The 72,089-nt window shown below is 40.9% G+C and overlaps 1 protein-coding gene across 1 annotated transcript; it reads left to right on the top strand.

Annotated features, from left to right (window-relative positions):
- The first annotated feature begins 28,902 nt into the window (after nucleotides 1-28,902).
- RXYLT1 (ribitol xylosyltransferase 1) lies at nucleotides 28,903-46,089 on the top strand. The gene is made up of 6 exons (XM_032222149.1): nucleotides 28,903-29,235; nucleotides 32,684-32,845; nucleotides 41,518-41,620; nucleotides 43,585-43,899; nucleotides 44,193-44,363; nucleotides 45,167-46,089. The coding sequence occupies exons 1-6, from the start codon at nucleotides 29,094-29,096 to the stop codon at nucleotides 45,585-45,587; spliced, it is 1,314 nt and encodes a 437-aa protein (XP_032078040.1). The 5' UTR covers nucleotides 28,903-29,093; the 3' UTR covers nucleotides 45,588-46,089.
- Nucleotides 46,090-72,089: the final 26,000 nt, after the last annotated feature.

The following is a 72,089-nucleotide window of genomic DNA, read 5'->3' as shown; positions in this document are numbered from 1 at the left end:
TGAGGACAATGACATTTTCTCACACTCCTGTTTTTATAAGAAATTGCTTCAGTTGATATCATAGACACAATCAAAGCCCTTTCTATTAAGGCTCTTGTTGGGGGTTTTTTTTTCAATTACCCAGCATTCCTCAGCAATAATGTCTCATATTCCTTGGCCTTTTCTAAAACCAGCTTGAAGATCAGGCATTTTTTAGCCAAATTAAAATAGAGACCATTATGTTTTCATTTCTGAATTACACTGAAACAAAACATTGTAACAGTTTGAACCTATAGAACAGAGGTAGTCAACCTTTTTATACCTACCGCTCACTTTTGTATCTCTGTTAGTAGTAAAATTTTCTAACCTCCCACCAGTTCCACAGTAATGGTGATTTACAAAGTAGGGAAGTAACTTTACTTTATAAAATTTATAAAGCAGAGTTACAGCAAACTCCTACCGCCCACCATGAAAGCTGGAACGCCCACCAGTGGGCGGTAGGGACCAGGTTGACTACCACTGCTATAGAACAATAAATATACTCAGTCTGAATTTTTAAATTCCATGTTCGCATTTGTGCTGCTATAGTTAAAAGGTAGATTTATCATTTCAAACTTAATTATCAAACCATATCTGCTAAACTTAGCAACTGGCTTCATATTATTACTACTTGTGATATTATGCAAGAACAAAGTAAGTAGTCATCTTTTTTTGCAATTAGAATATGTATTATGTGCAAGTTCAGGATTTACCAAATACATTTTTTTACTTTTATTTACTTTAATGAATAGAAATTGTTAAAAAGATTCAAAAATGAAAAAGAAACGAACAAAGATTAGCCATATTAACCTCCATAGGGGAAACAGCATTTTTTAAACATAGTGCAAACAATGACCACAGAGAATAATATTGATTAGTCTTGCGATTATGTTGATAAATTACTTATATGCTAAAATAATTATAACATTCTGGGAAAAAATAACTGTTGACCATACCTATGACTCTACATAAATTAAACCAGACTGCTTACTTGGATCATTAATAATAAAGCCAAAGCTTAACCATTTTGGATACATATTGCATAGGCCAGGCTAAGTAGAGAAAACCCTGAAGCTCTCAAAAATACAAAATAGCCCAAAAAGCTTCACAAAAGATAGGGTTACTAGACACTACCACTGACAACACAAATATGAACTTACAAGAATGTTTAAAAAAAGGTTTTACTGCGACTTAACATCAACATATATGCAGAGTGGGGTATATTGGGAAAGACTGTTATAAATTAACCATTAGGTAAACATAATCAGTCATCCTTTTAAGTTAAGGATGACAGTTATAAGGATAGAGCAGATGGCAACATTTATTTTTAAGATTTGAGTGAGTAACCCATAGCAAATTATGGGACCTACAAGTGGTAGAAGAGGCACATTTCCTTTGGTCCTTCAGAGTAGAGGTTCTGAAAGTCTCTGTAGATCCTATCTTATGCTAATTGGTTTTGTAGTACCAATAAATAAAGCTACCACTCTTTAAAAACCATGTCAGTCATATCTAATATCTCTTTTCCAGAAGGAGATTATTAGAGTTAAACTGTTCTCCTTTTCTGGTTGTAAAGTAAGTAATGCAGATCAATATGAGTTCACTATGAGCTTTTTGACATTAATATGAAAGTAACTTACAAGAAGATTTTAAAGAAATAGTTCTATATAACCATATAATTTAGGCAATCCTATTCAAACAGTCTTTTTGAATGAGATTTATTCTCCATTATTAAATGAAGTCACTTATATGCATACATCATGTTATGTTGACATCTTATAAAATTATATTGATAAAGTATGGATGGTTTTCAGAAAGATCTATTTTCCTTTTGCTGTATATCTTTCTTTCCTTTTATTTTCTTTCCTACTACCCTGAAGTTTGATAACAAGAGTCTTTCCTGGACACTTCAAGATTTTTTTCATTTATTTAGACAGTAGTTATGAAATTTGCCAAAAGATATAGTGGTTTCTTCTTCTACTAAAGAAAGAGAAAGAAAGATGTTGTATATGTAAATATATATTAATCCTTTATATTACAGATAGCTTATGAACAACATTTCATTATTAATCATTTATGGATAAAATGTCATAATTATTTATAGGTAAAGCATACTAGTATTAGTCAATATTAATCAACAATAAAATTGTTTCTTAATGGTCATTTTGAAATATTGCTTTTGATGATGAAAATCTTTCCAGTGTTGTATGATACTTTGGGCACACTTACTTTTTTTAAAAAAAATATTTTTATTAAACAGTTTGGGTTGGAATTGCCTTATTTTGCGTGGATCTCCACAGCCCAAGTGGTTGGATTCACACAACATGTGAAGCTAGACAGGAGAGCATGGATAGATGAAGGGAGGGAGGGAGGAAGTGTGTGTGTGTGTATGTACACACACACACACACAAACACACCATGTTTTCCCGAAAATACAACATGTCCTGAAACTAAAGCCTTGCCATATTTTTCGGGTGGGCAAAAATATAAGCCCCCCCCCAAAAAAAAATATGCCCCCTGGACAACCCCCCCTCTGGCCAGGCAGAGCACCGCTCACCGACCTAGCAGTATCGTGAAGGTGCCGCTCTGGTTGTATGTTCTATGGTTGTGGGCCAGCTGCCAGCAGAGCGTACAACCATAGAGCATATGCCCAGAGTAGCCACTGCTGAAAGACTTGGTTTGGAAACCGCAGAAAAAGCCATGCAGTGGCGGTGGCAGTGGCAGTGGAGCTGTCCTGGCTCTGCGGGGAGAGCTGGGCCAAGGCATCGTGAGGCTGGGAGGTGCGTGAGCGAGAGCGGAACAGCCGCTCATGTAACCCCCTTCTCCAGCCATGCAGAGTGCCATTCACTGGCATTTTGAAGGCGCCAAGCCGTGGGAGCCGGGTGGCAGCGTACCGGAGCCTGCCCGGAGCACTGGGTACCGTTCTGGTAAGGTACTCCACGGTGCTCGGGAGGGCCCCTTCACCCGAGCTTCTTACCGTGTCTTAAAGCTGTCGGCACTAGGACTTCCTGTGGTGACCTCACCATGCTTAGAGCAGAGGAAAGAGAGCTCTCCCAACCTCTAACTCTAACTTCTTCGTTTGGGCTCATTTTTGAGCGCTGTTGCTCCTGAACAGGCCAGCAGATTAAAGGGGATGCTCTGTAGATGCTGGGGTGAGAAGGCAAATCCCCCAGCGGATAGGAGAAACCCCCTAAACGGACGAGGAACTATCTTGCCATTTGGTTAGGACCAGCGATGGCGACTGCATAAGAAGGAAGGAAATAGAGAGGGAAGCAGTTGAAATCGGGATATTTGTTACTATTGCTGACAACCCAAAGAGGAGGTCAACGCGAAATTGGCAGAGAGAGTGAGCTGGAAAGAAGGAGATGCTGGGAAGGAGACTGTTTTTGCAGTTCAATTTTGCCGAAAAGAAGTGAAGCAGAGACGCTGAGTTTGCTGAGTTGGAAGGGACAGCCCAAATAACTTGAAGGAATTGGCCAAGTGAGAACGAAAACCTGGCATGGACATCTGCCGAGAAGACTTGGAAAGCTCAGATTGTTTAACAATCGGGTTGGTAGTTTAGTTGTTTTTGCTTTTTCTTCTTGTTCTTCCATCTGCTGTTTTGTTTTCTCCAAATAATAGTTGAAATTATAAGTACTTGATATTTATTTGCCTCGGAACAGTGTCAGAGAGAGAGGAATGTTTTGGAAGGGACCTCTTCCTTACTTCTTTGCTGGAAACCTGGATATTAACAGCCTCTGTGAGAGGAGAATGACACCTAGTGGACTGTAAATGTGGACCATGAAATCTGATGCAAGAAAACGGTGACATAAGTTTGTGTATATATATATGCATAGAGATAAACTAACTACTAGAATTGAATACCTGTATAAATGATAAAATTGAGAGACATCTATTGGTATAAGATAATAGTGTGGTATATAAAGCTATGATATATATTAATTAAGGACCAAAATAGAATTGAATACTATATAGGAATGTTCAGGTATTGAAACATGATATTAAGGAAGGTTAACTATTGTCAAATATTGTAATATACAATTACTTATATTATTGATATTACTGATAAAGTAGAAGTAAAATAAAGTAAAACTTATATGCAATTGTGGGCAAGGATAAATAGGGGGATAAAAATGGCAACTTCAATAAAACTAGTGGGGGGGGAAAACTACACCCAATGTGATTTCAGCCACACACCCTTCCTCAAATCAAAGATCAATTGAGAGTGCGTTGGGGTTGGAGAGAGGCGAAAAGATGGCAGGAACAATAGGGCCAGCTCCAACGAGTATGCAATTGATGCTCCAGATGATACAAGAGACATTGGCAAAAAGCCAGGAAGTGACAACTATTAATCATGAAGAGACAAGGAGGAATCATGAAGAAATGAAAAATGAAATGGGAGAATTGAAAGGAACTATCAAAAATGTAGATGACAAAATTGAAAGTATACAGAAGGCCTTAGCAATTAATGAACAGAAAATCCAGTGTATGGAAGAAAAAATAGAACAAGCAGATCAGAAGATGGGAAAAAATGGAATTGGAATATAAACAACTTAATAAAGAACTAGAAATATCAATAACCCGACTTGAAAATGAAAGAGCTGCATTCTACCTAAGATTCCAGAACATACCAGAAGAGAAGGAGGAAGACCTGAAAAGAAAAATGATTGAAATTTTCACTGAAATGCTCAAAATAAAAGAAGAAGAGTTGAGAGGAGAAATCGATGAAGCTTATCGGGTGCATACTAACTATGCCAGAAGACATAGACTCCCGAGAGAAGTGCATGTAAGATTTGCTAAAAAAACGAGAGATGAAATGTACAAAAAAACTAGAGAAGAGACGATTACATTACAGGGAAAAGAGTTGATCACTCTCAAGCAGATTCCACGGAGAATTCGGGAACAATGTAGGCAGTACCAATTTTTAACAAACCAGTTAAATAAAAATAGAACAATGTACAGATGGTTGGTACCAGAAGGGGTTCTGATATCTCGGCAAGGAAAAAGATATGATAGAGAATACAGAAGAAGCACAGAAATTCTATGAAGAATATAGCAAAGCGGAAGAAGAACAAAGAAGTAAAGAGGGACTAGAAAGTAGGGGCCGAGAGGAAGAAACATACAGAGAGCAGAGAATGAAGGCACGAGAGGGAAAAGTCAGATACAAACTAGAAATAACTAGAAGTTTAAAAAAACCAGCTAAAGATGGATCAAGAAATAACAATTATCTTGATAAATTTGAATGGACTGAATGCACCAAAAAAAGGGGCCCAGATGTTTAATAAACTTAAGAAATTGAAGGTAGATATAGCCTGTATACAGGAAGTAAGAATTGACAGGGGGGCTTGGATTTCATCTGGGCTATGTAATCAAGTAGATGAAATTGAAATAGAACCAAATGAGTGGGCAGACCAATTTAATAACTCAAAAGGAATTAGCACAGAAAATTAAAATAGTCAGACTGAATTATTAGGAATAAGCCATCAAATCAGGACGATGGCTGGCATATAGACTGTAGAACGGAAAAAAGGAAATGATATGAAATTATATGGGTTTGTGGAAATACCATCCTCAAGAAAACATAAACTGAGATTTGAAAGAGACACCCATAACAATAGAAAAAGAAAGGGAGGGGAGAAGGAAGGAGATGAGAGGAGGAAGGAAGTAGAGAAGGGAGGGAAGAAGGAAGGGAAAGAAGAAGAGGGTAGAATGGAGAGAAAGAGAAGGAGAGACAGTAGGAAAAGAAGAGGAAGAGTGGAGGAGAGGTAAGGGAAGAAGAAAGAGGTAAGGAGAGGTGGGTGGAAGGAAGAGAAAGAGAAGGAGAGGAGGGTGGAAGGGAGAGAAAGAGAAGGAGAGAGGGCAGAAATGGGTAGAGAGAGGGTAAGAGTAGGGGAGAGGTAAGGGAAGAAAGAAGGGGAAGAAGAGGAGGAAGGAAGGAAGTAGAGAAGGAAGGGAGGGAGAAAAGAAAGGGAAAATAAGGTGGTGTTACAACAGGCGCTAGGGATGGTAAACAATCAACCCAAACTGTATATTATAACCTTTTAAATGGAATAATAAAAGTATAAGAATGGCAAAGGAAAAGAATAACTATGTGAATGTATACCTATAATTGTATGTAAGAGAATAAATGACAGTAAAAATATAAAATACAATATAGGTAAACAATATTTTGGTATAAATAACTAAGTATAAACAAATATAGAATTGTACATAAAAATGGATAACGAATAAGGAGACCACGAATGCAAGATAGAAATGTATAGAAGGGAAAACACTAACTGTAAAGAAACTGATACAGAACTGCTATATGATATATGATGGAACTTCTTGTTCCTATGTTGTGTTAAGTCATGTGTTTGTTTTTGTTTATGTGTTTAAAATAAAAAAAAATTTTAAAAATAAAGCTGTCAGTACTTCCGCGCAATGCGCCTGTGCGATGCTCCGCCGAGCAGATGGAGCATCGCGGAGGCTTGTGGAAGTGTCGTTTGCAGCTACAATGTGTGTGCGCACGTGCCGCACGTGTGCATGTGGGTGATGCTGGGGCCTTTCCAACCGTACCAGTTGGAACGGAATCCGGAACCCACCACTGGTGTGTGTGTGTGTGTGTGTGTGTGTGTCATGTGACTGGATGGGACTGAATGATGTTGAGTTGGCCACTCCCACCCAAGTATTGTGGCTCCCAGTGTTTTCTGTGGGAAATGGGTCCAAATGGCTCTTTGAATGTTTAAGGTAGCAGACCCTTGCACTAGACCAAACTGCTTCAGTTATTTTCATCAGCAAACAAAAGGCAATATAATTTCCCTGGAGGAAAAAAATGAGGGAAAACAGGCAATGTATTTTACTCTCTCCATATGGAAAAAAATGTTTTCCTACTTTTCTTTGTTAGGCCCAAGTTGATCCATAAGTAATCCATATGGTCAATAATGTGTACTTTTAGGCATAACTGTGCACTGTTTCAGAAGTTGCATAAATCTAGCAACTTTTTAAATACTCGTGGGTCACTCTTTATGCCCGCTCATGTCAAAATTAACACCCTATCCCATCACTGTTTTGTACAACCTTTACCTTGGCTGAACCCCAACTCCAAGGCATATTATAATCATGTTACTATGGAAGTTCATTATGCCTCCATGAGATCATGAATTTAAGTTTAAATTTTAAAACAAGTAATTGTGTCTTATATCTTTTGGACTCTGGGGACCAACTTAAGCAACTTAAATCCAATTTGACAATGGTTTATTTAATCTTTCTATTATAAAAATAGATTAGATATCCAATTCCTCAATAATAAGTGTTATTTGGATTCAGTTGACTAGGTTTATGAAATAGCTATGAGCAAAAAAATACAGTGTGAACCTGTTTCTGAATACAGCTAAGAGAAGGAATGGGCTTTCTTTTCAAGCCAGCTAGGGAAAATGTTATTCAATGAAAAAAGATAACATATAACATTAACCAAACTTCCCCAAACATAGGGATATTTCACTGCTGTTCAGGAAATGCTATGCCTAGATACAGATCATCTGAGACATATTTTGCATTCTGGTTTATTTTTAAGGAGGGCTCACTTGGGGCTTAAAATTCCCGAAATCTCTAGGATGGGATCAGGTCAGTACTCAGAAATATGCACTTGCTTTGTTTCTTCCTGTGTAGCAAATATTCTCTGGGGAGATTTAATTCCTGCTTAAGCTTTTGATGGTCTGGTCATTTTCAGCTCGTTTCAGCTCAAATGGAATAGACAGATTGCACATTGATCATCTTATCAAAATGATACTGAATGTATTTTCCAAAAATATACCTAACACATTGTTCACTAGGACTTGACACAGAAAGCTGCTTTAACTCTTAGGACAGCTAAGAATTCCAGGTGGGATAATATAAATATTTCTTCAAGTATTATTAGTAGATATGTGTATATAACTAAGGGTAAGATTGGAGTTAAGGCTAGTATTATTTCAACATCTATGACATATTTATATTATATTAATAAAAAAATCACAAATATAGTTAGTTCGAAAGCATGTAAAAATGCAAGTAGAAAAATAGGGACCAATTTGGTGGGAAGGTAACAGTGTTCCATGCACCTTTGGTGTTTAGTCATGCCGGCCACATGACCACAGAGACATCTTCGGACAACACTTGCTCTATGGCTTTGAAATGGAGAAGACCACTGCCCCCTAGAGTCAGGAACAGCTAGCACATATGTGTGAGGGGAACATTTACCTTTACCTTATACTTAATGCAAAAAAGATAGAGAACAACTGGAGTAGTTTTCCTTTTTTTAAAAAAAAAGAAGAAAAATAATGACTCAACTGGTTTTTGATAAAAACTGGATCATAAAAGGAAAATCAAAAACTTAAAGATCACAGAGGACTTCAGCTACATAGGTTGGATGTGCTGCATACCTTCTTTCGCATCAGTCAACTAATTGTTGTGTGTTATGGAGGCGACTATGTTTTTTCCGCCATTTCTAATGTCCATACAAATAAATAATCAGGCAATCATTGAATTTTCTTACAGGATTGTTTGAGGGGAAACTTGTCTTCCAACTTGCACACCATCTAACTATCAGCCTAACTTCCCTTACAGAAGCATAATGATAAAATTTAAGAACTTTCAAGTTCAAGAAGCTCTGTGAGCTCCCGAAATATGGATGGTGTACATAGAAATGGTAGACTCTACATGGCATGTATGTTTCATAACAAGGTGACACATTTCCAGATCAAAGTGGTTGCACGAAAGTGAACATTCCAACTCTCCACAGCTCTTCCCTAAGCTTGGTTTCATCTAAAATGAAATACTGAGAAAAATTAAGTTCACCAGAGGATACTTTTTTGAAATGTTTCCATTGGCTAATGGCATGCCATTTCACTTCGCAGAGCAGGAACAGAGCCTTATGAATCATTATTCTTAGCACATACAATGCATTTTATTGCATTTCACACATCACAAGTTAGTTTCTTCTTCTTCTTTTTAATTTGTTATTTTAAACACTTAAACACATCAAGAAAAACAAACACGTAACTTAAAACAACACAGGAACTAAACGTTCCATCATACAGCAGTTACATATCAGTGTATCTTTACAGCTAATGTTTCCCCTCCTATACATTTCAATTTTACATTTGTGGTCCCCTTGTTTCATACTCCTTTTCATGTACTATTTCTTAGTTATTTATATTTAGTCATTTATATGAGACTATCGTATTGCCTATATTATATTGTATATACTTTTCTTACCTTAGTATATCTTATCTTTCCTATTCCCTATCTCTATATCCTAATTCTTCTACTGTACCTTAATTTTACATTTCCCTATTTCTTTTTTCTTTTTTTTAATTTTTAATTTTCAAAATAAATACAACACATTCTTCTTTACATACTGTAGAAAGTGTATCAGTTGGTTACAAAAAGACTTTCGTGCACCTCTTCCACAATCAACAAACATAATTCATATTAACTCAAGTATTTTAACTCAGATATTTATACATGTTACCATCATCATACCTCCATTTCCATTTGACTATAATTGTTTAAATATCCTTCATAAAATATCCCAAGATTTAATACATAACTACATACTGGCATTTCATTTACTATTTCTAAAATCCTCCATTAACACTGAATCCTTATGTCCTATTCTAGCTAAACATCCATAATATTTAATAACAAAATTTTCTAATCCTCCTTTCCAAATCACTGTTTACTATTTACATCCAGTTTCCTATGTTGTACATACATACATACATACATACATACATACATACATACGTGTGTGTGTGTGTGTGTGTGTGTGTGTGTGTTTATTTGTGCTGATAAATAAATAAAGGGAGACTAGTATAGATCTATTTCAAGCTATTTAGCTCTCATCAGCTAGCCATACTCTTACTGGGATTTGAACCTGGGCTATATGACATACTAGGCAGACTTCTTAGCCATTAGGCCACAGGCTCTTATCCGTTATCAGCGAAGCCAGGGTGAAAGGTATCTATTAGATTTTTACAACCCCTGGTAAGCCCCAATTATGGGAGGAAGCTAACTGCTTCCATCATCTGTCAATCGGCTCGTCACAAGAGTCCATCACGACAGAAACCCAACATTTTTACTGTTGCCTTTGTTATATTTGTGTTTTTTTATTTGTGCTGATAAATAAATAAAGGGAGACTAGTATAGATCTATTTCAAGCTATTTAGCTCTCATCAGCTAGCCATACCCTTACTGGGATTTGAACCTGGGCTATATGACATACTAGGCAGACTTCTTAGCCATTAGGCCACAGGCTCTTATCCGTTATCAGCGAAGCCAGGGTGAAAGGTATCTATTAGATTTTTACAACCCCTGGTAAGCCCCAATTATGGGAGGAAGCTAACTGCTTCCATCATCTGTCAATCGGCTCGTCACAAGATGATGGATACACACACACACACACACACACACACACACACACACACACACATTTGTGTTGTATTTGTGCTGATAAATAAATAAAGGGAGACTACTATAGATCTGTTTCAAGCTATTTAGCTCTCATCAGCTAGCCATACCCTTACTGGGATTCGAACCTGGGCTGTATTACATATTAGGCAGATGTGTTAACCACTAAGCCACAAGGTTCTCCTCCTTTATCAGCTGAGCTAGGGAAATAGGTATGTATTTAGTGTCACAACCCCTGGTATGCCCAAATATGGGAGGAAGCTTACTGCTTCCATTCTCTGTCTATCGGCTCGTCACAAGAGACCATCCAGACAGAAACCCAATATTAAAAAAAAGGGGGGGTTTCTGTCTGGATGGTCTCTTGTGACGAGCCGATAGACAGAGAATGGAAGCAGTAAGCTTCCTCCCATATTTGGGCATACCAGGGGTTGTGACACTAAATACATACATACATACATACATACATACATACATACATACATATAATTATCCCTCCTTTATTTAACTATATCCTGTATCATAACATTTTCAATATTCATATTGATTCATATCATAACACCACACATTGTATACATTAGTAACATTATCAATTATTTATTTAACTATATCTGTTGTCACTAAATTTCACTAAGTTTAACTAGTTTTAAATTATACTATTCCATCTATCAACCTGTATCTTTCCAGTAGCAAAACAGTCTCATATCTTCTGCCATTTGTAGTGTCAGTCCTCTAATCTTCTCCTTAATCAACTTTGTATGGACTCCTCTTATAAAATCTCTCATGTAATTTCGATGTCCTTCTTCTGTTTCCTTAATCAGCTTATCTTTGATTTTCAATAGTGTTATCAATGATATTGCTAATAAAATTTCTCTCTTTAAATCCATAAATTCTTTTGTTTTTTCTTCTTCTGTATCTTGCCATCTGTATCTTGTAGATTTCTCCTCCATTTAGTTCCTCTTTCAGTATTCCACTCTTTCCAATTTCAGAGACAAACCAATCACCATAAATATCAGCAAATTTAATTTCTTTATATTCATTTTCCTCTTTGATTTTTAGGGTTTTAACCACCACTTTTTCCACTTGATAAACATCAACTTCTTCATCATATTTTGCTGTTAGATGCCCTAAGTCTTCCAGCTTCTTCTCTATCCTCTCATATGTATTTGATAATGTCTGTATTTTTGAAAATATCTTTTGCAGACTTAAAGTTTCTTTCTGCTGTTGAAATTGTGCCATTATTTCCAGCTAACAAACACTGCTGCTCTAGCTTAGAAGGTTAACAAAATTAAGCATAGATTCACAATAATGTTTTATTTTCACTTTTCTCTGGTTAAAAATATACTTCAAAGGAACATCTGCATGCTTTTCTTCTGATCACTCTCTATAAACAAGGAGTGAGACCTTGGAGTGCCAAGCCAGGATAATCAGTGTGAAAAGTAAGAGTGTTTCGAACCCAATACACAAACCTTCCAGCCTCCAAGTAGCAGTGTTATTGTTGCAATTTTCTTTGTTTCTTTTTGTATCTTTTTTGTATTTCAAGTTTTAAAAAAAGTCCGATTCTTGAATGAGTTAGAAGAGCACTCACAGTAATGAAAGAGAAGAATTTTAGTCCATAGGTTACAAAGAATAATAAAAGAAAAAAAATAGAAGAAATCTTAATCCATTTGTTTTAAAAGACTTGCATAAATTCCATCCATAAAGATAGCATTTAAAAAGTAAGATAACCCACTGTACAAAACCATTCAAAGCTTAATTCCACCACTTGTTTCTTCTGTTCTCAAATTTAAATTAACTTAAATTTTTTATAGGCAGTCTCTTTTAAAACAGCAAAAATTCCTCATCAGCTGGAAACACTTTCTCTTTCTGTATCCTTCCATTTTGGAGCCGTCCCAACTTCATCAGCCTAATGGTTGGATTTTTTGTCACCAGCTAAAAGAACTTCTCTTGGATCCATCAGGGACTTTGCGATGTCCCTAAGATCAGCAAGACATATTCTTCCTGTTCACTGTCTCTGTGGGACGGTTTAGGTCCGATTGGACCACCCAGTGGCCAAAGTATCAGCTGTGGTCTTGGAGCATTGAGCCCGCACATCCGTATCGTTGCGATGTTGGCACCTCCTCCCCCCTATTTCTTATTTCTATCCTCTAACCATTTGTACCATTTTCCCCAAACTAATAGTATTCTGATTCCTCCTTTCCTTGTTATTTCCTTCGTCAATTTGTCCATCTCCACTCATTCTAAGATCTTCCTTATCACTTCATCTTCCTTCAGTTACTATAGTGTTCTTCCACTTTTGTGCATATGTTATTCTGGCCGCTGTTGGAATATGTAGGATTAGGTATAATATTTCTCTACTATACTTTGTTGTAGTTAAACCTAATAAAATAGTTTCAGTTTCCAGTCTATGTGGTTCCCCATTATTTCTTGAGCCACTTTTTAATTTTGGTCCAGTATTTTTTTGGCCTTCTTGCATGTCCACCATGTGTGATAGTAAGTCCCATATGATTTTTCACACTTCTAGCACATCAGTGATATGTTTGGGAATATCTTTGTGAGCCTCGTGGGTGACAAATGCCATCTATAAAACATTGTGTACTGATTTTCCTTGTATGTCGCACACATGGTCAGTTTCAAATGTGTTTCCCAAAGTTTTTCTCATTTTTCCAGCTCAGTATTATACCTGAAGTTTTTTTGCCCATCTTAATCATAGTTTCCTTGACAACTTTCTCTTAGTTAGTTTCAATATAGTGTGTTTGTAAACAGATAACAAACTGTTAATGACTACAATATGAATAGATTAAATTTTTGAGAGCTCCTGCTAATAAAAACCAAAACACACAGAATATGCCATAAATAAATTCTTCATATTTATATTCTTCATATTTATTACTTCTTGAATGTTCATCACCTGATCATCCGGCATACATGGAAAAATAGCACCAGGTCTATAGAACTCTTCCTAGCATTGTTTGGCTGCCAGACCTTGTGGGTGGGACTGGGGATACAGGGAAAGTTGTCATGTTTTAAGTCTCTGGGAAGCTAAAGTCTGCTGCATGTGTTTCCCTTCTAGGTTGGGATTTTTACCAAGAGTATGCAGAGGTGGTAATCTGTTGATTGGCAAAGCTGCAATTAATGCAGAAAGCTTGGGTGGGGTGGGGTGGGGTGGAGTGGGAAAAAAGGACCCAAAGTATCTCCTTATTTGTTTATTTTAATTTAAAATATTTATAAAGCTGCTCACTTTATAACAAACAAGTATATGGGGCTACATGTGTTTTGTCTCAGAAAAGAGGAAAATTGTGCAATTACTTTTGCCTCAATTCATTCTGAACTTTGGACTCCCTAAGCCCATATCTACAAGTTTGAACTCCCTATTACTATGTACTCCTCTTTCATTATTAGTCCTGCTTCTGTTTCTTATAGATCTCCATTTTGCTTCTCAGCTTGCTGTTTATTCTTTCATTTTTTACCTTCAAAGCATTTGTTTTTTCCTTTTCCGTGGAATGTGTGTCATTACACGTCTAAGTATAAGTATAGTGTAAGTATAGTCTTTATTGTCATTGTACTGTTGAAATAAATGTCCTTCTGGGTTCAGCTCCAAGTGGGAAAGAAGACACTGGAGAGATGGAGGCTGCTTGGAAAGATGGTTTATTGTTGGACAGGGCCACATGGATTGAGCCCTGAACAGAATAGGTGATCAAATGCTTCAATGTTAGTGGAGAAGAAGAAAAGGGCTGAAGGAGGGGCTTGCTAGACTTTTTATACCCTGTTTAGTCCCACCTCTCTGTTTCCTGTTCCTGTGTAAGAAATGTATTCTGATTGGTTGTCAGACTCCCATGGGGCCATGCAGGGGCTACTCTCTAGGCTGTGATGAGTTCTCAGATGCCTTGTGGTCAGTTGAGTAAAGTTCCAACATTATCATGCCTTTGTTCCCATCCCCCCTGGGTGGAGTGGAGAAGTCTTTATTATGTAAAGTGGGCTAGCCTGGCCTTCTCAATGGCCTATTGACAAAGTGGGGATGGGCAGGAAACTACAGGCAACTATTCTGTCTTTTAAAGCATGTTTCTTTCTTTTCACATCCAGAGAAATATTCTGCCTTTTCAATATTTCCTAGAATATTTCATTTTTCTGGGAGAGGGCTGGATGATAACTTTCCACAATCCCTCCTTTTTTTTCCCAAAACATGTGCGTGGAACGCACATGTTTTTGACAAAAGATTAAAATTGGTCAGATCAGGGAGACTTAATTCTTCTGATGAAAAACCATTGAGAGAGACAGCAGAAGGATCTCTTCAGTGGCTCCCAGATAGCTTTCAACCATGAAGGTCTAGCAACCAGGGCACAAATTTCTGGAAAGAAATTTACAGTATCCAATTTTCCATGCCAATTAGTATCAGATATCACTTTCTGTGAGCTTTCAGATAGGTTTTAAGCAAGCAGAAACCCCAAAATTATTCACAGCCATGCTTCCCTTTAAGTTACAGGCTGCCCATTTTAAAAGGGATGGTTCTTGAACCTGCCCTGGCTCTTATTTTAGTGAGGCCAAATTGAGTTTAGCTGGTGTGCAAGCCAGGCTATTTAGTATTTGTAAAATTACACAGAATGAGCCTGGGGACTCCTACTCATGAGACCACCAGTGCAACATATCCTGCTTTACTGGGCAGCATGGGGTTTTTTTTTGGTCACAGTGAGGGCTTGGGGTTTTTTTTTGGGGGGGGAGATCCTCTCTGCTAGCTCTTTAACTGGGGGAATTGCCTGAGGGGAATTGACCCACCCCCAATGGGATTAAAAGGGAGAAATCACTGTTTAGGCTTTTGTGCTGGGGCAAAAAACAACCTAGGAAAAACTGTGTGTGGAGGAGATAGTTTCAATCTAATTCTGAATAGTCTGTCTGTCTGTCTGTCTCTCTCTCTCCTTTGTGTGTGTGTAGCTGCTTCTACAATACAGAAAATACAGACATTTTGGACAAACTTTCCCTCCCACTAGACAGAAATCTAAGGTGTTCAGAAATTGCTGTGCTAGCCATTCTCAAATACAATTCTTACATGAATACATTAAACTGATTACAATATAAATGAGACAAGAAAGAAACCTTACAATGAATTTCTATGAAGGAAGCAAAGAAAGAAAACTTTAGGATCAATTTTCACCCTCCCCCATAGTCTTTACAGCTGTCTTCTGGGGATAGAAGAGAGTTTTTTGGTCTTTATTTCTCTATCTCAGGGTCCATTCTTTTATATCTGCTGAATGGCATTAGGCTTAGCTTGCTGGTAAGAGTGGTCAGTCAGGCTTGGTAGAGTCTGTCCCAGGCTTGGCTAAGTTTTTTCCCCCATGTCAGGTTTTATCAGGATGCAATCACCAGCAGCCAATTCAAGAGTTATGGTTTGAGCTAGCAGTCCTTTGTTTCTGAGGTGAAGAAAAAGAGGAGAGGCCAAATATACAGTTCTTTACAGACATATCTTTAGTCTCATGTTGTGGAATCTCACCCATTCTGTCAAAGTGTGGAAATGCAAACATTATTCCAGAAGGCAGACGATGTAAATTTCATGGAACATGACATTCCCACTGCTTCTATGATTGAAACACTTTTGCAGTAAGATGAGTAAATTTTCAAAAGGGACAACAACTTGTGTTGCAAACAAACAAACAAAATATCATAGGGTAGAGCACCTTGACTCACAAGCTTTTAAAAATGCACTCAGATGTAAAAGAGAAAGGGAAGAAAAACAGCTTTAAAAAAATGCAATTAAAAAAAAGAGGTTCTTTGAGTCAACACTTCAAAATATTAGATTCCATTCAGATGGAAGCAAATTCTCATTAAATGTTAAAACATTTACAAATGTAAGCAAAATATCTCAAAATCATTTCTTTTTATAGGTTTAATTAAGCATTTTAAACCTCAAAAATTTCCAGAAGGAAAAGAAAAAAAATCAAAATTGTATTCAGAGCAGAAAAGATGTAATTGCATAACTTTTATAGATGAAAAGATAACAACAGTGAAAGGTAAAGGAGCAGGTCACCCATTTACTCCAAATTTCTCAGAAGAGAGAGGAAAAAAATGGTTAAAGTGAACAGAAAAACTTCAGCCCCCCCTTCAATGACCCAAAAGGAAGGAGGGAATGAAGAGGGGGTGCACAGAGGCATTCACAGGTATCACTGGGGGCATTTCATACACACACTCATTGTAAAATGAGCAGACACTCACTCTCCCCGCCTTTTCTGCTTCCTCCAAAGAATGACCCAGAAGGAAGAAGTGGGGGGGATTCACGCAGGCAATCACAGGTCTCTGGATCTCTTCACTTAGTACTCCCTGGGGCATTGAGGACACATACATTCATACTGCAGTCAGACGCTCATGCTTGCTCATGCTAACCAATCATTATAACTATTTCAGGAAGCTTTTTCACAAGCCACCAAGCTTCACTTTATTTTATTAAAGGATCTCACTCTCCCTTCAGGTTTGGAAATAACACATAAGCATACACACACATACCATTAAACAATCTTGCAACTTACTATTTCTTTATATGAAAGGAAATCAAAGTATATTCATACCAACTTTTACCATTGACATACTCACATTTGCACTGCAATCAGACTGCTTGTATAAATTAATTTCACATACAAAAAAATCCCATTTCATTCTTTCTTCATACAAAGCAATTATTACAATTATTTCAGGGAGCTGTACATAAGCCAATGAGCTCCATTTTCTATTATTAAGGGATCTCAACTTCCCTCCAGGTCTGGAAATGATTACACACACATATACCATGGAACAACACTTTCAGACCTGGGGGAGGTTCTATCCTTTTAAATCTTCAATTTCCTTTACCTGGGGAACATGTGGCTCATTCTGCAAGCAGTGGGAAAACTCAGAGAGCAGTTTAAATCCTAACTACTCTCCCCTCCCCCACAGCTTCAAGCCCAAGCTTATTTATTTATTTAGCTAGCTGGTCAAACATATCACCATCAATTCAATGCCATTCAATTCTACATGTTATTAGTATAGATGCAAATCTAAGAATTTTTTTAACAGACATTTTATCAAATTAATCAAGTCCAATTACCTAGGTCTTCCCATTCAGTCAGGCTTTACCTTATTACCTGCTATCCCTGTGGACTCCTTAATCTCTTTGGGGAACAAACTCAGGTAGAACTTCTCTTCAGTTCATCTGATGGTGGCCAGAAAATCAGCAAATTTGTTACAAAATCTAAATCAAAACTCTCTTCTAGAGGCCAGGTTTCGAGTAGGTTGGCCAAATAGATGTGCAGAGGGTTTTTACTCAGGTTGAAGGCAAACCTTTAGTATGAATTTCCTTCATCTCATACATGCACACACAAGGCAACACTCTCCTCCTCCCCCCCCCCAAAGGGAAAAAAAATCTATACTCACCTGAAAAACGTCAGGGCTGAAAACATGAGAACAAGGTTCCCTCCCCCACAAAAAAGGCATTGTTGGAGAATTAAGGGTAAGGGAGGGGCTTGGGGGTGGGTAGAAAGCTTGCAGGCAGAGTTTTTAAAAAGGTAAAATCATCAGTTACTAAACAGATAAACTGATAACATTATGGGGATATCACAGATGAGAAATGGGGTCTGGATTCACATGCTTCAGGAAGGAAATAAACAGGTAAAATCATTTAAACACACGATAGAAGCAAGGATGAAACTTTTCCTGTAAATGAACTTAAAACATTTCCTGGGTTGTTACTTTAAGGTACAGGGAAGGAAGGAAGGAAAAAAACTTCTCTGTACTCTAGTTTTTTTTGGGGGGGGGGAACAAACTGAGCGAAGGCAATTTCTGCCAGTTTACTCTTTTCTTTCTTTGAACACTTTAAAATCCTTGTCTTTTGGATTGGAGACATCTTAGTTACAATTACCTTGAGGGTGCAGGGTTTAAGGTTTATTTAGTTTGTATGCTGCCCTATTCCCGGAAGACTCAGGGCGGCTAACAATCTGAAAGGGAGGAGGGTACAAAATAAAAATAAAAAGACAAACAATTTAAAATACAGCAACAGTCATAACCTTGGATGGGGCTGGAAATTTCAACAGCCCCAGGCCTGCCGGAACAGCCAGGTCTTAGTTGCTTTGCAGAAGGCCGGAAGGGTGGTAAGGGTCCAGATCTCAACGGGGAGATTGTTCCAGAGGGCCGGAGCAGTCATAGAGAAGGCCCTCCCCCGGGGAGTTGCCAGCCGACATTGGCCGGCCGATGGAATTCGGAGGCGGCCTAGTCTGTGGGATCTAATCGGTCTTTGGGAGGTAATTGGCAGGAGGCGGTCTCTCAAGTAACCAGGTCCGATACCATATAGGGCTTTAAAAGTAACGACTAGCACCTTGAAGCATGTCCGGAGACCAATAGGCAGCCAGTGCAACTCGCAGAGGATAGGTGTAACGTGGGTGTACCGAGGTGCACCCACAATCGCTTGCGCAGCTGCATTCTGGACAAGCTGAAGTCTTCGAACACTCTTCAAGGGCAGCCCCATGTAGAGCGTGTTACAGTAGTCCAGTCTTGAGGTGACGAGGGCGTGAGTGACTATCCAAAGGGCCTCCCGGTCCAGGTAGGGTTGCAATTGGTGCACCAGGTGAACCTGGGCAAAGGCCCCCCTGGTCACAGCTGACAGATGATGTTCTAGAGTCAGCTGCGGATCCAGGAGGACTCCCAAATTGCGAACCCTCTCTGAGGGGCGTATAATTTCACCCCCCAGGCTGAGAGATGGAATAGCTGAACCATCTTTGGGAGGGAGCATCAATAGCCACTCGGTCTTGTCGGGATTGAGCGCAAGCTTGTTCGTTCCCATCCAGACCCTAACAGCCTCCAGGCACTGGCACATCACTTCTACCGCTTCACTGAGTTGGCACGGGGCAGACAGATACAACTGTGTATCGTCCACATATTGATGATATTTAATCCCGTGCTGGTGTATGATCTCACCCAGCAGCTTCATGTAGATGTTAAATAGGAGGGGGGACAGGACCGAACCCTGCGGCACCCCATAATTGAGGGGCCTAGGGGTCGACCTCTGCCCTCCGACCAACACCGACTGCAACCTGTCCGAGAGGTAGGAGGAGAACCACCAAAGAACGGTGCCTCCCACTCCCACCTCCCGCAACCGTTGCAGAAGGATACCATGGTCAATGGTATTGAAGGCCGCTGAGAGGTCAAGAAGCACAAGGATAGAAGAGTGACCCCTATCCCTGACTCACCAGAGATCATCGATCAGTGCCACCAAAGCAGTTTCCGTGCTGTAACCAGGCCTGAAACCAGACTGAAAGGAATCCAAATAATCGGTTTCATCCAAGGACCGTCGGAGTTGAAAGGCCGCCACTTTCTCGACAACCTTCCCAATAAAGGGAAGGTTGGAGACTGGACAATAGTTACTCAAAATGGCTGGATCCAGAGAAGGTTTCTTGAGGAGGGGTCTCACCACAGCATCCTTTAAAAGGTGCGGGAAGGACCCTTCCTGGAGAGAGGTATTAACTATCGTCTGGATCCAGCCACGTGTCACCTCCCTGCTGGTCGAGACCAGCCAGGAGGGACACGGGTCCAGTATACAGGTGGAGGCACTCACCGCTCCCATGGCCTTGTCCACTTCCTCAGGAGCGGCAAGTTGAAACTCGCTCCATAAAATTTGTTCAAGACCTTCCCCCGGTACCTCGGCTGGTACCGTGTAATTGGAGTCCAGATCTGTCCGAATCCGAGCGACTTTATCCGTTAGAAACTGGACAAATTCCTCAGCTCTACCTTGTAAAAGGTCGTCCGCATCCCTCCCTTTCAAGAGGGAGCAGGCTATTCTAAACAAGGTGGCTGGGCACGATTCAGCGGATGCAATAAGAGTGGCAAAATGTGCACATTTCGCCGCCCGTATTGCCACGAGATAGGCCCTGATAAAGGCTCTCATCAGTGCTCGGTCTGACTCGGAATTACTGGCCCTCCAGAGGCGCTCTAGGCGTCTCTTTTGGCGCTTCATCTCCCAGAGTTCCTCGGTGAACCAAGGAGCTCTCCTGGATCCACTACCTCGGAGAGGCCGTAAAGGCGCAATCCAGTTAATGGCTCCTGCCGCCGCTGTATTCCAGGCAGCAACTAAGGGCTCCACCGGATTGTGGATGAGAGTGTCAGGTATTTCTCCAAGTGCCATCTGAAATCCCATAGGGTCCATCAGGCGCCTGGGGCGGAACCACCTAATCGGTTCCTCCTCCCTACAGTGGGGGATTGGTCTCCGAAAGTCAAGCCTCAGTAGGAAGTGATCAGACCATGACAAGGGCAAGATCTTAATGCCCCTCAAATCTAGATCACGTCTCCACTGCTCCGAGAGGAATACGAGGTAAAGTGTGTGCCCCGCTGAGTGAGTCGGACCCTGGATTACTTGGGTCAAGTCCATGGCTGTCATGGAAGCCATGAACTCCTGTGCCCCATCAGAGTGTCCACCGAGCGAAGGCAGGTTGAAATCCCCCAGCACTATAAGCCTGGAAACTCTACCACCAGCTCGGCTACTGATTCAAGGAGTGAGGGGAGGGATGTTGCAATGCTGTTGGGAGGAAGGTACATTAGCAACAAACCCCCTCAAGGTCCAACTTCACACAAGGACTCACACCCGACAAGCTCCGGAGCAGGGATCCTACGAGGAACTAATGACCCTCGGATGATGATAGCCACTCCCCCACCCCTTCACTGGGGTCGCGGCTGATGAAGCACCTGAAACCCTTCTGGGCACATTTCAGTGAGGGGGACTCCTCCCACCGGGCCCAGCCAGGTTTCAGTAATACATGCCAGGTCTGCCCCCTCGTCTAATATTAGGTCCCGGACGAGGGGAGCTTTGTGAACCACAGATTTAGCAACAACAGCCTGAGACCAGGGCCCTGACAACTCTCGCCATCTGGCCCTGAAGTGGAACTAGTAGGGCCGGAAGGAGGGATCGCTGTGACATAGCGGACCCTCCTTCCCCGGTAATGGCTAGCCCTGAAGTTCCCGCCATACCTGCCCCTCCCCATCATGACCATAATGTTAGGGCCCACCCCCGTGCCCATAGCCCCCATTCCCCCTCCCGTAGCCTCCACTCTCTCCGGCAGGCCATTTATATCAAGCATTCTAGGACTGGAGGTAGGCCTGGGCCACCTAACACTTCTGCAATAGCACTCAGTGGAGGAGGCACCAGGCTGTATTTCCAGTCCTTTCATATATACACATCCATTCACCCAGGCAGTCCCCACAGTTAAAAAAACACAGAATATAATGATAATGAGGTTAATAAAAAGTGGGATCATTCAGTCAGTCACATACATATCACATGCACTCCCCATACGAGTTAAAAATTGTGCAGCTATGCAAAATTTGTACAAAAGTTTGCATAAGAAGAATAAAAGCTTGTACTAATATGAGAGAGGAAAGCTTAATGTTCTTAATCTTCTCATCTGCGGAGATCAGCAAAAAAGGCAAGGTCCAAAAGTTTGAAGTGATTGGAGGATTAATGTCGATTGGAGGGAGGTACGGAACAGGCTCCCTGCCCACATCCTCTTCGTCCCCTGCTTTCTCTTTCTGCAAATATTGAGGTGCAGAATAGTATGCAGGATAGTATACGGGAATCTCAGTGAGGCTGGAGGTGGATTCAAGTATCCCAGCTCACTCCAAAATGGTGGTCCTGAGGACAAAGGGAGGGGCAGAGATGGCCGGAAGGCAAAGACAGTCAGGCGTCTGAAAGGGGGGCGCCTAAAGTAACCACGGATAGCAGCAGCAACAGCAGCAGGAGCCGAGAGGCTGGCCATGATAGCCAAAAGGCCAGGATTTCAACAGTCAGTCCGCAGCAGTAATAGTACATGGAAACAGAAAGAGTCGCGATGGAAGATGGGGGGGTGCGTTTGGGTCGGCAGCAGCGACGGCTAGAAGCCTGTCGCTCAGACCCACAACATCCCAGCATCAAACTCACCAACCCCGCTGGGAGGCAGCACGCCCAGCAGCTCAGCGGCACCTTGTAACACAGAAACAGGGCCGTGGCAATCCGGATCCAAGGCTGAAAAACTGCATCCACAGTGGAGGGGAGGCCACGGTGTCTTCCAAACAGCTGAGCCGCGCCGTTCTCAAAGCGGTGTCAGCAAGCCAGCGGGCCAACGAGCCAGCAAGCAGCACAATGGCAGTTGCGGCAGTCAGGGTGGCAGTCGCAGCAAGGTCGGGGCTCCCCCAGAACAGCTGGGCTGCGGGGTCTTCCAACAGCTGAGCCGCGGCGTCCTCCGAGCGGCGTCAGCATCAGCATCTTTCACAAACGGCAGCCTTGGAGAGCAATGTCTCTCCTATTCACTGCCGACACCAGCTCCCCTGTGAATCGCTCATACCTTGCCCTCTCCCCGGCTCAATTCCTGAGCTCAGTCTCACCTCTTCTCTGGCTGTTTTTCTTGTACGAGGCCGGAGCAATGAGCTTGGCAGACATGTTCCTCGCACATGCGCAAAGTAGACAAAGTAGCACAAAGATTTAGGCACACATTTACACAAGGACAAGGAGAAAATAAAAGGGGGAAAAAAAGAACTCTCAGGTTTTCACATCCTACATTCCCAGCACAAATCTGTTAAATTAGGGAAGGCACAAATCTTAACAAACAAGCCATGTGGTTGCATAAAAGACAAAGAAAGAGACAGACAAGAGAAAAAAAGAAACCCCAACATTTTTCCCTTTTCTTTTAAGTACCTTTATATAGCCAAATTAGTTTTCCTGTATTATCTTTCAGCAAAGCCCATTTCTCACACGATTTCCTTGCCTTCATGCCTGCCAAGATAGGCATGTGCCTGGCGTCCCAGGCTTCTAGGAAATCTCCAAGGGATTTTCCCTTCACCCTTGAGCTAACACCTCCCATGACCCATTAGATGCAGGGCTCACTTTGGCTTAGCCGGGTGCCCAGCACCCCATAAATTTTCAGAAAAAAAAAGATTCTGGGAAGGACTTCAAATTCCCCTATGAAGTATTCGGTCCCTTCCTACCAGGGAATTTCCGCTAGGGTTTTACAGATCAAAAAGGTAATCTGAGGAGGACCTCTGCCCTTTCAGTTAGTACCCGCATCTCCTTCCTTTACACACAATGAGGCTTTGCTTTCTTTTTGCTTTCACAGGACAACAACAACAACAAAATTTTCATTCATTTTTCCATCCATTTTCACACACACTCTCCTTTCCCTAACAGAAAGTCCTGTGCTCTGGCCTGACCCTAATACTTTCCAGGCTCTCTTGGTAAAACACACAGAGGAACCAAGATCCAGCTGTGATCAGGAGAAGGATCCCACACATGGACGCATACACACATTTCCCATGCTTTGCCATGCTTTAAATTAAACTTTAGAGAATTAAAATTTAGAGGTACTCACCTTCTTTCTAGGCAGCCTTTCAGCTCAAACTCAAAACCCCTTTAAAACCTAGATCCAATGGTTAAGGTCAAGATAAAGTCCACCCACAGACTCAATGGGGTCTGTGCCGACATGGAAGGTTTACCTGGGCCATATCCATTTGTTAGGTTAGCTTGGAGTCCCATCTGTGGGTCGCCAATTGTTGAAAGAAATGTCCTTCTGGGTTCAGCTCCAAGTGGGGAAGAAGACACTGGAGACATGGAGGCTGCGTGGAAAGATGGTTTATTGTTGGACAGGGCCACATGGCTTGAGGGCTGGATGATAATTTCCCACAGTACAAAATAAATACAACAAAATTGGTTTTAGCCTCACTGGTGCAAAATTATAGCGGAAACAAAAAAAGAAAAAACTAGTCATACGTTTCCACATGTGCATGGAGTGATTGTGGTTGTATTTAAAAATCTGACAGCCCAAGGATAGAAACTATTTTTAAACCTATTTGTTCGGTTGGCTATACTTTGATGTCCTGCCCAATGGTAGAAGTGCAAAGATACATTGATTTTTCATTTTTTTCAATATTCAATATTTCCATATTTCATTTTTTAGATTCTTTCTCACTGACCAACTAGTGAACCAAAAACAAGGAAATTCTCAGGAGATTTGAATCCCCAAAAGTAAAACTTTATTGGATACACCATATTGGTATGTAATATTTGTAACATGTTTGTATTCCTGTCCAAATACAAATTTTTTGTGGTTGAAAGGATTTTCTGGTTTTTCAGATTTTCTGTTTTTTCTGGATTTTCAGATTAATATTTCATATTTTCACCAATTCTGAGTGTTGGTGAAATCAAACTGTGAAAAATAAAAAAGAATATTGGTTCATAAAGTTCTTGGGTTTCATAATCTATTCACTAATATGACTCAAAATACAGGAAATTAACAAAATGAGCAGGAAATCTTAGTACAGGGAGGCAAATATAATTACTAAGTGTAGTGGAAATCTGGTGGAATGAATCCCATGATTGTAATTTAACAACTGTAATAGCCATCAGTAGGAATGGAGAAGTTCCAACATATGGTAAAAGTGACTATATCTACTCAGAAATAAATAGTCACAGGATCTAAGCTGTTACAAGCAAAACTGTGTTTTGCAATTCCTGATGATGTTTTTGTCAGTACAATGGTGTTTAAGGGGTGCTCCAGTTGTTTTGAGATAGCACCAATTAATACCAGTACGATCTTTGATCTCTTGTGCCACAGTTATTCTACTTCTGTTTGCAGATCTTTGTATTTTATGATCCACTGGAGAGGTCTCTCCTGAACTCTCCAGGTACTTGCAACATCCTTTGTCCAGACCTTTTTAAAACTTTCTCATCAACAGTTGTTAAATCTGAGGTGTTATGTGGCAAATGATTGTTTAAATTTGTAGGAAGTTAAAACCCATTCCTCTCCTAGAAAAATGAAATATCCTAGGAAATATTGAAAAGGCAGAATATTATATTTCTCTGGATCAGAAATGGAGAAACATATTTTTAGGCAGGAAACAGACTCCCTCTTAATAGCCCCCACTTTCCTTAATGGGCCATTAAAATGCCTGAGCCAGTCTATTCTACATAACAAAGAGTTCCCCCTTCAACTCCAGGGTAATGGGATTAAGGCATGATAGTATTAGCCCTTTACCCATCTCACCACAGGGCACCTAGGAAAAAGCAATGCTCAACCAAACTTGACTCAAAGCACAACCTAATGAATTGCCCCTGCATGGCCCCATGGGAGTCTGACAACCAATCAGAATATATTTCTTACACAGGAACAGGAAACAGAGAGGTGCGGCCGAACAGAGAGTATAAAGCCAGGAACTTTCAGCCCTTCTCTCTCTTCTTCTTCACCCAACATTGAAGCATGTGATCACCTTTTCTGTTCAGGACTCAAGCCATGTAGTCCTGTCCATCTTTCCAAGCAGCCTCCATGTCTCCAGTGTTTTTTCCCCACTTGGAGCTGAACCCAGAAGGACATTTCTTCCAACAAATTCTAAACCCCTAGAGCATTTTAGTTTCTTCTTCTTCTATTATTTTGTGGTCTCGTCAGTTCTTGCTTGCAGGCAAATTGTATTTGTCATTCTTACTTTATTATTATGAAATCATTGTTTACATATGCCCTGGGAAGGCAGAGGCAGAAACAGATCAATTAAGGTTGAATTTGAATAGATTATCTCAAATATCTTTGGGGCTTCAAAATTCCAAATCAGATTTGGTGGGAATTTGAAGCTATCATGTCCCTTCTCAGACTCCTGAGAAGGAAGCATTCCAGATCCATCAGTTTCACAACTTAGTTTTAAGGGACACCTCTTTGATGAGAGGGAAATCACAGCTTCAGGTACTTAAAAATGCCATATAAAAGAAAACCAAAACTTGTCTACTTGGTTTCTTCCATAAAACAAGGCAGAGAATATTGTAATGGATTAATCATACAAGAATAAAGATGTCAGTTGAAAGAAAAAAATACAGTTTGAACAGTTCAATAGAATTAATTATTTAGGGAAGTAGCAAACACCTTTTACTGGTTGTGTTCAGAAAGAGGTTTCAGAGTCTACTGACAGAGTATTTTAATCTGATTCCTACATAAAGCAGGGAATGTGAATTTAACGCCCTTTCCAATTTAGTTAATTCTAAAACCGATATGTTAATCAAGAATAAGGCGACCAGACGTCCCGCTTTTGGCGGGATAGTCACGCTTTTTCACAATTTTTCCCGCATCCCGGTTTTTTTTAAAAAAGTCCTGATTTTTTTTAAAGTTATGAAAAAGCCTCCAGCCACTGAGGCTCTCCTAGCAACTGGGAGCGTATATTCTTCTTCGAGACGAGCGCATTCCCGCCCGCGCATCCCTGGGAGCTGTTGCCAATGGCTGAGGGAGGAGAAGACTTACTCCATGTGGAGACCGCGGACTTCCCTCATGGATTTTTTCTTTTTCTGTTGCTTTGAGCAGCCCCTCCCTCCCCCCTCTCTCTTCCTCTCTCTCTCTCTCTCTCTCTCTCTCTGAGCTAGCTAGCAGCTGCCTCCGAGGCTGTCCAAGCTCAGCCCCTCCCCCGCCCCCGCCCCGGACTGCTGCTTCTAAATTTGCATTGTGTGTTGTTTGAGGAGGGGATTACTGTGCCATAGAAACACAGTGTATGTCTCACGTGGCTGATAACCTGGTCTCTACAGAAGAGGTAATTTTAAAAACTTCGGAGCGAATCCAGAAAGAGGCTGAAGGAGTGTGTGAGGAGGGGGGATTTTCTAAACCCCATTGAATCCAGAGGAGGGGAGAGAGAGAGAGAGAGAGAGAAAGAGGGAGTGTGTGCACGGAGGGGGGAAATGTCCCATTGAATCCAGAGGAGGGGAGAGAGAGGGGGGAGAGAGAGAGAGAGAAAGAGGGAGTGTGTGCACGGAGGGGGGATTTTCTAAACCCCATTGAATCCAGAGGAGGGGAGAGAGAGAGAGAGAGAAAGAGGGAGTGTGTGCACAGGAGGGGGGATTTTCTAAAAGTCCCATTGAATCCAGAGGAGTGTGTGTCTGTGTGTGTGTGTGTGTGTGTGTGTGTGTGTGTGAGAGAGAGAGAGAGAGAGAGAGAGAGAGAGAGAGAGAGAGAGACTATCATTAAGTGTTGTAGCTTATGATTCTTGATGAATGTATTCTATTTTATTTTTTTTATGTACACCGAAGACAAATTCCTTGTGTGTCCAATCACACTTGGCTAATAAACTATTCTACTCTACTCTACTCTACTCTACTCTACTCTACTCTACTCTACTCTACTCTACTCATTTCTATTTCAATTCTAATAAGGAGTTTAGCTTCTCTCTCTTGAAAATGTAAGCTAGCATAAGGTATTATAATGCAAGCTAGCTTTAGCTTCCAAACAGTTCATTTAGTGACCAAAGTTACAATGGCATTGAAAAAAGTGACTGATGACCATTTTTCACACTTAGCGACCATTTTTCACACTTAGCGACCATTGCAGCATCCTCATGGTCACGTGATCAAAATTTTGATGTTTGGCAACAGATTCATATTTATGATGCTTTCAGTGTCCTGGGGTCATGTAATCCGCCTTGTGTGACCTTTTGACAAAATATAAAATTTTTAATCAAGCCCCCCCCCCCGCCCTCCATGGTGTCCCTCTTTACCAATCTGAAAATCTGGTCACCTTAATCAAGAATGAATTACCATGTTTTTTTAAAAAACCTAACTCACATTTCAAAGATCATAAACAGATGATGTAAAATATGCACTATCATAATGTTTTCTATTTATTTTTAAATTATTCATTGGAGAAAAAATATTTTACTATTCCTCCCACTCTTCGCATAACTTCAACAATCATCAGATTTGTGGAATTACACGTGGGGAGGGAGGGGGAGTAAATACTTGGTATTCCTCCAAGTTAAAAAAAGATTTTCGACGAACTTGGATCAGAGATATTACATCTTGAAATTCTATCAGAAAATATTAAATTCTTCTTGTAATAAAACTATCAGCAGAAGACAAACTATTTTGACTTTAGCTAACTTGAAACAATGACAGTAGTATTCAATAGTAAATAATATATATATTTTAAAAAACACCGTTATATGTATGTGAGCTGAAATGTATTAATCAAAAATTATATTTGGTGCCATTAATTGACAACTACATTTGGTGTCTTAACTCTTTACATTGCATTTGCAATACTGCCAGACAAGTTGTGATTATGCTTAAACCACTCTCAAAACAAACTTTTAAACTCAAAACAAACTTTTGAAATAAGAATAATTTTTGAACAATGCCTTTTAAAAATATTTTTTTATCATAAACACAGCTGTTATCATCTCAGGAAACCAAGCCGTGAGAGCAAATTTCTCGTTATCTAACGTCGTCTAAACAGTGCGATTTCAATACGCGGCTATTAACGATCGTTACAAAGAGATCATACTGAAGAAGGCATTCAACAAGCTCTTTTTGGGATTACTAAAGGAGATTTTTTCCGACTTGGCCTCTTTAAGACGCGTGGACTTCGATTCCCAGGACTGATCGTTGGCTTGGGAATTCTGGGAGTTGACGTTCACATATCTTAAAGCAGTGGTCTCCAACCTTGGCAACTTTTAAGACCTGTGGACTTCAACTCCCAGAGTTCCTCAGCCAGCTTTGCTCTGTCTTAAAGGAGCCACGTTGGAAAAATATACAGTGGGGCAAGGAAATCCAAGTTCAATTCGCGTCAGGCCAAAATATCAGCCGCCTAAGTGTGGCGTCACGATGCAAGGCCCTTCTACCCCTGCGCAGGATGGCAGCCGCAGTTGGGCTGTGAAGGATGCGGCTGACTCGAAAGCGGCTCTGCTTCGTGTTGTTGGTGGCATACTTGGTTTTTTCCCTCTACGCGGCTTACAGCGTCTTCCTGAAGCCTCGCCGGCCTGCCGCCTCACGAGCGGGCCAGCGGGAGAAGCAGGGGCAAGGTAACGAAATGGGGACACTTAGCTCTTTCCCCCAGCAACATCAGGTGGAGATGGACCGCTTCTGGTGCATTGAGCAGCGCAGTGAATGGCAAAACAGGATACCAGCCTCTTTGTTGTGTGCGTTATATCAGTGGTCTCCAACCTTGGCAACTTTAAGACTTGTGGACTTCCAACTCCTAGAGTTCCTCAGCCAGCTGGGAGTTGAAGTCTACAGGTCTTAAAATTGCCAAGGTTGGAGACCACTGTGTTATATGAAGCTTCAAATAATCCCATCAAGGGATTAGCATATTCCCACAGAGTTAACTATGTTATATTGCAACTTTCACAATTCAGGATCCTGAGGGCTTCAGCATTAACGTCTGGACCACTCCAGAGTATCTCTGAAACCTTTATTATTATTATTTTAATGAAATGTCTTTTAATATGAAAGTTACGATGTATTTAGATTTGTTCTATAATGGTACTGTTAAAATAAGGGAAAGAGCAGAACAAGTTAAAATAAGGGAAAGAGCAGAACATTTGCACTTTTGAACCTATGGTATATATTTTCTAAGGGTCTGTAGTCAGTTTAGTTTGCCACAATTACGTTTTTATAAAGAGAGCTGGTTTGGTGTGATGGTTGAGGTATCAGACTTAAAAAGCTTGGTGATCTTGGGCCAGTCACTCTCTCAACCCGAGGAAGCAGACGTTGGCAAACCTCCTCTTAAAAATCTTTACGAGAAAATTACAGGGATTTCTCCAGGAAGTCAACAGGAATCAAGACTAATTTGGCACTAAAAGAAACAAACAAAAATTTAAGTAGTATTCTACTGTGATTGCTTCATATTGTACATTGTATAATATACTTACTTCAATACAACAGTTGGAATAGTTTCTGTCCTTGTGGGAATTTAGACACCACCAGCAAATCCCTTCCTACATTGGAAACTTTTTCTATTATAAAATAATGAGATATGGTGGAATATGGAGCAGTTTCAGAACAGAAATCATGAGGAATCAGGTTAATTTTTATTAAATAGAGTGAAAATGGATTATAAAGAGGTGACATTAATATTACAGTATATTCATTGGCTATCAATCCTTGCCTTCTGTCTCTCATGACTGATGTTGTTTTTTATATAGCTAGAATACTAACATTCCAGCAGATCCATCTTTTTGCCCACATTTTCCAAATCCCTCTCTCTCCAGTTCGCTATTATCTTCAGAATAAATGCCAGAAATGAGTATCTCAAGTTACAAGGCTTTGATTGACAGTTGAATACTGTATCATTACCAGTATTTTGGTATATTTGTGATCTGTTATCTAACCCCAAATAACGTTATCTCATAATTCCAATAAGGGATTGTGATAATTATTTTTGTATTTCATAGGAACTATTGAAATTTACTTAGACATTTGCTAAAAAAATCAAAACTGAACTTTCTTTGTTTTTTCCTTGAAAACATTTCACCTCTCATCTAAGAATCTCAAAACAGATCAGAACTGAAGAAGCTTCTTGGATGAGAAGTGAAACGTTTTCAAGGAAAAAAACCAAGCAAGTCCAGCCTTTTGAAAAAGCCTCTCTAGGTAGGCCAACCATGACCTGGGAGGTTGAAAATCTCCATAGACATTTTTAAAAAATTAAAATAAAACTTTTCATAAATCCAAGATCTCCACTTTTTTCATGCTATTGTATGTTCCCTTCACCTGTGTGAAAAGCGGATATCCAGTATCCAGGGATACTGAAAGCAAATACAAGTGAAAAGCTACCCATTGTTAAGAGGTCGTTTCTAATTTTTTAAAAGTAAATATGTAGCTGAAATCTGTTATACCCAATTTAGTTTTATACTTCTGCTTTAGCAAAGCTTTTTATTGATTAAAAAAACCTTCCAATTTATGTAGTATATTTCTGTTGAGTTGGCTCAGGTAAAGAAATTCAAGTAGGCTGGGGTAATAATAATTCATTCTTTCTGAACATTAAAAAATAGCGCTAGAAATTCAGTGTCATACATACACTTGGTTTGAAAGGGAAAAAATAAATTTTGTTCAGCTATTTTCTGCTTAACTACATGTTCAAGGAAGGCGCTAACATCCCAATATCCAGTAGTAATGTCAAAGAATAATATTCACAACATTTTATCAGTCTTCAAATGTTTTGCTGTTCTTTTTGGCAAAGTATATTTTAAGTTGTGTAATGAGATGTGCTGCAAAGATTAATGCTCTTCTTGAAAGTTCACCTGCATCGTTAATATTATAATCTACAGGCCTTAACATTAGAAAGCTAAGGAAATAACATTTCTTTTGTTTACTGTTTCTGTGTATAATATGAGTATGCATACCAAGGGGAAATTCATACATGTACACATTTGATTGTATGTGTGAATTAGGTTTTGTAATGCCTACTGTTTTCTATACAGATAGACCTCAATTTATAACAGTTTATGTCTATGGAGATTCTCAGTCATGCAGGTCATGGTTATCCCAAAGATGCTTTTCAAGAGGCAACAGGACTTTTTTGTTTTTCCTTGAAAATGTTTTGCTTCTCATCCAAGAAGCTTCTTCAGCTCGGAGCATCAAACAAGACAGTCCAGTTGCTTCCTGAAAAAGCACCTTTGGGACAACAATTCATTTAGTGACTGTTCAATGTTAACAATGGCACTGAAAAAAGTGACATGACTATTTCTCATACTTAGGACATTGCAGTATCATGTGATCAAAATTCAGCCACTTGGCAACTAACTCATATTTATGACAGTTATAGTGTCCAGTTGCAGTAGTAACCTATGGGGTGTGGGAGGGGCTTAATGGGTGCAGAAGGATGTGGGGACACAGTGAGAGTTGGGGAATTTGCAAAGTTTAGGAAGGGTATGAGGAAGACCCAGTGAAGCTTGGGAAGGGTGTACAGAGGTTCACAAAGTTCAAGGAAACTACATGAGGAAGGCACAATGAGTCTTAAGTGTGGCCAGTGTGGCATAGGGAGGATGCACAGGTTGGGGAAATTTACCTCAGCAACTAGTATCAAATATGTGTGCTTGAATAACATTTGCAGTAGATGAGTATACATAGAATGATAACGGTTTAGTGATGAAAAGTAACTTTGCAACCAATACTTGGGTTTACAATCTTTACTGGTATGTAAAATAAAAACTAAACTAAGACCACAAGTACAGTTTCACTTAGAAATTGGTTCACTTAACAATTAAATTGCCAGCTCCAATTTTGGTTGCAAAATAAAGACTACCTATCTGCCCTGAATGGCAAAGGCTTTTCACGATTTCAGATAGGTTCCTATCTGGAGATACTGTGGTTAATGTAGATGTTTTCATTATGTTTTTGATAACTTAATTGTTAGTATGTGTACTAAATGGATTTGTAACAATTATTATTTGAAAGGCATCTTGGAATAACTGCCCCCTGTGAGATAATTCATATGAGATTTTCATGTGATTTCTCATTTTTGATTCCTAGAACATGTTGTTTTGGGAGTTGAAGAATGGAATCCTTGGGAAGTTAATGAGAAAATTTATTTGCAGCAGAAATCTGCAAGTAGCTTTCAGATGCTGAAAAAGATATCATTGCAACAAAAACCCACAGACTTCAGAGTACAAATTTGGGGAAAAGCTGCTATTGGTAAGCATTTGTAATTAACAAAGTACAGTGGGGCAAAAAAGTATTTAGTCAGCCACCAATTGTGCAAGTTCTCCCACTTAAAAAGATGAGAGAGGCCTGTAATTGACATCATAGGTAGACCTCAACTATGAGAGACAAAATGAGAATGTAAATGCTGTTTTTTTAAATATTATTACTTACTTGTTTAATTTAATTGCAAACTTTTTATCTTTTGAGATGTCATTGTATTCAGTGGATATAGGTGTTAGAAAATAATTTGTTTGTACTTCTAAAAGGGGTCCCCAAAGATCCTGAAGTATATTTCACAAATATTTAAATAATTAAGGTCAAATTAAATATGAAATGAGACATATATCAACATATATATGCCTGTCAACATATTTTAAAATTAACTTGGATACCATTCTCTATAGTTACAAAATTTGTCTTTATAGTTACATAGTTTTATAGTTGTTAAACCACGGGAGCTACTTTTAAAATAAGATGATATATAAGACAACTCTCTGCGCGCGCAACCAAACGAATGGTTGCCGGGCTTTCCTCGCTCTGCAGAAATTCGGCGAAGAAAGCCCTGGAGAGCCTTCAGAAGCTGCTGAAAATCCACCTAAAAAGGTCCCCTGCGTGGACTGGAGCCCAGGGAACACGAGAGGACTGAACATCTTGAAGAATTTCCACTCTTGGGCGTTCTCGGATGGTGCAATTCTCGGCAGCCTCGGAGTTATTCGCGCTGCTTGGAGAGGAAGATGGCGGCGGCGCGTTGCTGACGGCGGCGTTTTTACCTTGTTTTTCGGTGATTGCTAGTTTATCTAGCCGAGCGGTGAGCTTTGGGGGCCCTATTAATCTGACATTACTACTCATCATCATAGCCCCGGAGAGCGAGGATCTATCTGGACTGACCGGGACTGGGCGGATCGGGTGGCTGGCTGTGGTTGCCGCCGCCGTAGCCCTCCTTGGACGCCCCCCCTTCCCTCCATTTCGCTCGGCTCCCTCGTCATCGTCGTCGCAGCCTCTCCCCTTCGCTCTTTGTGTCTGGGCTTTGTCCTTTGGCAATATCTTTTCTTCTGTTTGCCTTCGCTGCTGCGAAGCCTCCTCCTGTTCCCTTGCCTAGCATTGGCTCTCCACTATCCTGGCCTGTGACCATCTGTTTTTGGCCTTTTAACATCCTCCGACCGCATTGCCACCCGTCACTGCCCCTGGAATACCAACTCGGACAGCGCCCACCTAATTACAACTCTCAGGACGCCATGGACTGTGTTTTTGCGGTGCATTCATTTTATGGAAGGAGCGATAGAGGATGGCAGAAATATGGGTGGGGACTTGGCGTTTTAAGAACCGACGCACCACCACCCCTCTCTCTTAACCTGTTCCAACCACCCCCAGACTTTGGACCCTCTCAGGCCTATAGGAGAGGGGGAAGACAAGACACTCCCCTGCATACCATCTACATACCTTCCATGGACCGTTGTTGGCTTTTGTTTTGGGTTACATCCTGACCTGGAGGGGGTGAGACTGCGAAGCTATTGCTTGTTAAAATCTGGCGTTTACACCCTGCCCCCTCCATTTGCAACCACCTCACCCAACACGGACTTTGGACCTTTGGCCTTGGGTACCTTTTTGGGACTTGGAGGAAGGGAGAGGGGTGGAGGAGCCCTCTTTGGACCTTGCCCTCTTTACTGGACCTTGCAGAGGAGAAGGCTAAGAACATTAAGACCTCCTCTCCTATCTTGGCACAAGCCTTGTACAAACTTTGCACGGTTGCGCAATTTTTAACTGGTATGGTGAGTGTATGGGACCTGCATGTGATTGAGTGAATGATCCCACTTTTTTATTATCCTATTATTACTGTATTCTATGTGTTTTAATTACTACGTGGGGACTGCTTGGGTGAACAAATGAGTGTGTTTGATTCGGAGGGCCTGACGAGGAACGCGGGAGCCATAGGGGTGGTTGATGGAACTACGGACACGGGAGTGGGCCGCAGCATTATGGTCTTAACAGGGAGGGGCAGATATGGCGGGGACTTTAGGGCTGGCCATTACCGGGGAAGGAGGGCTCGCTACGTTACAGAGATCCCTCCTTCCGGCCCTATGAGTCCCACTGCAAGGCCAGATGGCGCGAGTAATCAGGACCCTGATCTCAGGCTGTTGCTGCTAAATGCCAGGTCTGTAGTTCATAAGGCTCCTCTCGTTCGGGACTTAATTTTAGACGAGAGGGCAGACCTGGCATGTATTACTGAAACCTGGCTGGGCCCGGAGGGAGGAGTCCCCCTCGTAGAGATGTGCCCAGAGGGTTTTCAGGTGCTCCATCAGCCGCGAGCTCAGAGAAGGGGTGGGGGTGTGGCCATTGTTATCCAAGAGTCTCTAGTACCTCGTAGGATCCCTGCTCCGGAGCTTGTCGGGTGTGAGTCCCTGCTGGTGAAGTTGGACCCCAAGGGTCAAGTGGGCTTGCTGTTAACGTACCTGCCTCCCAACAGCGTTGCAGCAGCCCTCCCCTCGCTCCTCGAGTCGGTAGCCGAGCTGGCAATTGAGTTCCCCAGGCTTATGGTTCTGGGGGATTTCAATTTGCCTTCGCTCGGTGAACACTCTGATGGAGCGCAGGAGTTCATGGCTTCAATGACAGCCATGGGCTTGACCCAAGTAATCCGGGGCCCAACTCACTCAGCGGGTCACATGCTCAACCTCATATTTCTCTCGGAGCAGTGGACTTGTGATCTTGGTCTGAGGGGTAGTGAGATCTTACCCCTGTCATGGTCAGACCACTACCTACTGAGGCTTGACTTTTGGAGACCAAACCCCCACTGTAGGGAGGAGGAACCGACCAGGTGGTTCCGCCCCAGGCGACTTATGGACCCGTTGGGTTTTCAGACGGAGCTTGGGGTTATTCCTGATACTCTCGCCCGCAGTCCAGCGGAGACTCTGGCTGCTGCTTGGAATTCAGCAGCGACAGAGGCTCTTAACCGGATTGCGCCTTTACGGCCGCTCCGAGGCAGTGGATCCAGGAGGGCCCCTTGGTTTACTGAGGAACTCCGAGAGATGAAGCGCCGAAGGAGACGCCTAGAGCACCAATGGAGGTCCAGTAAATCCGAATCGAGCCGAGCACTTTTAACATCCTGCATCAGAGAGTACATCCGGGCAATCAGGACGTCAAAAAGAACTTACATTGCCTCTCTGATTGCTTCCGCTGAGTTGCGCCCAGCCGCCCTGTTCAGGATAACCCGTTCCCTCCTAAATAGGAGGGATACGGATGATCCTTTGCAGGGCAGGGCTGAGGATTACGTCCAATTCCTCGCGGATAAAGTTGCTCGGTTTCGGGTGGACCTGGACTCCAATCCTGCAGAACCAGCCGAGGCACTAAGGGATAATCTGGTAGGTCATCGCTGGATTGATTTTCAAGCTGTTACCCCTGAGGACATGGATAAGGCTATGAGAGCTGTAGGTGCCTCCACATGCGTGCTGGACCCGTGCCCCTCCTGGCTGGTTGTTAACAGCAGGGAGGTGACACGGGGCTGGATCCAGGCGGTTGTTGCCGCCTCCCTATGGGAGGGGGTCTTTCCCCCCGCTTTAAAGGCAGCGGTGGTGAGACCCCTCCTGAAGAAACCATCTTTGGATCCAGCCGTTCTAAACAACTATCGTCCAGTCTCCAACCTCCCCTTTGTGGGGAAGGTTGTTGAGAAGGTGGTGGCCTTTCAGCTCCAGCGGTCCTTGGAGGAAGCCAGTTATCTTGATCCATTCCAGTCAGGCTTCAGGCCTGGCTACAGCACAGAAACCGCTTTGGTCGCATTGACCGATGATCTCTGGAGAGCCAGGGATGGAGGCCATGCCTCCATCCTGGTACTCCTTGACCTCTCTGTGGCTTTCGATACCATCGACCATGGTATCCTTCTGCGACAACTGCAGGAGGTGGGGGTGGGAGGCACTGTCTTACGGTGGTTCTCCTCTTACCTCTCGGACAGGTTGCAGTCGGTGTTAGTCGGAGGGCAGAGATTGACCCCTAGGCCCCTAACATATGGGGTGCCGCAGGGTTCGGTCCTGTCCCCCCTTCTTTTTAATATCTACATGAAACCGCTGGGCGAGATCATTCGACGGCACAGGATAAAATACCACCAGTATGCGGACGATACACAGTTGTATCTGTCCGCCCGGTGCCAACTCAATGAAGCGATGGACGTGATGAGCCAGGGCCTTGAAGCTGTTAGAGACTGGATGGGGGTTAACAAGCTTGTTCTCAATCCAGATAAGACCGAGTGGCTGCTGTGCTTCCCTCCCACTAATTGGCCAAGTGTTCCATCTCTCAGGCTGGGGGGTCAAATACTACGCCCCTCAGATAGGGTACGCAACTTGGGAGTCCTCCTGGACCCACAGCTGACTTTTGAACATCATTTGTCAGCTGTGACCAGGGGGGCATTTGCCCAGGTTCGCCTGGTGCACCAGTTGCGTCCCTACCTGAACCGGGAGGCTCTCACAACAGTCACTCGTGCCCTTGTGACCTCTAGGCTGGAGTGCTGCAATGTGCTCTACATGGGGCTGCCCTTGAAGAGTATTCGGCGGCTTCAGCTGGTCCAGAATGCAGCCGCGTGAGCGATCATGGGTGCACCTCGTTTCACCCACGTAACACCTATCCTCCGCGAGCTGCACTGGCTGCCTGTTGATCTGTTGAAAAGACCGAGTGGCTGTTGTGTTTCCCTCCCAAAGATTCGACCAATATTCCATCACTCAGGCTGGGGGGTCAAATTCTATACCCCTCAGAGAGGGTTCGCAACTTAGGAGTCCTCCTGGATCCACAGCTATCGTTTGACCACCATTTAATGGCTGTGACCAGGGGGGCATTCGCCCAGGTTCGCCTGGTGCGCCAGTTGCGACCCTACCTGAATCGGGAGGCTCTCACAACAGTCACCCGGGCCCTTGTGACCTCTAGGCTGGAATACTGCAATGTGCTCTACATGGGGCTGCCCTTGAAGAGCATCCGGCGACTTCAGCTAGTACAGAACGCGGCCGCGCGAGTGATTGTGGGTGCACCTCGGTTCACCCGCATAACACCTATCCTCCGCGAGCTGCGCTGGCTACCTGTGGATCTCCGGATGCGCTTCAAGGTGCTATTAGTCACCCATAAAGCCCTACATGGCAGTGGATCTGGATACTTGAGAGACCGCCTTCTGCCAATTACATCCCTGCGACCAATAAGATCACATAGATTAGGCCTCCTCCGCATTCCATCGGCCAGCCAGTGTCGGCTGGCAACTACAAGGAGGAGGGCCTTCTCAGTAGTAGCCCCGACCCTTTGGAACGAGCTCCCCGTAGAGATTCGCACCCTCTCCACCGTCCAGGCCTTCCGCATAGCCCTTAAGAACTGGCTCGCCCGTCAGGCCTGGGGACAAGGATAGTTACCCCTCCCGAATGATGAATGTATGTTGTTGACTATTTTATTATATGTCTCTATCTTAACGTCTGTATTCCCCCTCCCCGATTTTATGTGAGCCGCCCTGAGTCCCCTCAGGGAAAAGGGCGGCCTACAAATATTAATAAAATCCAAAAAAAATCCAAATCTCCGGGTGCGCTTCAAGGTGCTAGTTGTCACCTACAAAGCTCTTCATGGTATTGGATCTGGGTACTTGAGAGACCGCCTACTGCCAATTACCTCCACTAGGCCAATAAGATCCCATAGATTAGGCCTCCTCCGAATCCCATCAGCCGGCCAATGTCGACTGGCAACTACCCGGAGGAGAGCCTTCTCGGTGGCTGCTCCGACCCTTTGGAACGAACTCCCCGTGGAGATTCGTACCCTCACCACCCTCCAGACCTTCCGCGTAGCCCTTAAAACTTGGCTGTCCCGACAGGCCTGGGGCTAAAGACTTCAACCCCACTCGAATAGTATGACTGTTGCGCTTTTTAACGATGTATTGTCTTCATGTTTGGAACTTGTTTGTCCTTCCCTTCCCTTGAATTGTGAGCCGCCCTGAGTCCCCTCAGAGAAAAGGGCGGCATACAAATAAAGTAATCTAAAATCTAAATAATCTAAATCTAAGATGTGTGTGTGTAAACACAAGCATAGAGATTGAAATGTTAAAATTGCACCTATAGTTACAAAATTGTTTAACTATGTAATTGTACATAATTGTATATGAAGTTATATAATCAATGAATTAAAAACTGCCCCCCAAAATATGATGCTATGTTAAGTTAGTTGCCATTCTTCCCCAATCCTGCTCTTCTCTTATCAGAAGAGATACCATATTTTTCCTCAAAAAAGAGGCTGAAAGTCTGGGTGCGTCTTATACATTGAATACAGCATTTTTTTGCCTCCCGAAACCCCGCCCTTCACCAAAATGGCTGTGCATAGCCTTTTGAAGGCTTTCAGAGAGCTCCTGGGGGCTGGGGAGGGCAGAAATAAGCAAAAAATGGGCCGTTTCCCCCCCCCAGACCCAAGCAGCACTCTATAAGCCTACATAAGGCTATTCATGCCTTTTTATTTGGAAAAAAAACGGGCCCATATTCGCAAAAAATGAGCCGTTTTTCGGAGGTTTGCAAAGTGCAAAAAGTTTTTTTTTCTTTTTCGGAAAGCTTTTTAACTGATGAGAATTACATTGATCAAGTGCTGTGCCAGCCGAAACAAAGTCTTAAGGTTTGTCAGCAATTTCCTTCTCCAGCACATGGATAAATACACCTAGAAACATCTACCTACCTACCTACTCTCTCTCTCCCTACCTATCTACTGTATTCCTCTCTCTTTCTATTTCTCTCTCTATCCTTCTACCTACCTACCTACCTACACACTCTGTCTCTCTAGCTACCTACTGTATTTCTCTCTCTCTCCCTCTATCTACCAAGGTGGCACAGTGGTTAAATGCAGCACTGCAGGCTACTGCTAGATCAGCAGGTCAGCGGTTCAAATCTCACCGGCTCAGGGTTGACTCAGCCTTCCATCCTTCCGAGGTGGGTAAAATGAGGACCCAGATTGTTGGGGGCAATATGCTGACTCTCTGTAAACCGCTTAGAGAGGCCTGAAAGGCCTATGAAGCGGTATATAAGTCTACTGCTATTGCTATTACCTACCTACCTACTCTATCTCTCCCTACCTACCTATCTACTGTATTTCTCTCTCTCTCTCTTTCTCTCTCTCTCTCTCTATCCCTCTACCTACCCACCTACCTACACACACACACTCTCCCTACCTATTTTCTGTATTTCTCTCTCTCTCTATCCCTCTACCTACCTACTCTCTCTCTCTCTACCTATCTATTGTATTTCTCTCTCTCTCTATTTCTCTCTTTCTATTCCTCTACCTATCTACCTACCTACACACACACACTCTCTACTACCTACCTACTGTATTTCTCTTTCTCTCTATCCCTCTACCTACCTATTCTCTCTCCCTACCTATCTACTGTATTTCTCTCTCTCTATCTCTTTCTATTTATTTCTCTCTATCTCTCTACCTACCTACCTACTATATTTCTCTTTCTTTCTCTCCCTCTATTCATCTACCTACCTACTTTTTTTTTTAATTTGCCTCTTCGAAACCTAGGTGCGTCTTATACTCCGGTGCGTCTTATACCCGGAAAAATACAGTATTTCTCATGTATCTATGCCATATAATGTTACACAGATTTCAGTCAGAGGGTCAAAACACTTTTATGTTTCTAAGGTTCTGAGTTGAAACAATTCTTGCAATCTCTGAAATGATCTCTTTTAAAGTACAAACCAGCTGTTCCAAACTAAAAAAAGAAAATTTTCAGAATGATCAAAACATCATTGGAACACTTCCAGCAAATCAATCAATTCAAATTCAAAATGTTCATATTTTCAGTGTAACTAATAATGAGTTTTTGTATCTGTATGAACAAAAACTATGCTTTGCTATTTCTGAGTCTTAGTGCTTATTGTATATGAATAATCAGTTGTTAGTGCTGTGCAAATTACAGTACTTAGTTCTTTTTTTTTAGAGTTAGATTTGTTTGCTGGACTGCAGCATTAATAAATTGTATTCAAGAAAGAAGCAACAGTTATTTTGAAGCACATAGACCAGAAAAGTCTATTTCCTTATTCCCTTCCTGATTTGACTTCTTAGAAGCAACTGTAAGTTAGGCTCTCATTATTTTATTTGTTTTACAAAATGTATTAAGTCAATTTAAGATATCAAAACTATGGAAGTCCTGCTTTCTAGGATTTGCTGTTAAAAGAAAATACCACAACCAGAAAAATCTGAATGTGCCCATTCTATTTATAGATGAAATAATTCTTTAATATCTCAGGCATCCCACACTTCCTGTTTAGCTAGTATTGGGAGGAATAATGACTTAATAAAAATTTCCATCTCTTGCTGAACAGCTTGAATGGACCAGATTATTTATTCATAGGTGAAGAAGCTGTCATTTCTTCTTTGAAACATAATTATTCTGAAATCAAGCCTTAGTCATGTAAAAATTCTATTATTTGCCCGCCAGTATTGTCTGGAGACACCTAATTTTTATTCTGTAATGTTTATATTTGTATTTTATTATTTACTCTTAATAGCTATGACTTAATAAAAATCTACCTAGCTAATTTCTTTTGCATTCTTTCTTGAAATTATTCTGCTTTGTTTTATTTTTCTACATATTAATCTTGGCTATTTTTATTATTCTTTTGAACATCAAATATTTCCTTAATCATTACATTGTAAATTGTATTTTATAGGCCTTTATTTATGGGAGCATATCTTCGAAGGTTTGCTTGAGCCTGCAGATATAAAAGCTCAGTGGAGAGAAGGAAGCACAAAAATAGGAAAATCATATTTCAGGTATCATCTGTATGATGTGTCTTTTCAATGTACTGATAGTATTTTCATAGCCTAGTGTAATGCTTAGTGTAATTTGGCACATTAAATAATGGAAAATGCCAATATTCAACCTCATGGATTCTTCCTATCCTATTTAGCACTAAAGAATATCTTCTGTTGCCAATGGGGGAAAATAAATAGATTCTTAAAACTGGAGTTGAGGAAACTTTGATTTATTTGTTCTAGACCAGGTCTGTCAAACTCGCAGGCCAGATGCATCACGCACTTGCCACACCCAGTTTAGTGAAGGGGGGGGGAGTCCTGATATGTCACATGATGCCGTGAGTTTGACACCCCTGTTCTAGATTCTACCCTTTATTCAGATTTTTTTTGTTTTATATATTCAATTAATAGCAGCAAACCATTTCAAAAGTGATTTTTCAATACAGAAATACTAACCTGTATTTTTCACAGATGAATCAAAACTAGATGTAATAATAAACTATTGTTATTTGAAAAAGGAAATGAATTCGATCTTATCAGTTTTCAAAACTGTTTTATGAAGATGAAAGGACAGACATTTTTGGCTTGATTTAACCTCTTCTGGGATTTTCCCCATCCATCATAGATATAATCATAATCAGAAGCTCCTGATTATTACTCCTGCAGTGATCAGATTCTGCTAGATAAGGTTACTCATACCTATGTTAGAATATACTAGCCATAGGGAATATGGTTACTAAAATATCACCTTAGCAGAAAAGGCCAGCATATCCTTACACTTTTTAAGTTATCCTCAGTATATGGCTGCTATACAACTTTATTTTCCATTTCCAAATCCTAGGAAGATTCAAAAAATCTTGTACAGGTATCTGGAAATAGATTTGGATTGGATGAGGACCATCATATTTTTCGGAGTATAAGACGTACCTTTTTCCCTCAAAAAAGAAGCTGAAAATCTGGGTGCGTCTTATACACTAAATACAGCATTTTTTTGCCTCCAAGCCCCCCCCCCCCCCTCCTGGGGGCTGGGGAGGGCAGAAATGAGTAAAAAATGGGCCGTTTTTTGCTCAATTTCCCCCCCCCCGCAAGCTCCCAGGAGCACTATATAAGCCGCCTAAAAGCTATCCATGTCCTTTTTTTGACAAAAACTGGGCCTGTTTTTGCAAAAAAATGGCTGTTTTTTTGCTCGCTTTTGCCCACAATGCAGGAGCATTCAACAAGCCTAAAAGGGTATTCATGCCCTTAAAAAATAAAATAAAAACCCCGGACCTGTTTCCGCGAAAAACAGGCCGTTTTTGGGAGGTCTGCAGAGTGCAAAAACTTTTATTTTTAAATTTGACTCTTCAAAATCTTGGTGCATCTTATACTCCAGTGCGTAGTATACTCCGAAAAATACATAATAACTGGACTTTAATCCAGATAAAACAAAATTACTGCATAAGGGAATGCTGAATGGCTTTGCACTCCCTTAAAAATATGGTATGCAGGTTGGGAATTCTGGATTCAGCACCATAGGAGGAAAGATTACTTTCTGTGCTTTTTTTTACTTTGCTTGATTTGAGAAAGCTGCCTTTTTACATTTATCATGTACTTCCATCTAGCCTGGATGCAGTAATTATTTAATGAGGTGCTACCCTCAAAGTATAATATTTTCAGCTTCCAAAAATGAAACTGCCTAGGGATTGGAGCTTATATGATACCAAAACTCTAATGGGAAGGATGTGCTTCTGTTAAAGATGAACTGATAAGTTCATCTTTAAGCCAGTGGTCATAATTATGTGATCAGTCAGCTCTCAGAAGTTGTACCGTGTTTTTATGCATCCTATAAAAGAGAAGATTAAAATTACATTTAGCACCAATGAAACACAAGTGGCAACTGTTACTTAAACTGGCTCTATGCATATATATGTGACACACAAATAGAAAAAACACACACATACACACCTGTGCACTTTTTTCTATTTATGCTTTATTGTTTACAGTTTCATCACAGGCCCATCTGTTGTTCCTGGTTACTTCTCTGTAGAAGCTGACACTGTCGTCTTAATATTGAATGGCAGAGAAGAGGGAAAGATCGCCTACGCCACTCAGTGGCTACAATATGCACAAACACTAATGCAAACACACAAGCTGCAGCATGTTGCTGTTGTGTTGCTTGGGAACGAACAGTGCAAAAATGAATGGATTTTTCCTTATTTAAAATCCTATGGAGGATTTGTAGAACTATTTTTTCTAATATATGACAGCTCCATAGTAAATGAAGAAGATATTTTTCAGTGGCCTCTAGGAGTAGCAACGTAAGTATTGAATATTATCAAGCAACAATTTTAAAATGTGCATGAAATTTGAACTGTTTTCCTCAGATTTCTGTACATGAAATTAACATAAAAATAGTTTGAATATTTAAAACTTTGTAAAATTTCTCTTATAAACAAGTAGAAGATGACAGTGCAATCCTGTATTGCCAAATTGAAAAATAAATACCACTGAGTTCAGTTATTCCCAGACCATATAGGATTGTTCTCTTTTAACAGGTCTAATAAAGTTTTCTTTTCAATCCAATTAGCATGCTTATGCAATTTGTTTATAGTTATAGACATTTTCCTGTGGTTGAACCAAGTTGGTCAATGCTCCAAGGACCAAGACCATATCAGTGTAACTTCCTGGGAACTGTTTATAAGAATTCATCTAGAGAAATTGTATTGGAGATATTGATGCAAAGTGGGCTTCACAAGCTCTGTTGGATTTCAGTCAGAGAACAGTAAGAAATATCATTTGTAGTCATAAAACCTTTGAAAGGATTAAAATATTGTATTTTGTCTTGACTGCAGTAGCAATATAATGCAATCATCTTTATAATAATGGAGAAAAATAGCCAATATTATTGGGGATAAGAATGATTTTAAGGATTCTAACGGTGATGCCTTTTAAAAATGTGATAGGTGTTGTATTTATATATGAAATTTAAATGTGTGAAATAGAATGTTCTGCTGCAACAGGGGTGTCAAAGTGGGGGCCCATGGGCCAGATGTGTCATATGCAGGCCACACCCACCCCGGCTCTACAAAGGCAAAAAACAAGTGACATGGAGTTTGACACCTGTGTGCTACAGCATCAGAGCCTTAGCTGATCACAGCTTCTGTGAATTTCCTTCTAAGAATGTCTCTATCATTATAATCTCTTAGCAGGTGGCATCATGTGAGTTCAGATGCTAAACAAAATTGGCCTGGATAAACTCTTGCCTTCAAGGAAAATAGAATTATAGGCTAAATGGAGGAATCAATTTTTGCTGTTCTGGTGCCAAAAATGTGTCCAAGAAATCACTAGAAATCCATTTCAGTTTAAAGGGAATTTGCTTTGCTTAAATCCAAAGTAATTTATAAAAGCATAATTTAATTACTAGGTATAATAGTAGTAATAATTGAATAGATTTTAATGATTTGCCTAATCTTTAGGCATTTCTATTGCTGCTGTAGCAATTTTACTACATTTGAAATTTACATTGTAAATTTTACAGTTTACTCTAAAACAGTGCATTTCCAGACTCTTCTTGTCTTGTTTTAGGTGGATTCCTCAAGAAACTAATGAGAGTTTGCAGATCTATCAAAATGCATTGTTGGAGAGTGATCTTACATTATGTCCAGTGGGAGTAAATACTGAATGCTATAGAATCTATGAAGCTTGTTCATTTGGCTCTGTTCCTGTGGTGGAAGATGTAATGACACCAGGCAATTGTGGAAATTCATCTGTGCACCATAGAGCACCACTGCAATTACTAAAGACCATGGGAGCTCCCTTTATCTTTATTAAAGACTGGAAAGAGCTTCCTGCTGTTTTAGAAAAAGAGCAAAATATGACTCTACAACAAAAGATTCAAAGAAGGAAAATACTTATGGAATGGTATCAGCAATTCAAAGCACAAATGAGACAAAAATTTGTTAGCACTTTAGAAAAAGCATTCTTACCTAAGGATAAAGGTGATTGATTTCAACATGAACTGAAATATGGTTTCTTGCAGCATTTCAGTGAAATATCATTTTTTAAAGAAAATACTTTTTGTCATCTATTGTAAATAAAATTCATCTAGGAAAAATAAATGCATATCTGTAATGTAGAAATGTTGAATGAATGTTGACTCTTCCTAATATGTGTACACATGACAAATTTAGTTGAAATACACTTTTAAACTGTAGTCATTATATCTGCTTGCCAGGAGGAAACTTATTTAAACTCAGCAGATGTGCCCTCTGTGATAATGTGTAGAATATTTTTCATTACCTGTGCCTCATTACCTATTATTTGGATGCTATTTTTACTTATTTGGTTTTTCTTTTACTCCAGTAAAATAAATTATAAAGAGTTTGTTTGGAAAGTAGATCTCACTAACGAAAAAAATTGCTTTGATTTTTTTCAATAAAATGTAAGTAATTAAAATTATTCAGCTATTTTCACAGCAAAGCAGAAATTCACTGTTTAGAAATGGTATTAACAAGAATAACAAGCTTTTATGTAGCTTTTTAGTTAAAATTAAAACATTTTTAAAAGTGTAAATCAGTTGTTTTGATTTCAGTAAGAAATCTTTTAAATTAGTTACTTAACATTATTATCTTTTCAATGTTTGCCATTGAAAATTATAAAGCTGCATGATTGCTATTTAATTTACTCACTTGAATTCCAAATACAGAATATTTTAATTACCGTCAGGTATGCTTAAAATTAAATATTGAAAAAATTATTCCAAATGAGTCAATCAACTAAACATTTGTGTAATTAAACCCTAAGATATAGATCCCTGGGACCTTTTGAATGTCAATGCATCTATTTCTATCTTTATTTACATTTCATTTTAACACTGTTTTTAGAGATTGGACAGGATATAACACATTTTCAAAGGAATGAATAGGTCATGGCAAACCACTCTAATTTGTTTTATAATTTAATTGCATGGTGGCCATAGTATACGGTATATTATATGTTGTAAAATATTTGAATAATTCTCCCATTTAATCCTAATGACGATAGCAAAATGAATACTAGATTATACTATTGATGAAAGAAATGTCCTGGGTTCGGCTCCATGTGGGGAAAAAGACACTGGAGACATGGAGGCTGCTTGGAAAGATGGTTTATTGGTGGACACAGTGACGTGCAGTCAGAGGAGGCAGGGCCTCACCACTGTCATCATGAAAAGAAAAGAAAAATTTAAAAGGAAAAAGGCTGAGGTAGTTGCTGCCAGAGTCACAATGGATGACTCTACTTAATGCTTAACTGTTTAAAAAAGCCTCTAAAAAAAGTGCCCTCCTCAGGAGGAGGCAAGAGAACCACGTGCCTCATTTAGTCTATCTTTATGATCTCTTGAGCAGAGTTAAGCAAGGGTTAAAAGGCAAAAAATTCCTTATGTAGATGAGGCACGTGGTTCTCTCGCCGCCTCCTGTAGAGGGCACTTTTTTTGAGGCTTTTTTTAAACAGTTAAGCAGAGTCATCCATTGGAGGCTCTGGCAGCAGCTAACCCAGCCTTACTTCAGCAGCTCTTGCCTTTTTCTTTTTACATTTTTTACATTTTCATCATGGCAGATAAGAGGAGAGTTGAAATCCTCTGTGAAACAGCTGGAAAAGGTATGTGGGTCGGATGGAGGGGGGGAGAAATTCAAAATTATTGTAATTTGTAAGTAATTGCAATTTGTATTATTATAAGTAATTTGTGTTTGTGTTTTACCCGCCTCTGCTGGTGCGTGGGCTGGCACTTTATTTTTTATTTGTTAAAGCCCTGCCGCCACGCCGGCCATAGAGCAGGACGCATCTCGCTCTATGATAGACGCGGCACCGGGACTTTAAAGCCATGCCGCCGGGGCCCTGCCACCACTAACGAGCTGCTAGGTCAACAGCTACCATCCAGTAGAGTCAAGATGCAACTGCGGGGTTGTTGTTGTTTTTTAACCATGGTCGAAGATTCCCCGTCCACTAAGCGTGTTCACTTCCCCAGCAGTAGGAACTCCCCCGGGAAGGATGGTGCCACGAAACTAGGCTGGCCTTCAGCAGGGAGGTCCTGGTCTGGGAGAATCTGCAAGGCCGGACTTTAGCAGAAGGCGGCGTCTCCAGGCACGCCGCACCAGGACCACACCCTCTCGCTCGCCCTCAGCCTGGCCAGGCAGATAGAGGGTTAGCTAGGCAGGGCCGAGGAGACAGCCAGCCGGCGAGATCGGCTCCTGCGCAGGGTGGGGATCGGGTTCTGGCCTCGGTCTGCCTTGCTCACGAAGTTGTCCAGGGGCCGGAGAGAAGTTGGCGATGCTGGGCGGAGGCAAGGGTGCTTGCATCCCTACTGGCCATGGTGTTCCACAGGCGGGCGAAGAGCCACCCGCTCTTCAGCCAGGAGTTTCTCATCCACAACCACGCTGACATCGGCTTCTGCCTGGTGCTCTGCGTGTTGATCTCACTTATGTTCGAGGTGAGCAGTGGTTCACTGTGGCGGCAGGGCCCCGGCGGCAGGGCTTTAAAGTCCTGGTGGCAGGGCTTCAAAGTGGCGGCAGGGCTTTAAAGTACCGGTGCCACGTCCGCCATAGAGCTCTGTGGCAGTGGGGCTTTCCGAAAGCCCCGGCGAAGCCCTGGCACTGGCAGACATACGGCAGCTTTTGCCTGCTTGCCTCACCGGCCATGAACCTCAACGCACATCACTGGGTGGACAGGACCACATGGCTTGAGGCCTGGACAGAAAAGGTGATCACGTGCTTCAATGTTGGTGGAGAAGAGAAGGTAAAAAGAAAAGCTGAGTCCCTGGTTTTGATTTGATTTGATTTAATAAATTTATAGGCCGCCCAATCCTGAAGGACTCCGGGTGGCTTACAGAAAATAAATTTTAAAAAGTAAAGAGTTAAAAACAAACGGAGAAAAACAGATTAAAAGAAAGCACATCATGCACCCAGTCTAGTCGGGGCTGGACCTCAGTCAAGAGGTCAACAGCCCCAGGCCTGCCCTCTGATCTTTGATCCTGAGCTTGTATTCTCATTGGTTGTCAGACTCCCATGGGGCCATGCAGGGACAACACTCTAGGCTGCGTTTTGAATCCAGGTTTGGTTGAGTTCTCAGATGCCATGTGAGTAAAGGGCCAATATCATCATACCTTGATCCCATCCCCCTGGAGCTGAAGTGGAGAACTCTTTATTATGTAAAGGGACTACTTGGCCTTCTTAATGGCCCACTGACAAAGTGGGATGGGCAGGAAGCTACAGGCAGCTATTCTGTCTTTTAAAACATGTTTCTTTCTTTTCACCTCCAGAGAAATATTCTGCCTTTTCAATATTTCCTAGGATATTTCATTTTTCTGGGAGAGGGCTGGGTGATAACTTCCTACACTATAATTATGGCTGGTTAAACATTCAAACCTGAAAAGTTTGTATCAGTGCATAGCAAGCTGGAAGGAAACTTCAAGTGACATACCACAAGGTCTTATGCCAGTGTACTTATAAACAGTTTGGATGATGAGCTGTAAATAGGATTATCAAATAAAATAAAACTGGAAGAAATACAAACTCCTTCGCTTGGATGTTCTTTTGCTGAAGATGTGAAACAGGCTGGTTGGCATCTGTCATAGATGTTCTAGTCTAGTTGTTATGCCTGCAGGAGGAGTTGGATGAGATTATTCTAACATTCCACCTTTATATTCTATGATTCTGTTTGCATTGCCTAGAAATAATACAATACAAAAAGGATAAGACGGCATAAAAATATGAACTTAAAATAATAAAAAGCATGCTACAATCTTATGTTTGGCAACCATAATTAACTTGATCACAGTATATGAATCATCGTATGATCTATGTATGAATATACAAGAATGACTACAAATAATATAGGTAGTTCTCAACTTGCAACAACAATAGGAATCAGAGTTGTCATGGTCATAAGACAACTCAGACCCAATTTTATGACAGTTATTAAGTGAATCACCATGGTTGTTAAACATATACATAGTCATAAGTGTGAGCTCATTTTTCCAAAAGGTTTTAGAAATCACAATCACATGACTGTAGGACACTACAACCAGTGTTAATGTGAGTCACCTGCCAATCACCTGAATGGTGAACCCACCCATGACCACTGGGAATGTAATAGGCACCTGCAGAAGCAGGGACGGGAATTTTGGCAGCACAGAACTTTCTTAGGAAGGAATAGATTTCATCAGGGAAAAGGCCAAGATTAAACTTGAGGGAAACTTGCTTTCTCATCTTTTGGCATGGGCCTGAATCATTGGATGGTTCAAGAGTCATGAAAACCAGTCGTGGGAGGACTGACCTTTTTTCAGTATTGTCATAACTTCAAATGGTTACTTAAAAATGGTCATAAATTGATGCCAGGCTCAAGCTGCACTATTTTTTTTACATATTTGTCTTAAAATATTTACGCATTTCTTAATATACATTTTCTTTTCTAAAATATGAAGCTTGCAGATAGAAGATAAAATAGATGCCCTTGTTTAATAAAAAATATAAGAAATATTAAAGCAAATTAAGTGGAAGAGCCTACAAGTTTTCATCTGGCTCCAAATGATACTCTTGTAAAGAAAGCACTTGTGTCATGGATAGCTCTTTTTTATGTAGGTCTAAATGATATGTCTGGTATAGCGGTAGAGAAGCAATACATCTGAATTTCTAACATTTCTAACTCTTACATGTAAAGACATTTTTCAGAAACACAAATATATATCATTTGTAAATACAGAACTAGAAATTTATCTGATATTAGTACACAAAATCATTTAGTACAAATTTAACACCCGATCCCATTTTTATATAATGCAAAAGTTTTACAGAAATGCAAATTACTGGTATGTTGCAGGAAGTAATATGTTGTTTGCATAGGATGAGCAAAAATAGATATAAGTAAATATTCTGTATCTTATATGGGTCTGCAGATCATAAAAACTATAATAAAATCAAGCATCATAATGACATATTTGGTTAAGGAGACTTTGAATTCTGGCCCCACCTTAGTCACAAAACCAGCTGGGTGACTTTGCGGCAGTCATTCTCAATCCTTGGAATGGAATGTGTGAATGATTTTGGGAATGAGAGGAAGCGACATGCCTAGGAAACACTCAGACAAGAAAGGCAGGAGCCCCTAGAGGGTCAGAGAAAGAAACTTAGGAAGGACCTGCCCTATCAAGCAGTTAAAAGTAGAGGCAGGAAGTTTGTACTTTTGGACCTGCAAGGTTTAGTTTTAGAATTAGTTTATCTAGTCATCCTTCCTGTCTGGTTTACCTGGAAAGGATGAAAGCCCCAGGAGGCAAAACTATTTCTGAAATCTCACCCATAAAACTGCAGAGGCTTACCGAGGCAATCGTCAAGAGTTAACACTGACTCAAAGGAACCCCCTCCCCCTTCTCCAAAAGTAATAACATAGCACCTGGGTATATTATAGCAGTGCTTCTATAACCCAGATTAAATAAAGGATCCAGATTGCAAGCTTTGTGTGCAAGTCTTTAGACATAAAGATCTGTTTGTATATAAAGTAAGAGCTGGAGTAATTGTTTCAAGAAGGATATGGGCTGCTATGAGTGCCTGGAGGCAAAGCAGGATGTAAATCCAACAAACATATTGTCAGCATCACTTCATTCAGTAATCAGGAAAGAAAACCACTGGACTCCATTTGTATTGAAATCAAGTTTACTTTTACTAATTATAAATGAACAGTTGCAAAGCTAAGCTGAGTCTGGTTAATTAGGCGCGAAAGCTAATAATATAATGTATAATCCATTCCCCTCCCCTTGGCATCCCCGTGCACAGTCCAATCATATTTCCCCCAAATGTCAGGTGTGAGATAACTTCGAAAGGCATCACCAGGATGGAATGCCGGACCATTGGCCTTGGCGGGAAACACCCCTCCTCCACATGCACAGTAAGGTGGTCAGTTCAGCGTCTAGAAACTTCCTCCAGCACATTAATGATTCCCCTCCCAAATACCATGCCCCTCCCTCCCCGTTTCAATGGCAGCCGAAGCAGTAGCAAAGCAGAGGCTGACATCCGGCCCTCCTCCAGAAAAGGGTGGTCAGACCTGCAGAAACGAGAAAACACAAACAAACAGATGAACAACAAGACACAAAAGGGGAAAAGGGGAGAGGAAGAGAGAAAGAAGAGAGAGAAAATTTTTAGGAGAATGGCCAAATCAGGGCTTCTCAGGATAAGTAGAATAGAACTTGCGGAGTAGACGAGGGGCCCGAACATGGGACCCATCAACCAATTCGGTGTGAGAGGGGGGAAAATGCTTCCAAGCAACCAGGTACTGAGTTAACTTCGAAAGGCATCACCAGGATGGAATGCCGGACCGTTGGCCTTGGCGGGAAACACCCCTCCTCCACATGCGCAGTAAGGTGGTCAGTTCAGCATCTAGAAACTTCCTCCAGCACATCAATGATTCCCCTCCTAAATATCATGCCCCCCTCCCCATTTCAGTGGCAGCCGAAGCAGTAGCAAAGCAGAGACTGACCCATATGAATTGTAGTCGCACTGCATGCTGATAATTGGCTTTAATTTTGTTTTACTAAAGTAGATTTTGGAATGATTTAAACTGTCAATTCCATTTTCAGTCCAGTAAACAAACCAAGACTCCCATTTCTAAACCAACATTTTTAGCATTCCTACCAACAAATTTGCAAGTCTTCCTCTAGAGTAGTTTTTAAGCACATGTAATTTCTAGTTAGCTCTGACTCGATATTATGGCTAGTCCTGAGTTCCAGAAGCTGATTCTTCTATGAATGTCCCAAAGCAAGGTCCCTTTAGCTTTCTTCAAATATAATTTTAACTGAGCCTAATCCTTCCACCATTACAGGCTTTTAGGACCAACTCCTTCCTCCTTCATCAAACTCTGAATAGACTCTAATGAATCATAGTCAATAATTCTTGAAAAAAGCTTTCCACTGCCATAGTCGAATATCTAAGCACAATTTATGAGGTGTCTTTCAGAACCAGCTCCTTGCTCGACCAATGGTCATTAGCCACGGTCATTCCTATCTTCAAAAAGGAAGACCCAGCCTAGCTGAAAATTACAGACCAATCTCACTATGTTGCGTCACCTGCAAAGTCATGGAATCGATTATAAGCCAATCCATTACCATCCACCTAGAGACAAACAACCTAATCTCTAATAAGCAGTTTGGTTTCAGGAAAAAAAATTGTCCTGTAATCTGCAACTCCTACACTGCAAAAACATTTTGACTACACAACTCGACCAGGGTAAAGCAATAGACGCAATTTACATAGACTTCTGCAAAGCCTTTGATTCAGTGGTACAAGACAAACTACTGTTAAAACTAAGGTCTTACGGCATTTCTGGATCTCTGCACAAGTGGATAGCTGCGTTCTTGTCAAACAGGCAACAAGTAATCAAAATCGGAAGCCCCCTATCAAACCCTGCACCAGATAACAGCAGTGTCCCCCAAGGCAACGTTTTAAGACACACCCTCTTTTTGCTTTACATAAACGACCCTTGCAATTATATAATAAACAGCTGTGTCCTCTGCGCTGATGATGTAAGACTATTTAACACCACCGAGAATATTTCTTTTTAAAAAAAAAATGTTTTCAAAACAAACACAACACAAAGAATCCTTCTTTACATACTGTAGAAAGTGTATCAGTTGGTTATAAAAGACTTTCGTGCATCTCTTCCACAGTCATCAACCATAATTCATATTAACTCAAGTATTTTAACTCAGATATATTTATACATATTACCATTATCATACTTCCATTTTCATTTGACTAGAATTGTTTAAACATCCTTCATCATAAAATATACCAAGATTTAAAACATAACCACATACTGGCATTTGGTGTAGAGTTCCCATCCATCTAACTTCCCTTTCCATATTCCACTCTTTCCATTTCCAGACACAAACCATTCACCATCAATGTCAACCGACTTGATTTCTTCGTGATCATTTTTCTCTTCAGTGTTTAGGACTCTAACCTCCACTTTTTCCACTTGATAAACATCTCCAACTTTTTCATCATATTTTGCTGTTAAATGGTCTAGGTTTTCCAACTTCTTTTCCATTCTCTCAGATGTATTTAATAATTTCTGAATTTCAAACATTATCTTTTGCAAACTTAAAGTTACTTTCTGCTGTTGAAATTGTGCCATTATCTCCAGCTAACAAACACTGCTGGTTTTTACAAGATTAAGCATAAATTTGCAATAAGGTCTTATTTTCACTTTTCTCTGGTTAAAGATATATTTCAAAAGAATATCTGTATGCTTTTCTTCTTATCACTCTCTATAAACAAACAGTAAGGCTTTGAAGTGCCAAGCCAGAATAATTGGTGAGAAAAGTAAAAGTGTTTTGTTTCCAATACACAAACCTCCAGCCTCCAGTAGCAGTGTTGTCTTTCCCTCTGTTGTTACAATTTTATTTGTTTTCTTTTGTATCTTTTTTATATTCCAAGTTTTAAAAAATCTCAAATTCTTGAATGAAATAGAGAACAAAAAGGGAAAAACACACGCAGTAATGAAGAAGGAGAATTTTAGTCCATAGGTTGCAAAAAATAATAATAAAAAAGGTAGAAGAAGAAAACTTAATCCATTCATTTTAAAAGGCTTGCATAAATTCCATCCATGAAAATAGCATTTAAAAAGTAAGATAACACAATGTCCAAAACCATTCAAAGCTTAATTCCACCACTTATTTCTTCTGTTCTCTAATTTAAATTAACTTTAAGTTTTTTGTAGGCAGTCTTTTTTATTTCCTCACCAGCTGAAAGCACTTTCCCTTTCCATTTTGGAGCTGTCCCAACTTCATCAGCCATGGGGCTGTGCTTTTGTTGCCAGATAGAAGAACTTCTCCTGGATCGATCAGGGACTTTGCGGTGTCCCTGAGATCAGCAGGACGTATTCTTCCTGTTCACCGTCTCTACGGGATGGTTTAGGTCTGTTTGGACCAACCAGCAGCAAAAGTGTCGACGGTGATCTCAATCTCGTCGCGACGTTGGCTCCTCCTCATCACCGACAATATTTCTGTCCTACAAAGCAACGACCTTGACTATGTGTCAAAATGGTTGAACAATTGGCAACTCCAAAGCTCATCCAACAAATGCTCTGTCTTACACACTGGCAACAAAAATCAGAACACCAAATACAAGCTGGGTGGATTTGACCTCATAGATGACCTCACTCAGTCAAAGACCTAGGAGTACTCATCTCAAACAATCTAAGGCCCAGAGCTCACTGTAATAGCATTGCCAAAAAGGCATTAAGAGTTGCTAACCTAATTTTGCCAAGCTTCTTCTCTAGTAACATTGTACTGCAAACTAGAGTATACAAAACTTTTGCCAGTCCAATTCTCAAATATAGCTCGTCTGCCTGGAATTCACACGGTATATCGGACATTAATACTATTGAGTGAGTCCAGAGGTATTTCATGAGAAGAGTACTCCACTCCTCTGCTCACAATAGAATACCTTATGCCTTATGTAGAATATTTTAAAAGCATATTCAAACAAGTCACTTCTCCAGCTGACACTTCTCTGTTAAGCAAAGCTAGCTCCATTCAACAGTTTCTCACTTTCCTGCGCTTGGCTATTCTTGAACTTTCTCCTTTCTGTCCCATCTGCTGTAAGCCAAAATCCACCTAGAGCTGATACAACTGGACATGCCTCTTGGGTTCTGTTCTCCCTCAGCCAACTTTTATAGATACTCCTTGGGAGGAAAAACAGTCTCTCATACTGAAATAAACTACAAAAACTTCATGTTGTCTCTCCATATTCCTTATAATTTAACGTCTTGCCTCTTACCTCCATTTATTTTTATAAGCTGCCTCTTACTCATAAGTCTCTTCCTTAATATGAATTTTGTGTCCTATTTTCTTGGCTTTCAATCTTTCTGCCTGTCCTACTCTAAAGATGTGTCTCAGTGGTGGGTTCCAGATCCCGTTGCAACCAGTACGGTGCAATGGGGCTCGATGTTCACCACATGAGCGCGGGCAGCACACATGCACACAGCACGCACATGCATCCTTACCTCCTGTGACGCGTCCACGATGCTACAGCTGCTCAGCAGAGCGTCATGCAGGTGTTGTACGTTCCATGGACATGCGTGGAAGCCCCAAAGAGCTCAAATACAGGTAAGGAGGGCGGGCGGGCGGGCGGGCAGCCCCTCCCTGAGGGGCTGCCAGTGTTTATGGAGTTGGACAGGTTTTATATCTTTTCCTCAAATTCTGGCTTTTGTTTGTCCACCCTCAATTTCTTCAAATAACCTCTTTCCCTTGTGGAAGTCCCCAGTTCAAATTTCACTGCAGACTCCATGGCATCTGTTAAGCCTATCATCTCTTCTTGTGATCCTATGTCTTCATGTCTTCTTAGTTACCTTAATATTTGAGAATCCTGTTTCCTCCACTTTTGACTCCTAATTTCATACCTTTTTTGCCATGGTTGTTAAGCAAATCACTGCGGTTGTTAAGTGAGCATCTAGGATGCTGCAACCATTGTAAATACAAGCTAGTTGCCAAGCACCTAAATGTTGATCACATGACTGTGGGTATGCTACAAAGATCCTAAGTCACTTAGGATCAGTTATAAGTCACTTTTTTTCAGTGCCATTGTAACTTCAAATGGTCGCTAAACACATGGTTATAAATTGAGGACTACATGTATCTTGTTTGTGTAATGTGCATGCACTATCTTTTAATGTTTTGATAATTGTACAGTGAATTATTATTTTAATAATTAAATAAGGTAAAGGTTTCCCCTGTCCTGTCGTGTCTAACTCTAGGGTCAGTTCTTATAATTTCTTAGCAAAGGGAGCCAGCATTGTCTGGAGGCATTCCCGTGGCCATGTGACTAGCATGACTATACTCCAATGGAAAGCTGTTACCTTCCCACTGAGGTGGTACCTATTTATCTATTTGCTGTTGTAGGCTTTAGAACTGCTAGGTGGGCAGGAGCTGGGGCAAGTTACGGGAGCTCATCCTGTTGTGCAGTATTTGGGTCTTGAATCTGGGCTGTTAGCTTTCCAGCTGACAAGCTCAATATCTTTAACTGCTGAGCCATTGCAGCCCCACTAATAATTAAATATTTAATAATAATTATGCTAGTTTAATTCAGAACCAACCCTAATTGAAAGTCTTATTAAGTTTTTAAATGTACATTTATAATCCTCAGAGGACTGCAAGGTGTATAACAGTCGTTCAGAAAGGAAAAATGTCAGAAACTGACTAACAGGAAAAAAGTAGAAATGCAAAAATTGTCAAAAGAAAATACCTTGCTTCATATCAATGCATGTCCTTCAAATCTTACCAAGGGCTGCTCATACAGAATCATGCAGAAGAACCACATCCCTGCTTCATAGTCCCCATAGTATATCACAGTTCCTTTCACTATGAACCTGACTCAATTAAAAGCAGAAATATATTTGTCTCAAAGGAATATAATGGTGTGTCTTTTATCTACCACTGATGAAAATAGACATTGCTGCTGCTTGAATTTTAAATTTGTATTTCATATTAATACTGTGTTTCCCCAAAAATAAGACAGGGTCTTATTTTCTTTTGACCTCTGAAATAAGCGCTTGGCCTTATTTTCGGGGAGGTATTATTATTACCACCGCAGGAGACAGCAAGTATGATCACCTCTGTGTTGCAATATTTTCAGGGAGGGATTCTTTTCAGGGGAGGTCTTATTTTAGCACAGGTGCTCAAAAGCCCGATTGGGCTTGTTATCTGGGGAGGACTTATTTTCAGGGAAACAGGCTATCACATTTATCTCTGTAAAATTATTTCCGCTATTGCAGAAGATTGGACTATAATACAGGGAGCCCTCAACTTACGATCATAATTGAGCCCAGTTTCCTTTGGTAAGCATGATAGTTGTTAAGTGAGTTTTGCCTCATTTTATGATCCTTCTTGCCACAGTTGTTAAGTGAATCACTGCAGCTGTTTACCTAGTAGTAACAATTCTTCAATGAATTTGGCTTCCCTCACTGACTTTGTCAGAAGCTCGCAAACTATGGTTGCAAGTCGAGGACCACCTGTATGATCTTTGTGATCCTTTTCAAAACCATAGTACTATGAGACTGTGATTTTATGGCATCTATTTTATTAATAATTACTGATTCTAATTTCTGTTGCAATTTACCTGAATTCTAATAGTATATCTACATCAAATCTTCCTTTTTACTGAGCATTGCAAATTCCCTTAGCCTATTCTAAAAAAGCATATATTTAAGTTCCTTCATTGCCTTTGTCAATCTTCAAACTTATTGAAACCTGACAATATCCTTCTGGAAATGTATTTAGAATCATACATAATATTCCAGGTCTGGTTTCATCAGTGTAAAGAGGAATAGGAATTTCATATGTCTTTAATATAGAGTTTCTTCTGATGTAACTCAGAACTCTGTTGGTCCTTCCAGAGAAGGCCACAATGCTGGCTCATATTCACCTTGTCAAATATACTCAAGGTCTTCTCCTGTTGCTTCTCAGCTATAAATTCTCTATCTTGTCTATGGTCCCTATGTTTTTCTTCCCTAAATATAGTAATACATATATTGTCCATGTTACAGAACAATTTCCCCTTCTTGGCCCAATCTTCCAATCTATCCTAATCAAATTGCAGTCTTTTGTTTCAAATGTTTTATTTCATTTTCATTTCATACAGTCACGTATATACTGTGCATGATTAAGGCCATATAACATTGAGCAATAGACACAGCCCTCCTTGTATTCCCCAAAATACAAAACCAATATAGCACTTCAACCCTCCATACACCCTTTCTTTCTCCCCCCTCCAACTTTCCTTTCTCCCCTCCAACATTCCCCTCTCCTACTTCCCCTCCCCCTCTAACACTCCTTTCTCCCCCTCCCTTCCATCTCCCCCTCCTTCCATTCCTCTCTCCCTCCCTCTCTGCCCCTCCCTCTTCTTTCCCTCTGCTCCTCACTTCGGTGTATTTCTACTATCCATTGATATATTCAGCTTCTTATTTTTATACTAAAATTTTAAAAAAAGCAACAGTATACAAGTGCAATCATGTTGTTTTAAAAACTGGCACAAATTATATTTCCCCCCTCCCCCCTCCCCCCTATGACCCCACCTCCCTTCCCCCCTTCCGACTTCCCAGAGCCCGTACACGGTATAGCTTTTTATCAAACACAGTCTAAAATCTCTACATTGAACTCAGCTTCTTACCATTACACAAACTTAAGCAGTTTACATTGTTCCTAATCTTAATTAATTGATTACCTGCAGGATTTCGCCAGAAGTTATTTGTTGATTCAGCTTTTCCTGTACTCTTCTCTAGCTAGGGGCCTTATCTCTTTATCTAAATATCTATCTATTTCCAAACCCTTAATTTTGTCCCCTTTGTGCCTCCTTCCTCTATAACACAATTTAGATACATTTCAAATTTTTCTTTTGGTTTCCTCTTCCAACTCTTTTCGTTTTTGCCTTTGTTTGTGTCCGTGTGTCCGTGTGTGTGTGTGTGTGTGTGTATACATACATACACATATATATATATATATACATACACACACACACACACACACACATATATATATATATACACATATACATACATATATACATTTTTATATTCATCAGTACTCTTCTCATATATACTTTACTTAGATCTCCTACAAATTCCCTGAATATGCCCTTATTCATGTTCCGAACAAAGTATACAAATAGCAATTTTTACAATCATTAATATACTTTTCATATCAAATAAACTCCAATTCGGCCTCCAATAATAAAGAAAGAAGAAAAAAAGGGAGAAGAAAAAAGAAAGAGAAGAAAAAAAAGTCAGTAAAATCTCTGCATTGAACTCAGCTTCTTACCATTACACAAACTTAAGCAGTTTACATTGTTCCTAATCTTAATTAATTAATTAATTACCTGCAGGATTTCAAAATGTATTAACACCAAGTAAGTTAGAGGAAAGAAAAAAAACAATAAAGAAAGAATAAAAGGAAAAGAAAAAAGAAGGAGAAGAGAAAAAAAAAGGCAGTAAAATCTCTACATTGAACTCAGCTTTTTACCATTACACAAACTTAAGCAGTTTACATTGTTCCTAATCTTAATTGATTGATTATCTGCAGGATTTCCCCAGAAGTTATTTGTTGATTCAGCTTTTCCTGTACTTTTCTCTAGCTAGGGGCCTTATCTCTTTATCTAAATATCTATCTATTTCCAAACCCTTAATTTTGTCCCCTTTGTGCCTCCTTCCTCTATAACACAATTTAGATACATTTCAAATTTTTCTTTTGATTTCCTCTTCCAACTCTTTTCGTTTTTGCCTTTATTTGTGTGTGTGTGTGTGTGTGTGTGTGTGTGTGTGTGTGTGTGTGTATATATATATATTCATCAGTACTCCTCTCATATATACTTTACTTAGATCTCCTACAAATTCCCTGAATATGCCCTTATTCATGTTCCGTACAAAGTATTCAGATAGCAATTTTTACAATCATTAATATACTTTTCATATCAAAATAAACTCCCATTCGACCTCCAAGACCTTCTTGCCTGCACTACCCTTCCCAATTCCGTCCAAACTGGGTTATGATCCAAAAGAACCCTCACCGCAATCTTTGTCTTCTTCACCCTAGAAAAAAAATCATTAGTGATTTGTATAAAAATTCAAAGTTATCCATCAAGTCTTTTTAAGTCTAATGCGATATATCTTCCAAAGGGATCTGCTTCAGTTCACTCAGCCTTAATGTCTTTTCTTGAGTATACAACTATACCATTTTTCTTTTGCGTGGCAGAAGTCACAAAATGTTGACCAAGTTCGAGATTGAGCAGATATTTTGGGTCAGTTAATTTAATATAATTTCCTTACCGACAAGTTATATCGTTCTTGAGCTGTGTGAAATAGCAAAATATTTTCTTTCTCTTTTATAAAGAGTTCAGACATAACTCCTTAATCAATGGCCGATGATTATTGAGGTTGTTGCAGTCTGCCTTGTTTTCCCATTCGTCTGGTAGTCGTACGGCTAGGTCCTTGTTCTCTGGTCCCTTGCCCTTCCGGAAGGGGAAAATAATGCTTTCTGTCTTGTAGTTGTGTGATTTGCTGTTTATCTTGTCCTTCTCGTAGTCTTTCTCCAGATCCAGATAATTCAGAGTGTCCCACCTTCAGGGTCTTATGATAGAAATCTTGGGCTTCCCATACAGAGTTGAGACGATATTTTTGCTCACCGAGTGTAATTATAATACCAAATGGCACATCCCATCTATACTGTATCTGACGGTTTCTGAGTTCTTCCACTAAAAAAAGCGTAATCTCTCCTGGCTCTTAACATTTGGGGTGGTATTTCTTTGAAGACAATCAAGTCCTGTCCGCCAATTTGTAGCCTGGTATTATAAGACTTTTGTAGTATCATGTTTCTAGACTCTCTTGTAGCAAAATATATAATTACATCTCGAGGAAGCTGTCTCTGTTTTGCCGCCCAAGAGTTATAATGATAAATTTTTTTGATCTGCCAGTCAAAGTTGATTCCCGATCTTCCCACCAGACGACTGAAGGCCTCTGAAAAAGTCTGTTTCAAGTTCTCCTGTTCATTTTCACGCAGTCCCCTGACTCTTAATGCAAGGTCCATCTGTTTATAGTTTATCATAACAATTTGTTTTTCTGTATTTTCAACTTTTTGTTGCATCACTTCGATTTTGGATGTCAAGTTGGTGTTGGCTTCCTCCAGAAGCTCTAGCTTATCTTCCATTCCAGCAACATACTCTGTCAATACAGTTACGAGTCCTACCATATCATCCTTTGTTTTAGCAATCCTAGTATCAAGCTTATCACATAAGTCTGTAATAAGTTGCTTTATTTCCTCTCTAAATTCTCTAAGAGTCTCAAAAAGAAATTCTTTTGTTAGCAAATCTCCAGTAGGGGGTGTAGAGGGTAAAAGCTGCGGCTTTGTGCCAAATGCATGAGGTGTATTGCTAAAAGGACGTCTCCCCGACTTTGATTTTGGTGCCATTATTTCTTTTCTTCAAACAATTATTCAGCTGGCCCGTTATGTAGCTTGCGAGGGAAGAAAGTATTAAGTCCCCCCTTTATTTGTTCATAGAAGTTTTTCAAAAGATTTCGGAAAAGAGCATTGTAACAAAGCAAGTTTCAAAAGATTAGCATTGTAATGAAACAGTTCATATTCATCTTTGTTTAGAATGTCTCTATATTGACAAGGAGGCTTTTACAGCTTCTAAAAATTGATAAGAAAGAGAAAGAAATTCTTGGTAGGTCTTCAAAGAAACAAAACTAATTAGTCGGAGAATGCTATCTGGCAGTTCCTTTGATCTTTCTCTCTGTCGGCTGTGCCAGGAAGTTAGAGATATACCATTATTACAAATGCAAAAGCTACAAAAGCTTTTGTAGCTTTTTTTTTTTTTGTAAATTGCAGTCTTATTCTGTCATCTTGGATGTTAGCCAGGTCTCTCAATTTTCAAATTGGAGATAGGGTGTCAGGCCAGCCTCCCTCAGCAACCAAGAAAGAAACCACTCAACTCCATTTTGCAGAATTAAGAGTACTTTTACTGGTTACGAGTAGATAGCAGCTAAGCAAAGCAAGATCTGAGGCAAAAGCACGCATAATCATAGATATCAATATGAGACCCAACCCCCTCCCCCTAGTAACCCCATCCCACAGTCCAATCCGCAAATCCCTCAGGTGTCATGTGAGTTCCATCTTCAAAAAGCATCATCAGGTTGGTATGCAGGACAGTTGGCCTTGGTGGGCCCATCCACTATCTCCAGCATGTGCAGTAGATGGTGAGAACAAAACTCCCTTTTTACAATCACTCCTGTACTTAAAACTTCCTTTCCCAAATACCATGCCTCCCCCTCCCCGTTTCAATGACAGCCAAAAGCAAGTGGCAAAGCAGAGGCTGACATAGGGTTTATCTTGCAACCAAGTTCTTGCAGTTGTGGCAGCCTTGCAAGAACTTGGGTCCCAAATATTTAAGCCCTTTTTCCATCACTAGGATCATTAACCCCAGTGACATGCAGTGAGGTTTATGGTTGGTGAGGCACTGACACAGGGGTTTCCATTTTTTTTAGACTTGTGGACTTCAACTCCCAGAATTCCACAGCCAGGCATGCTCAGTTCCGATTTAAAGCAACAGCATTTGTTTTTCTCCTTTGCGAAAAAGTTTTCCATCATTCTTTTTCTTCTTCCTCCCCCTCCTTCCTCCCTCTCTCCCTCCCTCCCCCCTCTCTCAAACAGACACGTGCACACAGAGAAGTTGGATCCCTCTCTCACTCATTCACTCTCAAACAAATGCAAACACAGAAGTTGGATTGGATATATTTTCCAATGGCTTGAAAGCAGCTCCTCTACCATACCCCCCCATTCCCCTGCTGCCTTCCGATCTGAGCCTTTGATTGCAGGTGGAGCCACGTTGCTTTTTCAAACTTGTAATCAGTGAAGCTGGGCTTATATACTTTTATCCAGGTGTGTGTGTGTGTGTGTGTGTGTGTGTGTGTGTGTGTGTGTGTGTGAGAGAGAGAGAGAGAGAGAGAGAGAGAGAGAGAGAGAGAAGGCAACGTAGCTCTGCATGCAATCACATACCTTTTCCAGCTGTTTCAGAGAGGATTTCAACTCTGCTCTTGCCTGCCATCATGAAAAGAAAAAAAATGTAAAAGGAAAAAGACAAGAGTTGAAGGCTGAGCTAGTTGCTGACAGAGTCACCGTGTGGATGACTCTGCTTAACTGTTTAAAAAAGCCTCTAAAAAAACGCCCTCTACAGGAGGCAGGAGAACGACGTGCCTCATTACGTCAGGAATTTTTTGGCATTTAACCCTTGCTTAGCTCTGCTTGAATGATCATAAAGTCAGACTAGATGAGGCACCTCGTTCTCCTGCCTCCACCTGTAGTTTTTTAGAGGCTTTTTTAAACAGTTAAGCACTAAGCAGAGTCATTCACTGTGACTCTGGCAGCAACTAGCTCAGCCTTTTTCCTTTTACATTTTTTTTCTTTTCATGATGACAGTGGTGAGGCTCTGCCTCCCCTGACTGCACGTCCCTGATTTACCCAGTGATAGTGGAGTTCTTGTTGCCAAAAAATCTTAAAAGGATTAATCTGGTCTTTCAGTGTACTTCTATGGAAGGATTTCCTTCCCTCTGAGATGTACTGGGTTGATACTGCCCATGTTTGTTGCCTCCAGTTGGTCTTCCAATTTCATGCTAGGTGTCCTAATAAGACCAAATGAGGGATTTATTATTTCCTGTTATTTAATGTTTCCTCTGTTCTTTTGTAGGACTAGTCCTTTTTCTGGAGGGGCAGTATGTCACAGCTGCCATTCTGCTTGCTTCACTTTGCAACCTATTAGCCTGATATATTTGCAACGAGGGGGGGAGAGAAAGAATTGAAATGCGGGCAGAGGTAGATTCTGGCAGCCGTTACTACCGTTTTGGTAATTTAAAAAAGAGTGTGTGCGTTCTAGCTTTCCTCGCACACACACCCCAGATGCGCACTTTACGCATGTGCACATTTTCATTTAAAATGATCTACATATGCGCAGATTAAAAAACTAATAAAAATTACATTTTTTAAAATGAAGATTGTTCTGCGCATGTGCAGAACAGAAAATCAAAATGGGGCCGCCAATCATAGAACTGTGACTGGTTGCTGTGCAAGGCAGTCACAAAATTAACACTATCTATAAATCCAAGTAGCCATACACAAGTTTATCAAATACGATTTCAGTTGGTTTTGGCTTGCTGGACAGTTATCATGTTGCTCTTGCACTTTTACAACTGAACTTTTTAAATAAACAGCAGTTACCAAGAGTCACACAAACTTTTTCTTTGGAAAAGTTTGAAGTGTGTGTAGATTGTAGATTGTAGAAGTTTATTTATATGCCACCCTTTTCCCTGGGGGGACTCAGGGCGGCTCACAACCCAAAGGGGAGGGGGAGACAAACTTTTAACATATAAGACAATACATAATTAAAAACACAACATTCATACCATTCGGGCAGGTTACAGTCTTAGCCCCAGGCCTGACGGGATAGCCAGATTCTGAGGGCTGTGCGGAAGGTCTGGAGGGTGGTGAGGGTACGAATCTCCACGGGGAGATCGTTCCATAGGGTCGGAGCTGCCACCGAGAAGGCTCTCCTCCGCGTAGTTGCCAGTCGGCATTGACCGGCAGATGGAACTCAGAGGAGGCCTAATCGATGAGATCTAATAGGTCGCGTGGAGGTAATTGGCAGTAGGCGGTCTCTCAAGTACCCAGATCCACTACCATGTAGGGCTTTATGGATGACAAGTAGCACCTTGAAGCGCACCCGGAGATCAACAGGTAGCCAGTGCAGCTCGCGGAGGATAGGTGTTATGTGGGTGAAGCGAGGTGCACCCACAATCGCTCGCGCGGCCGCATTCTGGACTAGCTGAAGTCGCCGAATACTCTTCAAGGGCAGCCCCATGTAGAGCACATTGCAGTACTCTAGCCTAGAGGTCACAAGGGCACGAGTGACTGTTGTGAGAGCCTCCCGGTTCAGGTAGGGGCGCAACTGGTGCACCAGGCGAACCTGGGCAAATGCCCCCCTGGTCACAGCTGACAAATGGTGTTCGAAAGTCAGCTGTGGGTCCAGGAGGACTCCCAAGTTGCGGACCCTGTCTGAGGGGTATAATGTTTGACCCCCCAGCCTGAGAGGTGGAATACTTGCCAAATTGGTGGGAGGGAAACACAACAGCCACTCGGTCTTATCTGGGTTGAGCACGAGTTTGTTAAACCTCATCCAGTCCCTAACAGCTTCAAGTCCCTGGTTCATCACGTCCACCGCTTCATTGAGTTGGCACGGGGCGGACAGATACAACTGAGTATCGTCCGCATACTGGTGGTATTTTATCCCGTGCCGCCGTGTGTGTATGTATGTTATGTTGGCTGAAGATCCTGCTGAGCTTTTCCGATATGCCTGCAATATATGTCATGACAAGGTTGCTTTGTTTATTGTTCTCATCATTGTCTGTTACAGAAGAGCTCCTGTAGAGTTTTTTTGGGGATCTGATGAAGACCCATGTGGGATAGCCACATGTTCTGAGGGCTTCCTTGATGTGTTTATTTTCTTTTTCTTTCCCATCCTTGCTGGTAGAGTGTCTTCCCTAATGTGCATTGGAATTCATTTTTTTATTCATTGGCAAATTAATTCAAAACAATTTGCTCAGTGGATGTGCTGCCAAATCTCTAATTTTTAAATATATTAACCTAAACAGATTGATATTATTGTTTCAAGTAGCAAATATTGCAAACAATTGCAGGCATTTAAAAACATCAAATATTATCCCTCCTTAACGTATTCAGAAACTATACAGTAAGTTAGGGATTGACAACCATTGTTAGATAAATACCATAAAATTTATCAAGTTTTGAGAGAATATATAGTAACATGGTCTCCTTTTAAAATCTATCTAATTCATTTAGACATAACAACAGTTCCAGCTTACCTGTGCTTCTTTCTACTGAATCCTGAAGAATGTTTGTATTTCTTTACCAACATGAAAGCAACCTTCAATGCTGCTAAGAACAAAGTGGCTTCTGAAATCTCTTTTTGAATCTCATATACACAAGTGCAGGAAGTGAATATGAAATATTCATCTGTTTAAAAGCATGTATTTCTGAGACCATGTTTGTTTTTTCATGCTTTTAAAGATTTAGTCCACATAAACACACAATTAAGCAACTTCAGTCTTTTATGGTTTTCAGAGTTCCCACATGTACTTGAAAAAGTTATCATCAGGGAGTTTTAAAAACACCCCTTAATTTAAACAAAATTACAGAGTACATGGAGCTGACTACAACATATAATGTTGCAGAACCACTTTGTCAGCAGGTCTGAAGGCAAAACTGTTCCTTGTCATTTTAAAGAATTAAAATGCATTTTTTCTATTTTTAGAAATTATATCTTAATTTCATTTATTTAAATGTTTCATACCATAAAATCAAAAATAGATGAGTTAAATACTGTAATAGTCAACGTTCTCATAATTCTCCTCCCATTTTTAATTACATATATCCAACTTATTGGATGACTTTCAACTTGTCAGTTTCAGTCAGACCTACCATACCTCGCAAATTGTAGAGGTAGAGAAAATGAAAGGAATGAACCCTATTAAAAAATGCCTTCAGCTCTGAACAAAAAAACTGACATACAAATTTAATGAAGGTAGTTCTTGACTTAAGACCACAACTGAGACCAGAATTTCCTGCCTGTCACATCCAATTTATGACCTTTTCGCCCTTGTTGTTAACTGAATCATTTGCAGTTGTTAATAACATGGTTTTTAAGCAAATCTGGTTTCCCACATTGGATTTTCTTGTTGGCAGCTACCTAGGAAGATCGCAAATGGTAATTGCTTGACCTCAGAACAATGCAATCATCATACAAATATGTCAACTGTCAAGTCCTCAAATTTTGATCAGCTGATCATGGGGAGGCTGCAATGGTTGTAAGTGCAAGTGCCAATTACAAGCCAATTTTCCAGTGCCATTGTAACTTCGAACAGTCACTAAACTAATATAAGTCAACGACTACCTGCAAAACAAATAAGTAGACTATTAGAACTATGTAGATGGCCCTTCTTAGATATTTAGGTCTTTTGTCATGGCACTTAATTTTATAGCCCTCTGCTGAATTTGGTTAGGTTGAGGACCATCGCAGACCCAGGCCAAATTAGTACAGAAACAGAAAGCTACTGTATATCCTTCCTTTCCTAAGTCTAACTACCCTATTGTAGACTGAGCTGCAATACTGGTGTAGGTAAGTGTGTGTGTGTGTGTGTGCGTGTGTTTAATGGGGCTTCCCCCATACTTTATTTAGCAGGTGAGAACCAAAGATGGGAATGACTTTCCATCCTAAGGCATTGCATGCCTAGAACATGCAGGAAGGTCAGAAAAATGCATGACGCATCTAAAATACTGTTGCTTAACATAAAGTTCTTAGCTCAGGATGGCATTAGAGACTGACAGTATTAAGCATCCATATACTCCAGGGTGTCAAACTCAAGGCCCATGGGCCACATGTGGCCCATGAGGAGGTTAGATTTGGTCCATGAGGCCAGCATGGAAATGGCAAGGGACTGGCCCCTGCAGCCTCATCTTGGCCTGGCTGGGTGCAGCTCATTCACCTTTTTTTTTAATTATTTTTTTTTTAATTTTTAATTTAAAACAAGTACAACATCTTTCTTTACATGCTATAGAAAGTGTATCAGTCAGTCACAAATAAACTTTCGTGCATCTCCTCCACAGTCAACAAACATAACTCATGTTAACTCGAGCATTTTAACTCAAATATTCATACATATCACCATCATCATATATCCATTTTCATTTGACTGTAATTATTATTTAAAAATATTAATAATAATAATAATCTTAAACAATACATGCCCACACCAGTGGGAAAAGAAAAAAAAGACAAAAAGAACAAAAGACAAGGCAGGGAAGAAAAAACAAAAAACAAACAAACAAACAAACAAAAAGAACACAGGTATATATTATTTTTAAAAAAGTATATCAGCTGGTTACAACATGTTTTGGTGCATCTCTTCCATTAATTCATATTAATTCAAATATCTTAACTCAAATGTTTACCATATTGACATCATTATACCTCCACTTTTAGTTGACTACAGTTATTTAAACATCCTTCAACCTTAACTATGCCAAGGATTTAATCCATAACCACATGCTGACATTTCATTTACTTATTTGTAAAATCCTCTATTAACATCAAATCCTCATATCCTATATTAGCTGAACATCCATAATATTTAATACCAAGAATTCCATGTTCCATGCAATGTAGTGTGTTATCATTCTCCCTTCTTTAAGTAATTATATCGTATATCGTAACATTTTCCCCCTATTAGTTAACATTTAACTATATATATTTTATTTTATTTTTTAATAGTGACAATTATTGTGATTAATAACCTTTGTATATGGTCCAAAAATATTTCTAACCTTCCCTTCTCATATCCAATTATTATTTATCATATCAACTCCACGTTATATACATTACTATCAATATCAATTATTATTCAGCTATATCTATTACAAATAAAAATAATTAAATTTAGCTAATTTTAAATTGTATCCTTCCATCAATTAGCCTGTGTCTCTCCAATAACAAAACCTTCTCAATCCTATTGCCATTCATTGAATAGATTTACCAAATGTTTTTATAAGCGAGTCCAAACAGGGATATCTTCGCACATTTTTGCTCAGGATGTCTCTGATGAGATAATAATGTTGTCCTAGGCTTGTTAAACTTTTCAGATTGACTTTAATTCTCAAGGGTGGAATTGAAAAATCTGCCAATGATGTTTCATAAAGTGTAGATTCTTTAATACTTCTCATTCCTTCTGCGCTCTGTCTCTTAAGATGAATCTTCTGTATAGCTGCCCCCCTTTCCAGCATCGCATTTCTTTCTTCCTCCGAGATAAACCAGACGTCATTTCTCCCATTTTTCATTTGTATTTCAGGAACATTCAAACATTCAACGTTCTCACCCTTTTCTTCATATTTTAATGTCAAATAATCCAATTTTTTTTCAAATCTTTGATATGAATCAAACAACTTTTGAAATGCAGAAAAAAATATTTGAAATGAGCCTTTGGAAATATAAATCGACGCCATATTGTGACGCAGTTAGAGGCTCTAAATTATTTACAAGTAGAAACACGCTGGGAGCTGTGCGATCTTATCTGATCTTAGACCAACACAGCCAAGCAATAAAAGTGTCAGATCGTAAACAGCCAATTTGTAGTAGATTAGTTTTACAACCCACTTAGAAAGAGTCAGAGGGGAATGTTGAAGAATTCTTTGAAGCATTTAAGAAATAGGGTAACCACCAGCCATAAATCCATTAAAAAAAAACCAGTTCGCCGCTAAATTCTTCTGTTCTTTGGTTTCAATTAGCTTAGATTTTAATGCGGACCGTCTCTCTTTGAGTAATAAAATCAGCTTACCAGTTGAAATCACTTCTACCATTCTTAGGGGCTACCTGCAGTTTCGGTTAGCATAGAGCTAATCCAGAAGGGGTTGGCAAAAGGGGTTGAATTCCGAGCCCCCCCCCGAGACCTGCGAACGTCTCTGAGGTCACTGGATCTCCCCAAACCTTCACTGTCTCTTCAGGACAGCTAGGATCGAAAACGACCCATCCAATTCCTCCGGAATAGGGGAATTTCAGGAATGGCCTGAAACTCCGTCTTCTCACTGCTAAGCCCGCCTTCTTCCCCCAGCTCATTCACCTTGACCTGCCTCACTCCATCCTGCCCCACCCAGCCTCACCTCTCCCCTAAGGTGACCAGACGTCTCGCTTTTGGTGGGGGAGTCACGATTTTTCAAAATTTGTCCCATGTCCCGCGGTGTGTTCAAAAAGTCCCAATTTTCCAAAAGAAAGAAAAGACGCTGAATCATCAATTTTAAAAAGGACACTGTTAAAAAAAAGTTTTTATTTCTCTGAAGTGTTGTTCCCGATGTGGCCTTTAGAGGGCAGTGGTTCCCCCCTCCGCTCGGCTCACTCGAAGCGCCCGACAAGGGGTGAGGCTCCCTCCCCTCCTGTGCATGCGCGCGCCGACGTGCAACATTTTTGTGACAGCCTTCTGGCGGCCTCGGGCAGGGGGAGTCTTTCCGGTGGCGGCAGCGCGGCGAGGAGGAGGCTCGGTCCCTGGCCAAGAGGCTCAGCCGTCAGAAGTTGTGGGGTTTTTTTGCCCGCTTCTCTTGGCCACCGCTCTTCCTGCAGCCATGCCGTGCAAGCCACCGTCAGCAACCTGGTCCTGGTGAGCCGAGGGGAGGCTGGCGATGGGGATGGCTTTTGAAAGGGTTGGGAGGCGTTGGGGGAAGGCAATCAGGGGAAGGCTTTTTTTTTACAGCTCAGGTGCTCCAAGTCACCCCCCGCCTTTACCCATCTTAAAATCTGGTCACTTTACTCTCCCCCCCCCCCAACCATGCCTGGCCTCTCCTCTCTTTGCCTGTCCTGGTCGTGCCTTGCTTTGTATTATGAGGGCAGTGGCAGCAGCAGAAGCTTCGAGGAGGAGGTAAGCTATTCAGAATACAGTGACTGGGCGCCCCCTCAGGGAAATAGGACTGGGAAGGGTGCTTGAGGAGGTGGCAGGCAAAAGCTGCTTGAGCACAGTTGTTTCTGATGCCTGAGGGGGGAGGGGCTGGCAGGGCATCAGTGCTTGCATGCAGCTGAGGAGGGTGCCTGGGAGGGGTTGAACAGTGCTGGGGTGCAGTGGGAGGGGCAGCCAAATTGTACAAACTGCAACAGGGAGGGAGGGTGAAAATAGGAAGCCTCTGCAGGCAATAGGCAGGGTGTAATGACCCGGGGCAAGGCACAGAGGCAACACAGTCAACTGATATTTCAAATTGCCCCTTTATTGGTCCAACTTTCCCCCAAACACTCCCACGTTATGGCAAATTCCAGAGCAAAGTGATCTCACACATACACCCCTCCCAGCCCCAAACACACCTGGTTCCAGGAAGCAAAAGAAAAGGCAATTAATCTAGGAAGCAAGAAATAAAGCAAGAAGTCCAGGAAACTCCAAATGTTGGCAATGGCACACAAAACTCCATGATTTCAGCATCTGTTCCTGACAAACACCCCTCTCCCTAGTGTCTCCTTAATTCTCAATCCCCAGGTGTGCCTTGTGAAGAAGGGTGTGGGGCTCTCCTCCCAAGTCGTCAGGTTGGCCTGCGCTGTTTCCACCTCCTCTCCACTGTCCATGCTCGTGGATCTTCTGGGGCGGTCCTTGCTCACTGCCTGAGCTCTGCCGCTTTTCATTCACTGCTTGCCCTCTCTCTGTCATCCTACCCTGGTTCCTCCCTGCTAGCAAGCCATCCCACTCCTGAGGTGCCCTCACCTGCCTCCTCCCCACATTTCTCTGAAGCCAACAAAGCTGTCCCCTTGGCTCCAGTTCCGGTTCATCTTCCTCCACAGATTCAGGCTACGATGGGAACATGACACAGACAGCAGTGGGCAGGGGCTTCTCTCTTACCTCTGTGCCTAGACTCCAGCCTAAAACTGAAAGAGCAGTTCAGCTACTCCCCCCCCCATGCCCCAGCACTTTTCAACCTCCCAGGCACCCTCCCCAGCTGCACGCAAGCATCAATATTCTGCTGGGGCCCCCAGGCTTTGGTGCTCACTCTAGATCACCCCTCCGAGGTGATCACAGGTGTTGATTGGCCCAGGTGTTCCTTGACATGAGCAATGTCAAGTTGGCCACCCCCATCCAGTCACCCACACCCACCTGGCCATAATGTTGATCCAGCCCTCAATGAAATTGAGTTTAACACCCCTGATATACTCCATAAAGATTCCACTGCTAATCCTTGTAACCTCTTGCTTTTTCTTGCTGCATTTTAATGGCGTCTCCCCACTGTGAGCCATAAAAAGAGGAAACCACCAGATCACATGACCCTTCCCCTTTGGGAGAGGTCCAGTAAAGAAGACAAGAGGAAAGTGGTAGAAGAAAACCTATGCTTGGCTACCTTCAGCTGCTATGTAAA

The sequence above is a fragment of the Thamnophis elegans genome, chromosome 7 (genome assembly GCF_009769535.1).
Source record: "Thamnophis elegans isolate rThaEle1 chromosome 7, rThaEle1.pri, whole genome shotgun sequence".
Classification (NCBI taxonomy): Eukaryota; Metazoa; Chordata; class Lepidosauria; order Squamata; family Colubridae; genus Thamnophis; species Thamnophis elegans.
Note: the sequence above shows the minus strand (reverse complement) of the source record. Positions and strands in the feature narration are given on the sequence as shown.

Coding starts and splice junctions, on each gene's coding strand:
- RXYLT1 (XM_032222149.1), top strand. CDS start 29,094: ATGCGGCTGACTCGAAAGCGGCTCTGCTTCGTGTTGTTGGTGGCATAC. Junction 29,236..32,683: donor GCGGGAGAAGCAGGGGCAAG/GTAACGAAATGG, acceptor TTTGATTCCTAG/AACATGTTGTTTTGGGAGTT. Junction 41,621..43,584: donor ATAGGAAAATCATATTTCAG/GTATCATCTGTA, acceptor TATTGTTTACAG/TTTCATCACAGGCCCATCTG.